Source organism: Choristoneura fumiferana, chromosome 7, assembly GCF_025370935.1.
Source record: "Choristoneura fumiferana chromosome 7, NRCan_CFum_1, whole genome shotgun sequence".
Classification (NCBI taxonomy): domain Eukaryota; kingdom Metazoa; phylum Arthropoda; class Insecta; order Lepidoptera; family Tortricidae; genus Choristoneura; species Choristoneura fumiferana.
The window spans coordinates 3,994,746-4,066,834 of NC_133478.1; the positions used below are offsets into that span (position 1 = coordinate 3,994,746).

General features: G+C 37.6%; 5 protein-coding genes and 1 pseudogene across 5 annotated transcripts in view; 4 read left to right on the top strand and 2 right to left on the bottom strand.

Moving 5' to 3' along the window:
- Window positions 1–7,399: 7,399 nt before the first annotated feature.
- On the bottom strand, window positions 7,400–8,073 carry LOC141429375 (neurogenic differentiation factor 1-like). Its single transcript, XM_074089669.1, has one exon. The coding sequence runs from the start codon at window positions 8,022–8,024 to the stop codon at window positions 7,545–7,547; it is 480 nt and encodes a 159-aa protein (XP_073945770.1). The 5' UTR covers window positions 8,025–8,073; the 3' UTR covers window positions 7,400–7,544.
- A 4,078-nt stretch (window positions 8,074–12,151) lies between these two features.
- On the top strand, window positions 12,152–13,870 carry LOC141429896 (minichromosome maintenance domain-containing protein 2-like). The gene has a single exon (XM_074090453.1). The coding sequence runs from the start codon at window positions 12,152–12,154 to the stop codon at window positions 13,868–13,870; it is 1,719 nt and encodes a 572-aa protein (XP_073946554.1).
- Window positions 13,871–14,104: 234 nt separating this feature from the next.
- On the bottom strand, window positions 14,105–17,468 carry IKKbeta (inhibitor of nuclear factor kappa B kinase subunit beta). The gene has a single exon (XM_074089670.1). It carries the CDS (start codon window positions 16,999–17,001, stop codon window positions 14,671–14,673), a length of 2,331 nt encoding a protein of 776 aa, XP_073945771.1. The 5' UTR covers window positions 17,002–17,468; the 3' UTR covers window positions 14,105–14,670.
- Window positions 17,469–17,789: 321 nt separating this feature from the next.
- Window positions 17,790–22,699, top strand: LOC141429540 (uncharacterized). The gene is made up of 6 exons (XM_074089884.1): window positions 17,790–18,079; window positions 18,298–19,105; window positions 20,006–20,188; window positions 20,883–21,036; window positions 21,687–21,833; window positions 22,438–22,699. Exons 1-6 carry the CDS (start codon window positions 17,891–17,893, stop codon window positions 22,691–22,693), a joined length of 1,737 nt encoding a protein of 578 aa, XP_073945985.1. The 5' UTR covers window positions 17,790–17,890; the 3' UTR covers window positions 22,694–22,699.
- Window positions 22,700–30,203: 7,504 nt separating this feature from the next.
- On the top strand, window positions 30,204–48,016 carry LOC141429547 (arylalkylamine N-acetyltransferase 1-like; annotated as a pseudogene).
- Window positions 48,017–67,826: 19,810 nt separating this feature from the next.
- Window positions 67,827–72,089, top strand: part of LOC141429897 (inhibin beta chain-like) — a 7,321-nt gene continuing 3,058 nt past the window's right edge. The window contains exons 1-4 of the mRNA XM_074090454.1: window positions 67,827–67,842; window positions 70,186–70,245; window positions 70,745–71,048; window positions 71,980–72,089. The exon at window positions 71,980–72,089 is cut by the window's right edge and continues 152 nt beyond it. Coding sequence (XP_073946555.1) covers window positions 67,827–67,842; window positions 70,186–70,245; window positions 70,745–71,048; window positions 71,980–72,089 — 490 coding nt within the window. The remainder of the gene's footprint in view (window positions 67,843–70,185; window positions 70,246–70,744; window positions 71,049–71,979) is intronic.

The following is a 72,089-nucleotide window of genomic DNA, read 5'->3' on the forward strand; positions in this document are numbered from 1 at the left end:
GAAATCGACGGCCATCACCGCGGCAATTTAAAATACGCATTTTATATTCAAACCGATAGATTTCCTAAAAAATATATTTTACAAGATAAAAGCTTATTTAGTAGACTCACGGATTTATTAGCGCTAGTGTATGTGAATGAATCAAACATCTCGCAATTCGTGATTTTCCGAAATGGCACCGACGGAAGAGGATTTGCCATACTAACGCGTGACACCACATACAAGCAGACTCGAATCTTATTTAGTGTTTTACAAAATATTTATGGCAATTGAACTAATGTTATGGTTTTTAAATGGCTTTTTATAGTTTTTTGTACGAGTTCTGAATACTTTTTGTATATTTTTTGACCCGGAAATACGATTAAAATGGAAAATAAAATACAGCGGCGATAGGCGCCATTTTTAACTGTTGATTGTAATACCGTGGTATATCACGGTAATAGTTAAAGTGGTAGTTTTGGTTCTTCAAGCTTTATTTTTGGTATATATGATCATTTATATCATTTGTTACAGTTATTCCAATCTTGATCTATTCACGCTTTTAAAAAACTATTTCCGTGGTATGAAAAGTATTAACAAACTCTTAATTTTTAGCAAAAACTTCAATACCGAATTTGTAGTTTCTATAGAAACCGTTATTTTGCCAAGTTGTTTAAATATTGCGATGAAATTTTATATTTACTTACCAGTTATGTAATTTTGGTTATATGCCAAGGATGTAATAAGTATATTTGATTTGTAATTCAAACACAACTCTATCCTATAGTTTTTATAGGTCGGAATTAGATTTTACAATACTCCAAATTAAGCCAATTAACGATGGTATGATCGCATAACCCTCGGTAATAGAATGTTTGAGCATCTATTACCGACCCATTCAATTGTCTTTGGGTCGGTAATAGGTTCTTAAAGAAGTCCCTATTACCGAGTGACATTTTATTTTTCTGTTAAAATAATTCACATTTAGGGTACCGTAAGTGCAGATTTTTTTGATAAAGTTGTGACTTTTACTCAGCATGCATACATCAAACTATAACTGGTGGCATAAGCATAATAAAATACAATGGGCTGGATACACTATTCGAATCATACTTTAGTGTTTTATTTAAATTTTCTCAAAAAATATTTGGTGTACAATATATTATACAGAACCAAAGCCGTTACCTTTTTTTAATCCCTCGGTATTAAGTTCCAAAACATGTGTCGCGTTCCTTTTACCGATGGTAGAAAATTGCCGTTTTTTTATACCCTCGGTAATAGAAGCTCAATTCGCGGTAATGGAATCACAGCCTGTCCATTACCACGGTAATAGAAGATTTGGGTATTTTGATTTCAATAATTATTTTATCAAATACTAATAACTAAAACGAACCCAAAAAGTTAAGACACTGAAAGTTCAATAAACGCTCTTAAATAAAAAAAATATTCTCGTTTGTTAAGGAGCTTTGATACCCTTAATTTTTGGGACTCATTTGAAAACTTCCTTAAGTACCACGGTAATAGGCGCCGTTACCTTAATGATGGATGACAAAAAATAAAAACTGACAGATAAAAATACGTATTTACGTATATGGATTAGAAATATGGATAAAGTAATAGACGCCTGGGGCTAATAATACTCATATAGTACATGTACACCTAATATGACTGATACCTATACATACCTACCCAAACTAGTTTTATATACAAAATTAAATACAGACGTGTCAAGCTCTACCCGCAATCAACTGTTTCAACACAGCCTCCCATTTTGGCGAACAATCGCTCTCAATTTGGCGACTTCTATAGCATAATCAATGCACCATTTACCGTGCCCGATGGACGGCATCATGCATAACTGTCAACGTGAGCAAAATCAAAATAAAATGAGCAAGTTTCGCGGCCGTTTTAGTCATGTGTCATGTCATTTAATCACATAATTCAGCGGACTGTCATGGCGGCCGTATTTGGCGGGAAAGCAATCCGCTTAAGCCAAAATGGACATGGGCCGGGATACCACTCTTTGGTTCTTTATTGCATGACACCGGCGTTGCATAAGTTTTGCATTTTTATCCTAATGTATAAATGTTTTTTGTTTACATCATCGTCCCAATCTGGTTTTGTTACTTGTTTTGGCTTGGTATAATACTTAATTTCGTACTCATATACACGTTGGATTAATAAGCGTGTTAGTTATGTGGTGTAACTTTATCCTTGTTTTATCAGACGAAATGTTAATTAATTTGCTTTGCTTATTAACTTCATAAAGTATTACTTGATCTAATTCAATAAATTGTCTACATATATTCCTACAATAAATAACACACAATACAAAATATAAAGAAAAATAAGAATTCAAAATGTGTGTAATTTTAATACAATTAAATAACAAACTCTTCAAAAAGGGATAGTCAATCAAACTACCCCCAACATCTGCTGAAATATTTCACTACAATTAACGACACCTTGTATACAGGGTAGTTCAGGAGAAGCGAGCAGGACCAGCCCTACAGCCTCAGTAATTGATAATGGAACGTCCACAATCATTCATCATCCCAGCCTACATACCATGCTGGGCACAGGCTTCCTCTCAGAATGGGAGGGCTTGGGCCGTAGTTCCCACGCGGGCCCAGTGCGGATTGGGAACTTCACACATACCATTGAATGGCTTCGCAGGTTTGTACAATTTTCCTCACGATATTTCCTTCACCGTAAAGCTCGTGGTAAATTTCAAATGTAATTTCGCACATGAATTTAAAAACTCAGAGGTGCGAGCCGGGGTTTGAACCCACGAACTTCTGCTTGAGAGACCATAGGTCAATCAAACCATTAGGCCACCACCACGGCTCCTTTTCATTTAAGTACAACCCCCACACCTTTAATTTCAGTGTGCCCAATTAAGTAATTTAATTCTATTTGTTTTCAACATGCAAAAAAACAGCTACGACAGTAGCCTTAACTACCTACTTATAAAACTGAATCCTGTAGGTCTTGCTCACATCTCTCGAATCACTGTTATATTTTTCTACAACTTTATTCATTTTGATGTGAAAAATTACACCTAACGTTTCTTGCGCTGTTTTAAGCAATAAATAAATCTGAATTTGAAAGTATACTTACTTAAATTGCGCCATTCGCCATGTGCCACGATAAAAAAATTCATTAATTTTAATATATATTAACATATGCATATGCATCGGTAATGCATTTGGTATTACCAGCTAATTAAATTCATGGATGGAGTGCTAATAACGTACCGTTTTGTCACTTTTATGAAGTGGTTTCCTTTTCGGTAAATTAATCTGTAATTTATGTCGATGGTTTAGATTAACCTAATATGTAGTTTAGTATGTATGTTTCAGACTAAAAAATAGGGAACAAGCTCGATTCATTGGATTTTTAATTACACTTTAAATACAAGCTTTTTGCTGACTCTATAAACCGTATTAGCATTGTCATCCAAAAGTATAAATCCGTAACAAATTTCAATTCAATTCGATCACTGAAAGTCGATTGTTGTTTTTTAGAAAAACATGGCTCTGTCCATTTGAGGACAATTTTGCCAGTGTCTAGTAGGTTTTACCGTTGTACGGTAAAAAACTCTAGAAACCGAAATATGAGAGGTAATGGTGGATGAACGATGACAGCGCGAATCCTGGAAGTGGATTAAATTCAACTTGTAAGATTTGACTTTTAAGGGCTGTTTCACCATCCATTGATTAGTGTTAACTGGCGGTTAGGTGTGATGCCGTCTCTATTTGTTTTGTTCGAATAGACGGAGACGGCATCACATTTAACTGTCATTTAACACTAATCAATGCATGGTGAAACAGCCCCTTAAACAGATAATTTATCAACGTAATCAAACGGAAGAAGTCCACTGTTAAAGAAACGTACACCGGTTGCCCGTAACTCTCGCAATGTCGTCAGTCTACCTAAATAGTGGAAATAATCATTGCTAGTTAAATAAAACCTTGTAGAACAATTTATAGCAATTGACCTAATACTAAACTGAGGAAATCTTGTAAAAGGGGTACGAGATAAGCAATAAAATCAGTCAGTGTTATATTGGACTGATTCATATCACACCTACTACCGGAAGCGGTGGTGAACTGGATAGCTTTGGTAGAACTGATTTTAGCCCTGAATATGAATTTAGAACTCCTGAATTCGAATACCGGTAGACCAACGGTTCTAAAGGAAGAACAGCGCCGTTCACAAGAGCGGCAATTTTGCTGACTTGGGACCATTTCGTGACATACAACTTTTTAAAATTTTAATTTATTTTTGTTATTCCGTACTTTGTCACGAATAAATGATTGCTTTCTTTCTTTTCTTTCAACGATTGGATGTACTACCTATAATCACGAATATATAAAAAAAATATTTGAGTCGTGGATTTATATGCTAAATCCAGCTCTATCTATTTATATAAGAAACTATCGTCGACACTTCTGGGGATCAAGAGCTGGCGCCTATTTATCCCAGCGGATCGCACTTGTGGTCCAAAGGGGTAATGCGGCCAGCATCGTGGGAACCCTGCCACAGGCAGATCTTTAAGACGGGGTGTACTTTTAATAATTTTTATTTTTACAGTAACATGTATATTTAGTTAAGGTATCTTAGGTTAGTTCTCTTTGTCTTCTTTTTAACTGTTAATTTCATGTGTTTTATTTTAAAATAAATTTTAAATATTCAGAAATTATTTATATAAGAAAGAATGATTATTGGTTGCCAGGTTCGTTTAATATTAATTTTGCTCTGCTTATTTTGAGCACTTGATAAAAAGTAAGGAGACATGACTCTACCTACACTTCTCAGTCTACTCGTGACCACGGCCACTCCAATGTGGTCGAAATCTCGAGGTAAATTTTACTTTTGTGTCGTGATAAGTCCCGTTTATGCCATTTAACTAAAAAGTAAGCAATCCCTTGCTATTTTTATTTTTCTATGTTTAAGCACGTTACCAATCTCCAGTTGTTATTAACCCAGGTTCCCATGATAAAACTTAAAGTGCGTTATCATTTTCAATTATGATGTACTACACGTGAAATCAAATGGCATTAGCTATCCAAACTTAAAATGGAACCTTGGGATAGTAAAGAGACAGGGTTACTACAGATTGTGACGGTGTTCAACTGGTAGAGATCCCTTTAAGGGATAAGTTTGTCTGCGTACGTGCGTGGTAGAGCCTCGCTGCGACAAAGTTACACAGCGTATCACAGACGAACTTGTCAAGGTATACCTAGTGCAGACGTACCTGCAGAGCCAATAAGTCATAAATAAATGGACATCCACCGTTATAAGAATTGTAAAAGAACATTATCCTACTAATATTATAAATGTGAAAGTTTGTGAGTGAGTGAGTGAGTGTGAGTGAGTGAGTATGTTTGTTACTTCTTCACGCTGAAACGGCTGGACGGATTTGTATGAAATTTGGCAATAAGTTAGTTTATAACCTGGATTAAAACATAGAATACTTTTTATCCCGATATTCCTACGGGATAGGGTTAAAATCTCTAAATAACAACTGCTGGGCTTAGAGTCATGAAATTTGGTATGTAGATAGCTGGACATTTGGAATAACACATAGGCTACTTTTTATCCCGACTTTCTTACGGGATAGGGATATAATCTCGAAATAACAACCGCTGGGCTTAGAGTCATGAAATTTGCCATGGGTGTTTTAATTTAACGTCAATGAAAACCACGATGTAATTTTAGGGAATTCCCACGAGAATTTAATAAAATCCCGGAATTTTAATTCAACTGCTGTATTAATGAATACTAATAATTTACGCGTGCAAAGCCGCGGGTAAACGCTAGTAAATACTCTAAGGAAATTAGAGATATAAAAAAATAACTTATAACATTTTCTACGAAAAAATAGGTCATCGACTAACAAGCGAAATTAATCACGCATAGCAAAACATTATACTTATAGCAACTAGTAAAGGAACAATGAGAGAGATCAATGCGCGTGGGCATATAGGCGTTGCCGCTTCAATTCCACATGGTTTTAAGTCCCCGAAGGTCTCTTTCGTCTTAGGACTTTGTGATATCACGGCTTATCCCACGCTTCCGGACGTTTATAGTTTACATAATCATTGATCTTTCCGCTTGGCTGGATATTTGGTAAAACGACAAGGGATAGCAAGCTTTAGTTAAGATTAAGTAGATAAGGTATCTAGAATAGATAAAGGGTTCCCAGGGCCACTATGAGATAAATCGTCTCGTTTTTGCGAAATACGTTACTTCAGAAAAGATAAGTTTTGATTTTTACCGAGTTAGCGGGTTCTAGCTTGGTGGACTTATCAAAATCAGGAACGTGTTCAAATAAATACCTGACAGTATTTAATAGACGAAATAAATAATGATTTACATAATTTTCGTGATTAGATGAACTAAAGAGCGGCAAAAAATCTGGCCCTCAAATGTATGCAGAAATAGGTAATTTTGTATGTAGGGTGAGTATATAATTATCGTGTATCTATCGATTGATTTTGGTTAGGTTAGGTTTATTTTATAACAGTCCTGTAGGGCTACTCCGAAACTCGAAACTCGAAGTTCGTGTCGTGCGGTCCCTCTCGCTCTCGTATTAAATAGTATAAGTGTCAGAGGGACCGCACGACACGAACTTCGAGTTTCGAGTTTCGGAGTAGCCCTGCTGTATACGAGTAGTTAACAATTTCTAAAGTGGCATTAGTTATATCAAAGATATTATGTATTTCGTTCATTTTTTTATGTGATCTGATCCGTGGGGTTGAAAGTTTGTGCTGAGTTTGAAATACGATTACAGTCTTGGTTGAGTCGCAGAAATTAGAGCTTTGATTAATCCTCTGAATTTTTCGTAGTGAAATATTTAATTGGAGTTTATAATAATTCTGTGCAATACAAAAATATTCACCACTTTTAATCAAATTATATTTTCACATATTTTTATTTAGGTGTCTAGTTAATTTCGTTTATTAAGTCCCTACCTATAATTAAGCCTGTTTATGGTTTTACAGGAAATTAATTGAATCACAGAATCTATCTTGATATAGGTAAGTAAGAAGATACCTTAGTCGAAATGTAATTGAAAGGTAAATGAGAGCCTGTAATATACAGGTACTTACTTAGTTAGATTAAAGTAACCTATTAGTTAGATTAAAACCTAATAAATGATTGTTAGGTAACCGATGACGGTTGGACGTAGAGTTATCTTGAAATCACTTAAGGTACCTACCTATATAATATACGAAATCTATATAAGTAGTTGGATAAAAATACTACATTTTAAGACTTTTTCATAACTCGTATTGGCTTTACCTAAGTAAAGTTTCTTTTTAATGTTTTGATAATATAATTATCATGTCACGCGTCAGAAATATAATACAAAAACTCGATGGGCTAAACTAAATAATAAAACTTAAAGCTTAACGATAACAATTAATATTTATTACAATCACAAGTAGAAAATAAATAAATCTCATAAAAAGAAGAATCTCATAAAAATATATTACTTAATATGGCAATAAAAACTTATACCTAATCAGAAAGCGGTCCATCACTACACTTCACTGTCACGCGAAAGTCCTCTCCATGTACGTGTCGTAGTCAAACTCTGCGAGGAAGGATTCGAAGGGAGAGAGGGAGTCCTCCGCGCACTCCGAACGACTCTCCAGCTCCGTGGAGAACTCCGACAGGTCCGAGCAAAGAGGAGAGGCCCACGGATCCGGCGGAGTAGACATCGAGACTTCCACCTCGCTCGAGCTAGGATCTCGGAGAGCAGCCGACAGAGCTGTTATGTACCGCATGGCTAGTCGCAAAGTGGTGATTTTGGTAAGTTTCTCGCATGGTACCGGGGTTCCGGTGATGGCTGCAGCAGGGACGGCCTGGCGAAGGGTCTCGAAGGCTCGGTTGATCTCTCTCATGCGGCTCCGCTCGCGAGCATTGGCCGTTTTCCGGCGGTACTTGCTGAGCGGTTGCGGCGTCCGGCGCGCGCGCGGCTCGCGGCTGCGCGCCGCTCGCGGCCGCAGCTGGTACTTGTCGTGGTCGGGCATCGAGTGCGCCGCGCACTCGACGCAGGCGCAGGCGCCGCCCGCGCCCGAATTCCGCTCGAAAAATACGCTCTTCGCCCACTCGCCCCACTCCGTTCAAGTACAATCGCTAACAATGAGGGCTATCGTTTTTTGTCTCACTAGATGGCGCACTGTTGCGTGAGGTTTTTAAGTATGGCTTTCAAAGTCTGTTATTACGGGCGTGAAAACAAAGTTTAGATTAAAATCATATTTGATACACCTTAAAACCGTACCATAAAAATATCGAGCATGCCACAGTGTTGCATAGTCCCCGTTTTGTTCGGAAAAAAGGGAGGACAAAGGTTTCCGAAAGACAAAACTGTCTCAAAACACAGACACTCATTGCCCCGGAACGCATATTTGCCATAATTAATTTCAGATATTGCAAAATATTCACAAAATTATTCTTATTATAAATAAACCCGCGTAGCTCACCCAAAAACTATGAGATTTGACATTTCGGAGACCTCACGCTACACTAGCGCCTCTAGTGGCGAATTCATACGCGATAGCCCTCATTGCTTTAATTCGCTGAATGAGACGTTAGCCGAAGCCTAAATTGAATAAAGATATTTTGACTTTGACTTTGACTTTAGCGATTTATCAGACGACCGGATAGCCCGTGGCTAGTGAAACTGACTACGAAGCTTGAGTTCCCGGGTTCGATCTCCGGTATATAGGAGCAGGTATTTGAATGATAAATACGAATATTTGTTCTCGAGTCTTGGGTGCTTAATATGTATTTAATTTAATAAATTATTATTATATTTGGACGTAGTTATGCAAACAGGAACCAACCGACACTTCCCCCAAAATTGAGATAAGTATGCAACAAGTTACTAAAGTGTACTCTATCGAGTTGATAGAAGGTGCATTTTAGTAACTTGTTGCATACTTATCTAGACTTTGGGGGTGTGTTTGGGTGGATCCTGTTTCCATAACTACATCCATTTGTAAAATTGAGTACCTATTATATAACAAGTAATTTTATCCATTGCCTATTATAGTAACTATAGTTCCTTATCCCGTGGGAATTTCGGTAAATTCTCAAAACTATTTTTAGCTGTTAGTATTACCTAATTGCATGCCAAATTTGAAGTCTCTCATAATTATAGTTACGGAAATAGAGCCATTTTAAAGTTAAAATGTAAGTCACATTTATTCCCTATCCCGTGGGAATTTCGAAAAATCCCTTCTTAGTGTACCTCTATGTCACTTAAGGTATATGTATGCCAAATTTCAAGCGTTTAGCTTCAGCGGTTTCGGCTGTGCGTTGATATATCAGTCAGTCAGTCAGGACTTTGAACTTTATATATATATGTAGATATGCGAAGACGACTCTATTGTTAACGACGCAGAAGCGTGTTCAAATATTTTTGATTGATTTTTTGCTTAAAAGAACTCGCCTGCACCACTCGTCCCTTTAGTTAACTCTACTTACCTTTACGCGTAATAAAATAATACAAACTGGAACAGCCCACATTAACGCTTCAGCGCCCGAGCGTACCTCGGTTACAATGAATGAACCACAAGCACGCATTAAGTAAGGCAAATATCGCTGATCAGATTTGCATATTGATCCAGCATTTCCGTTCGCAGCCTCCGCTTTAATTATTTATCGACCTTGCAGACTTCTGTTTCGCCGCGTGGGCCACTCAAATGTTAATCGTGGGCGCGTTTTAGTGCTTAGCGACGCTTATGTAATACTTTATTAGGTACTTTTTAGATTCTTTTGACTGCTTAGTTTGGATAATTTGGATTTTATTATGAAGGTTTAAAATGGTTCAGTACATAAGTGAAACAGCAACGTTGTGTGTGGTGCGACAAAGATCTTAAAGATCGCGGGTGATGTTTGCACGAGGGCGCTTTATTTTATATACTTAGTTTATGTACTAGCCGTTACCTGCGAATTCAGTTTTCAGTATCCCGCGGAGACTGCAATTTTCCGGAATAAAAACTATTCTATGTCCTTCCCCGGGACGCAAACTATCTGTATATATCTACCGAATTTCATCTAAATCGGTTCAGCGGTTTAGACCTCATGAAGTAACAAAAAAACAGACTAGAAACTTTCACATTTAAGTATTAGTGAGATAAGTACCTACCTACTAACCTGTATCCGGTAAAATTGAAATTTAAATACTGGGATTTTGCAAAAATTCCCGTGGGAATTTGTAATAATTATTTGTACCTATGTCGTTGAGTTCCATAAACATTGCCTTAAAAAACCTGTGCTGAATTAGCTACTTATTTATATGGCTCTAATTCTAGCTTTTGTAATTTAACGCGCTAAGGTTACGTAAGAAAAGTTTTTATAGTATTTATTTAAGTTTTCTTAAATATTCTAATTTTCTCCAAAACTTTTTGTTTTTTTTTTCTGTAAAGGTACAAGTTTCCAATAGATGTTACATACCTTCTACGAAGAATTAGAAAACTTAAAAAAGCAAGGTTCAGATCGGTAAAGTCTTCTTCTTCTTCTTAAAAGGGAAATTACATTCCCTGAATATGGCATCGGTAAAGTCGTTCTTAAGTTATAGCGAGCGTGTCTAAGAGAAATAGGGACAACACATAGGGAAGGTGGGTTACACTGGATCATGGGTAACAGTGGATCTTTTGGTATAGTTTTATGTGTATTACACACACGCCCGTGAGCGGTTGCGACATTGTTGCTCTTACATCCCCCCGCTTGCCAAACTAGTTATCGTATCAGTATCGAAACGAGAGGTAACGGTGCAGTGCATCGGGCACTTAGTAAGTAAAAAAGTATATTTTTAAGCCATTTTTAAACATGTTTGGCTTCTGTTCGTGTCGACATTACATAATTTAAATATTTTTTTCTGATTTTTGATTTATAAAGTGGGATTTTATAACAATCTTTCAGTCTCACGTCAAATGTAAAATTTTATACGTTTTTATTTGTACAACTTCTGTTATTGGGGAACAGCGGATCAATTTAAATTGGGTCACAGTGGATTACGATCCACTATAGGTAACCGGTATAGCCTCCTGAAGCCCACCATATAAATATTTTGAAAAAAATTGACTAAGCAATTAGAATCTAATTGTTTCGAGAATAAATTCAAACTTCCGTCAAACTGCCATGGTGTAAAACAATAGAAAAACAAAAGAATTTTTACTTTGTTACATTGTCATAAATTCCTAATTCCCTTGAACTTATTGTGTACATTCTATTTCACATTGGGCCGCACGAGGATAGGAGATTTTCGTATTTAAAAAAAACATGAAATAGAAAGATACACATTACTATACACGCACAAGCTTTCAAGGTTGAAATATAGCAAAATTTTCTATGTTCTACATTCAACCGCCACAATGCGAAGATTAGTTTCTATTGTTTCATAAAAAATCATTAAATTAAAGTTAGTGTTTTCAGTTATAATTTAGTGAATCCCGTACGATCCATTGTACCTCAGATCCCTGATTCAGTGTTACCTAGGCATGGGTTACAGTGGATCAAGCGCCAATTTTTTTTAATTTCCCAAGTGCTTTCTTTGTCTTTGTTTTTCAAACATAGATAGTAAACGTATGTTTTAAGAAAAAAACTGAGCTTTTTGAAGAGACACTAGTGCGATTAAATCAATTTGAAAAAAAAAACTGCCCCACTGTGTCTCTCCCCTACCTAGGTAGGTATATTATAAAATTAACTAAAGAAATAAAAATATTTCGAACAATTGATGTGGTCTATATCGAGTTAGTAAGAAACTTAAATGACTGTCTATTGGTTTCATTATTACCAATTTATTATTACCGTTATATTAAGTAAATACTTTAATCTTAAAATACTACAAATCACGACAAAAAGATACAAACAGCGTCATTCACGGCGTACTGTAAAAAAATAAGTTTTGCGTTTTTTCCGTATTAAGGATTTACAAATGTCGCACTGTAGGTATATACTTATTACAATTAGAAAATAGTTTAAATTTTGAATACTCACAGGCTGAATGATGTGCAGTACCTACCTACCAAAGTCATAGTGTCGAAATTAAAAAAAAATAGAAAATATTGGCGGTTTATTTTAATTAAGCGCAAATTACCTAGGTACTTACACTTTTTGCAATCAACAATCTGAAGTAAACATCTCAGCAATGGAATTGCGTTGTAAACTCTTGCTATATTTGGATAAAAGGCGCTTTTTGCTAGACATCAAGGATTCTTGTGAGAAGTTTTTAGAAGAACTGAATGAAAAGTCACTGCGTTTCCCGCCATTTCGGTACGTACTAGAAGTTGACGTCATGGATGTACTCGACCTGTTTCCAGACCTCGGGGAGCTTTTGCTTCAGGAACCATTAAAGTGGCAGCAATTTAGCAACGAAATCCTATATTCTTGTCTACTGGCTGTTAATAGATCTGCTCAATGTGTAGAATTTCCTCAAGTCGCTGTTATATTGCGATTAAAAAGTGTACCCACAGTTTTGCATCGTGTTAATCCTCATAACTTTACTGGGTTGGTACATTTCCAAGGGCTTCTTCTGGCGATCTCAAAGCCTACGAGCTACGCATACCATACCGTTTGGTCCTGCCCCGAAGAGTGTGAAGGCAGTGATGTAATCCTACAGCGCATACCACGCGTACCGCCGAAATGTTATGTATGCAGAAGTGTCTTATTTGAGAACAGTGGTTTGAAAAGATGCGGCGAACAAGTAGCAGCTACGTTTCTGTTGAAAAACCATCTGTTAACTAAAAAGTTTATGGTCACTGATGATTTGATTACCAAACTTAATTTGGGTTCTAAATATAATATTTACGCCGTTATCTTAAACAAAATAACGTCGACATGGTCTATAGAAGAAATTGTGGGCTTACCGGCTCCAATAACAAGTCCTATTCCTTTAGACATTTCAGAATTATATAGAGCATGCGATGGATTGCCGTGCACCTTCATATTCTGTCTTGCTTCCAGTATAGGATTGACCGTTTGTCCTTTGAATACTTTTATGCAACTAAAGATCAGCCTTCTGATGAGTCTGGCAACCGTTAAAGCTAATGAACTGATAGAGTCAAAAATAATCCACGTTCTTGCCGCAAGCTTTGACACACGATACGTCGGAGAACTTATGATTGAGGCAGCGAAACTTGCCGACAGTTCAAGCGTTTTAGGAACTTCGAACACCATGACCTCGACTACGTTAATATCTAGCTCTGGCGGGATCTGTGTCATGCCTCTACCACTGCACTCTTACAATCAAAAGCAAATTTCGGCGGTTCTCACATCAATTGAGAGCAGCGAAATTACAACTGAAACAGGTCGGGCGAGACTTCGTTGTGCTGTTTGGGCGCAAGGGATGGATTTCAAAAAAATACTGCTCTTTAACGTGGCCAATGTCTTCGGAACAGTCTGCCGAGGGGACCTCGGGGAATATAGTGAGGAACTAGTAGACTTTGCTCTACAGAAAGCTATGGAGCCAGAGGAAATTAGCGAAGAAGAAATGAAGGCACGCAAAGACTTGGCGTCGTATCTAGACTTGGTTGCTGGGATACAGGTGTCGTTAGACAATCACACAGAAAGGCTTCTGAGGAATTACATGTTGACGGCACGGCGCGAGTTGCCAAAAGGTGTTTCCGTTGGGAATATGGAGGCGCTGGTGTTGACTTGCTTGACTTCGGCTAGACTGTGTGGTAGAGCTGTAGCCAACGTTAATGACGCGGTATTTGCGATTTGGCTCCACATTAGCGGATGTCCGGAACCGAGGATCGCACCAGATGAATACTTGCAACCACCGGCTGATGTTAAGAAGCTGAGAAAAACAATAGACGGTTTTAAGAACTGGCTGGAACAATTCACTTGCATAATGGATTTTGAGTAACATTTTCCTCGTTTTTCGAGACTGACCAAGGCATGGAATAATAACATTTTATTACCTATTATAAGTGACGACGCGATGTGATGATCGACGACTGTTAATTGTTTAGCGTTATGAGTTAGCCCGGTATCATCATAGATAACTAGATAATAAATAGGGCACATTGTTTTGTATATAAAGTTCTGATGATATTAAATGAAATTTATATTTCAATTAAAAAAAACATTTTTATTTTTATGCAATGGCACATTATAATAACACATAGATACATCTATGAAACAAAGAGTTTATTAGAACCAATTCATCATACATATAAAATTAAACAGTAGGTTTACTTAGTTGACTAGACAAATAAATAATTAGATTTTAAATAACAATTTTAAAATCTCTAAGTATAAATACGTAAATGGGGCACAATCCATAAAAGTAATGATTAAAGTTTCCCCCTATTTTTGCTTGTCATATTATGTAGGTATATAAAATGTCTTAAATCTGTTGTACAAAACGTAACATATTTTGTGTTCACAATTACAAAATTATATTTAAAATGTCAATTAATGGTATACTAACACTAACATAAAACGCCACAACGAAAACCATACTTAAAATGTTATTAAAAAAATCTCAAAAATTTACGAAATAATTAGTTAAAGGTCTATTTTTACTGCACACATACATAACAATATAACAACAAAGATACAATACATACAATGAAAAGTTTACATGCATACACATTTTTCACAGTTCCATAATAGTTTTAAAAAGGCACATTGGCATTTCATTACTAAATATAATTTCTCATGTTATTTTGCTAAAAAGCTATAATCAAAATCTGTTTTTTTCAACAATTCTCTCTGCATGGTCAATTTTTCTGTTAATTGTGAATGATTTTTCCGTAATTTTAAACTTTCTTCAATTAAATTTTTTAGTTTTTCGTCTTCTTCTACCTTATTCAACACTTTGATGCAGTGACTGGAGACCGATTCACCAATTTTGAAGTCCCTTTTCTGAAATGATACTACACTATATGGTAAATTTGCAAGGTCATCAGCTTCACTGCTAAGAAGACTTATTGTGGCCCACATGCAATCAGTTAATTCATTACTTAAGGTTGTCAAATCTGTATTCAGTTTATCATTATTATCAGCTGCATTAGTAATAATGTCAGAAATTTTCGTAAACTCTGTATTTAAATCCATGAGTTTTAACATAAAAGGCTGATGACTCATCTCCAATACAATTTTACATCTCAGTTTAAGACATTCATAACACAATTTTATGATGTCAGTGCATGGTTTCTCTTTTGTTCTCTGGTCATTGAAGAATTCACCCTTTTTGAAGTTTACATATGTTTTCAGAGTTTCAGAGAGGAGAGACTGGAAATTGTTTCTCGCAACAAAGTTATTGATTTCTATGGATAAAACTTCATTACTGCGTCTAGTTGCCGATTGGAGTCTCACAGAGAGCTGAGTCCATGCAAGCTGTAGTTTTGTAACTTTCTCAGAGCGATCATCTATATCTTTGAAGAGTTTGTCGAAACCTCCTAAATAATTCACACCAGTTCCATCCTCTCTCAAACGTTCAACATGCTTTTTACCAGTCTCAGTCATATTTGTAATCAATTCTTGTTTTTCAATCAGTTTTCCTATACATTTGTCAACTGTGTTATGTTTTAGAAGCAACAGTTTACCTTCATGTTTTAGAGACTCGGCTCTTGCAAACAGGCTGTGTATGAGAGATTCATACATTTCTACTTGTGATAGTACGAAGAAGACTCCATTCTTGTATAAGTTTTGGCTGTTTTTAAAATTGTACAGAGCCTTTTGGTTTTCCTTGAGAGCTCTTTGAATTGCTTTTGGAACAATGGGTTCAATGACATCTTTTAAGATAAGAGTTTTATCAAACACATATAACATGTTAGTGCATGATTCATTCCAGTAATTTATTACTAGTTCATCATCTCCAATGTTAAGATAATTTTTGGGCGATATTATAATTTGTTTGTCTGCTGTAATCTTGGTGTCATTTTGGAGGAATTTTTTCAATGCCTGTATATTTGTTTTCTCATCTATTTCATAAGCATGTTGGGAAAGTGTGGATACCGAAAATACCTTGACTATCTTTTTAGACAAAATATCTTCAAGTAGGTCAAAGATCACAATTTTACTAGCTGCTGTTGCCTGTTGTTCTGTTGGTATGTTGAAGGTGACCTTTGATGGAGCATCCCTCCCTCTCAGTTTAGGGTCCCACTCTAATGCAATACGCAACCATTTTTCTAAAAATTCTTTAAGGGGCTTTGAGATATAATTTTCAGGAAATATTTCATTTGAATATTCTATGTCACCATGATGTGTTTCATATACACAGATATTATCATGCAATTTCTTTTTCACTTGAGGTATCCACTGGACGGGTGCCAAGTATGGGAGAAAAGGTCTTGTACCACAAATTATCTCAAATGCAAGGAGCCCAAAAGACCAAAAATCAACAGAGTTGCTGTATGATTTGCTGGCAAATAACTCTGGAGCTAGATACTGTAAAGTTCCCACAAAGCTTGCACAGACAGAGTTTGAGTCAATTTCTTTCGCATAACCTAGGTCTATAAGTTTGTAGACTATTTTCTTTGGTGATTGGACACCAAGGTTGTTCTTTGAAGGACTGTCAATTATCTGCAGTACAACATTTTCGGGTTTCAGATCCCGGTGAGTGATTCTGTTGCTGTGAAGGAACTGCATAGCATTTCTGATATCACTAAGAATTTGTCTTACTTGCGGTTCCCTGAGACCCGCACAGAATTCTGCTTTGTTGAGAAGCTGCCGCAAGTCTCCGCCGCCGCAGTACTCCATGCATAATATAGGTAGGCGCGACGGATTGACGCGCTCTAACCCTTTAGAAAATTCTGGAGGCAATTCCTTAGTACTCACTATGTTAGCATTATTCGTATTTTGTAGCATTTCCACTTCTTTCGTCCATCTTTCCCTGTGCTTATCATTGAGTTCATCGGACCACTTGCAGGTTTTGATGGCTAATTTTTCATCGGTCCTATTGTGCCGCCAGAGCACAACGACACCAAAACTTCCGGACCCTAGCACTCGATCCTTTGTCCAGTCTCCGATAAAAACTAAGTCGTTCATTTTCAATAGCGGAAGTCCCAAGAAGGATTAGATGAGAATATGGCACAACTTGCATACCGCTTCAGGAATAAAAATAGGTCTTAACTACTTTTAAAGTGCAAAAATAACTCTGGTATCACGAAAACTGATAAACTTTGTGTAATAGGTTCTTTTTAGGGCGCCGTATTAAATCGGAAATGTCTATAGAAGCGTTCCCAATTAAAGTAATAAAAAAGAAAACACATTAGCCGGTTGAATACAGTGTTAGGTCAAACTAATTAAGACTACACATGAACTGTATTTTATATAAACAAATAAACTTTCCATGACTTATTTCGCACACCACAAATGCCCTTAGCCATGATTGCCATATAAAGTACCTCAATGACACAAATGTCACAAAAATAAACATGGTTCAGCAAAGTTACATTTTCGGTTGCGTGTTAAAATTACGCAGCTGATAGGGGGAATGTTTCCATATGAATTTTAAGCAACTAAAAGCCTTATTGACTTCAATTCTGAGAATAAAACGATTTATGTATGCACAGATAACTTTGTCCAGTAGCAGTTCCAATCTACGCAGCTTTATTGAGTGGAACTTGAAAAATTATAAAAACAAAACAAATATATTTTAAATTATAACATGATCAGAGAATTACTTACTTTCCGCATGAATCGTAATAGCTGAATTATTTATTTATGTTTTTAAGCTTCACTTTATTTCTAGTTCTCTTTAGTCTAATCCAACATCCAACCAAATTCAATTTGACTTTGAAGTTGAAGTTTGTTTGACACTTTTGACAGACAGAAAAGATAAGTTGTTTGATGACGGAAGATATTTTCCTCGGTTTTTTTTTGTGCAAATTTAATTGGAGAATAAAATGATTCATTCAATTAACTTTTTTGTTTAATGGACTATGTTCAGATACGTGACATTCACGTAAACCTCAAGATGCTTAACGTAGATGCAACTTGTCGAACATGTACAAAGAATGGAGATAATTTGGTGGATATTTTTGACCCCTGGAAGACCGAAAATGAGGATTCTGCTCAACTCTCAGACTTCTCAGAGGTCTTGAAGACTTTCACGGGAACACAGGTAATTGAGGATGTCATATTGGCTATGTCAATGTTAAATTACGTAAGACTACTCTTTACCCGCGGCATTGCTCGTGTTAAATGACATTTTAATTTGGAAAAAGCAAAGAATACCACATCCAATGTCATTAAAAATAAAATAAATAAATCTATTATCGGACTTTCGTTAATCTTCAGATAATATTTTGATATTTGTACTTATAAAATATTTAATTACAGATTACTAAAGATGACGGATTACCTACAAAATTATGCGAAGAATGTGTCAAAGCTCTTCAATTCATGTTCAACTTTCGTCAACAAGTACTCAACTCCTACGACGAGTTGAAAAGAATGATCGAAGAGCAAACCGATGTGAAGAATGAACATATTGAAATAGATCTTAAGACAGAGGACCAATTCGACTATGATTTCTGCTACGATGATTTCTTACTTGATGATTTTCCTAAACAAGAGAATGAAGAAAAGGGCTTTGTTTGCAATGAATGTAACAAGCACTATGTTAATGAGAAACGTTTTTTAAAACACTTAAAAACACATGAGAAACCTAGCTTTCAGTGTTCTATATGTAGTAAAGCTTATCACAGGCAGTCTAATCTGGACCGTCACTTGGCTAAACACAGCAAATGTACAATATGCCTTAGTTATTTTGAATCAGAGGCTCTACTATTAAAACATATGAGCGAACATGTTAATGGTGTTGAAATAAAGACTGAGGAAGAAGATGAACTGTACAAATGCTCTGAATGCGATGTGGTTTATACAAAACATAGATCTTTAGCTATGCATATGAAGAAACATAAGTTCAAAGGGAAAATAGAAGGGAAAAAGGATTATGAATGTGATGTTTGTTCAAAGGAGTTTACGTTAAAAAGCTTATTGCGGAGGCATATGAAACTGCATAGCAAGGAACGCCCGTTCCAGTGCCTGAAATGTAACAAAAGTTATTCTAGACAAGACCAATACAATGATCATATGAATAAACATAATGGAGTCAGGCCTTACGTCTGCCCACATTGTAGTAAAGGTAAATGTTGTAAGCACTGTATTAGCATCAACAATCTATTACAATTTCTACTAAGTACAGTCACCTGCATTAATATCTAACACAATAAAGCATGCATGACTTTCTGATATGACTCTATTTCTAGGGCCAATAGGATGTATCAGATATTTTTATGCACTCTGCTGTGGCAAATATTAATGTTGAATATTGCTGTACAACTTGTTTTTTTTTATTTTTTCGTGGTCTTGCAACATCAACATTTGACAGGATAGCTTTTGTAGCATTAATGTTGTATGTTCTGAGGCACTTGAAAATTTTTATTCATCTGCGCATAGTGTGCCCACTATTCTTCCACCTAACTGGCTGGAGCATACTGCTTCGTTAAACAGTGCTAGTGCTGCACACCCTGGTGCAGTAGTTACACTGCCTGCCTGAGTTGCACGCCAATGCATCGGGGGTCTCCATTCTAAAACGCTCTTGCAGTCTTTGCTGTGTCTTCGGCACACCTGGTTTGTTCACGATCTTTAACTGACGACTCTGACCTACGTTGGCCATTTTCGTGCGTTGTCTAATGAGTTCGCTGAGGACTCGATAACGTAGCGTTATGCCTAGCATGCCTCGCCTGCTGTTAGCGCTGAATGTCAGCGGCCGTACGCGTCGCGCGCTGCCGTCTGCGGCGACCACCGCAGGCAGAGGCCTTCAGTGAGCGTTCTAGTGTCGAGCCGATCGGACGCCGTCAGCGAGTAGGTACCTACTGTCATGGCGAGTCGTGACGTGGCGGTCAGCAGGATACTGAAACGACCCGCACTGACCGTCAGCGCTGAAGCTGAGATGAGCTGTCGGCACTAATGATCAGTGTGACTCTGAAAACAGCCTTAAACTCGTGGACAGATTAGTAAAGAAGCAACATTTTTATTTCAGCCTTCACGCAGCTCTGCAGCCTCAAAGACCACGTGCGCACGCACACGGGCGAGACTCCGTACCTGTGTTCGCAGTGCGGCCGCGGCTTCAACAACAGTTCCAATCTGCGCCAGCACATGATGCGCCACACCGGGCTGAAGCCCTTCGCCTGTAACTTGTGCCCCAAACGGTTCTCCACTAAAGGTAACCGAGCTTAACTAAGCTCCGGGGAGTTGGGGATGTGTTGGGTTTTTTAGCTGAGGAGAGTCCATATGTCCATAGGTCGCTGGTTCATATCCGGCTCGAAGGACCAACTTATGTTGGGGTTACCTTGTTTGTTGTTAAATATGAATAATAGTTTTAGACCTTAAGTTTTTTATTGGCACAACTTATTCTAATGATACAGAGATAATACGAATGCACCCGGCTGATTCGCTAATTAAAGGTGCGCTGGCGTCGCGGGCTGTCTTTTGGTAAGACGACGCGATGCGGTGCTCGATTGCAATGCACCGAACAGTCTGGGCCCTCCTTTCCCAGTCGTCCATAATGAATTGTTCCCGACTGCATGCCCCCATCTCCTATAAAGCAAATTATATAAACTTTAAACACTAAGGTCAAGTAAATAAAAGCAAGAACCTAAGCTAAAGTGGTAGTGCCAAGATGCGCTCTTGGCAGCGGTATCGGCAATTTTTGGAAAAAATATTAGTTTTCCTTATACAAATATACAATTTTACTCGCAAATGTGATGAAAAACATTGTATGTCGCACGGGCGTTAAAGCCCTTAGTGTTCGACTTCGGGCTTCTAATAGACTCTCGTTTGTAAATCCTTATTTACCGCCCTTAGGACACAATGTACTATTTTTTATACCATTATGAATAAGTGACCGTTGTCCTCAGGGCAGATGACGTGTCACGTGGGCACGCACACGGGCGCTCACCCGTACAAGTGCGCGCAGTGCGGCGCCGCCTTCACCAAGCCCAACTCGCTCAAGAAGCACCAGCTCATACACCAAGGGGTCAAGCCCTTCGCCTGTGACAGCTGCAGCATGCGGTAACACGCACAATATATAAGAGACACCATCCCCCCCTATTGATTACGGCACTAGACTGGCGCATCAATCAATATTACTTTGACACAATCCCTGTCACGGACACCAACAAACTATAGTGAGAAAGGTTAAAAAATCCGCTCTGTGAACAAATTTTGTGCGCCGTTTTGATGTAAGAAACATGCAGTCTATACCATAGATGCCGATGCTCCCCACACTAGCGTCTTTAGAGACGCCGCTGCGACGCGACGCCAGCGCAACGTTTTTTGCGAACAAGTACACTGATTCGCGCGACGCGCGCCAGCGCTGACGGCGTGTCGCCGCGGCGTCGACGTCGCTTCGACGCTGCACGGACGCATTATAGTCGCCATATATTTCGGAGCGGCCAAGGCGATCAATCAAACATGAACTCTAATTTCTTAACAATAGAGTGCATGTGCCGATATTTTTGACCAACTTGGCAGCTCAGAAATATCCCATATCTCGTCACTACTTTTAAAAAAACTCGTAGCTCAAAATAGATAATTTTTCTGAGTGAACTTTATAGACATCACGTCAAGGTTCAATTTTGTTGACATATTGATTTTAGATACGAGATTTTTTCAAAGTATTGACGATCTACATAACTTAAATATAAACTTGTATGTTCCAGTTTCTCTTGCAAGGACCACTTGAAGCGCCACTATCGCATCCATACGGGCGAGAAGCCCTACCGCTGCCAGTACTGCGAGCGCGCGTTCACGCAGAGCAACGACCTCGCCAAACACACGCGCATGCATCTCGGACAGAACATATACCAGTGAGTCGCTGCCCTACAGGCCAGGGGTGGCCAACCGGCCGGTCGCGACTATTAGTCCATTCGATCGTGGCAGTATTGCACAACTCCTGCAATTGGGCCAACTGACTACACGCATTTAGAACCAAATAAATGTAACGAAACGATATCAAAAAAAAAAAACTAATTCTATTGGCCTGCTAACCTAGATCCTACTAGGACCTAGATACATGTACCTACATCGATGCATCGATATTTACCTTTCCATGTTTCGAATCAGTCCGATACATCGTTTTCGTTTGATATTTACGATGTATCGATGTATTTTATTCAGCGAATCGAATAATGACCTCATATATTTATATACAAAACCTAGTCAAGTTAAGCTTTGACAGTGGGATTTGTGCAAGCCGTTACCATTCCACCATTCTTGACCCCCGCCCGCTGTCTAAGCCGCATAATTTTTTCGAGGGAAAAATGAGTTTTGTACTCGAGTTTTACACACTGCTTTTCACTTCCAGCGCGAGGATATTAAATAGTAACAGTGGAAACAATTGTTCACTAACTACGTACCTTTTAGTTTTCATGCATTGTTATTGTTGATTATATATTATTTATTTTTTTACAGGTGTACAAAATGCGACATGCGTTTCCGTCTTCTGAGCGAGTTGAAACAGCACTATCCTACGCACTACCTCACTGACGGAGAACCGCCTTTAATACCAGTGAGTAAGGACGAATCTGCGCCGGTCCTCGTTCTGAAACCGCCCGAGCCCGAGAAAGAGACGGAAGGCACTATTACCATCACTTTCAGCAGCAACGGGCTAGACAAGGACGGGCTACATGGGAATATTACGATTGATATCACACCGCAAAATACTTAAAAGTGTCCAAGTTGAAAAAGTGTGTAAGTGTAAAATTGAAGTAGGTACCTAAGGCCGGTTTGTCATATTATTTGAAAACCTCGTCTTACTACAATTGTATTGTAATAACAGCTGCTTAACGCCCCTGTTTACATAGTTAAGCAGAGACTAAATCGAAAATGAATTGTTATGTTATCTCTCTTTAAATGTATTGTTGTCTTAAGTCATATTTTAGGCCACAAATTGCCTTAAAAGTCTCATTAGTGTCTAAGAAATTGGCTTTACGTAAATTAAGTAGGTGATTTTAAGCAATGTATTAGAAATTTTTGGTAAAGTTTTTGTAAATAGTCTAAATATCTCCATACTTTTACTTTGAACCCCCCTAGATATAATTGACTCGAAGAGTGGTTGAAACTTTATCTTTTATTAAAAATATTTGAACGCCTAAAAGCTCTAAGTGCCTGCAACGCCATCGAGCCATCGTCGTTCGAACTACAATGCCCAAATAGCAACCTACTTGTGTTGTGTGTGCTTAAAGTTCAATTACGCTTTAGGCATTACAATCACATGGCGTATAGTGTAGGTGACGACTTTTGCACCAACAATACAGCGACTTTTAAAGGATTAAAAAATATAAGGCACTGTTTAGTCATTAAGTCGAAACTAGATGTCGCTAGTTAGTTCGGACATCTAATGTGAACTTCATATTTTATTGATTTTGTTTAGAGGCTTGGTTTTGTATAGGTTATCTTATTGAACAGAGCGTAAAAAGTCGAGACTAGATGGCGCTATACGCTTTAATTTTATCAATAAGTTTTATTTATTCGAGTGTAGGTACCTAAGTAGTTACTCAATCTGATACTTTTGTGCAACAAGAAGTTGTACAACGTACAATGTACACGTACAATGTATTCTATAGTCGGCCAAGTAAGTACTTTACCATTTTTTATGACAGGTCCTGCATTGAGAAAAGTATGGCTGATTGTCATATTGACTTTTAAGTCAGGAATATCGTCACTACTTTGAAAAAAGCTCGTATCTCAAAATTGATACTTTTCTAAGTGAACTTTATGAACATTATTTCAAAGGACAATTTTGCTGTCGTATTGATTTGAGATACGAGATTTTTTCAGAGTGGTGACGATATGATGTTTTCAACTTCACAAATGACATTAAATCTTTGGGTGGTAAAGGAATTTCTTGATCGACTTTTGTGCTGTTTAACATATCAAACAGTCTACTCATTATAATTCTAGGTGGAAACCAAACGATGATACTTTAGTTAAACAGGTGATAGTGTTGTTTAAGCTGAACAACTTTCTCCAAGGAACATAGGTCGAAAAACTTTTTTTTTTCGCCTTTCCAGGCGGTCGGCTAACCATTACATTTACTCAGGCTACAAGGTTTTGGTAGTCGGGGGCAGTATGTTTTTAGTTTTATTTTTACGGAGCACAGAATCAGACATTATCATTGCTTAGATTTAAATAAGCAACAGTGACTGTGGACTCCCAAAAGTTGCACATTTAACCGTTTTCAAGACCTCGCGAATTTAGATGTGCTACTACAAAGTAAATCTTAGTTTATGTTGTTTACTTATGAGAGATTGTTAAAACGAATAGTTTTTTTTAATGAATTCAAATTACTTTGTACCATTGTGTGTATTTAGTAAGGTCGAGTATTTGTGTACATTTATGTGGTTGCTATATGCACTATGCCCGGAAAAGGAAAAGGGTTAAATATGAAACATTTCGTAATGCCACAGACAATTGTCCATATAAATAAATGGCTCAATTTTCGGTGTGTTCCCACTAGTTCCATTGACTGTACTGTAATAGAGTTCTATAATAGTACTGTCAATGGAACTAACTCAAACTCACAACATTTATTGACAACAAAAACACAGTAAAACATAAATAGGAGAAGAGAGAAAAATTAGAGACCAACACAGACATTTTGGGCATGTGCCGTAGCCCTGTAACCAGAGCTGCAGCGCTGGTTTTCAGCTGAACCCCGGTGAGTGTGCACCCACGTAACCGAACGCGTAATTATTGCGGGAAAAGAAAAAAACTATATATTATATATAAAATCATGACGAATAGAAGAATTATAAAATACCTATAAACATATAATATTCGTGGAAATTTGTAAAAGATGATTTAAAATAAAATAAAAAGTAGCAATAAATTCAATAATGACAATAGTAATAATGAAATAATAATAAGTAAAATAAAATTAGGGACGCCTCAAGTAAGTTGGAACAACTCGGCCACCAACAGGTTGTTCTTTTTGATAATCAAAAAGATGCTTCTTTAGCTTTAATTTAAATGTGTGTTTGCATATTGGTAGACGTACGTAGAGGTGGCGGCAAGTTGTTCCAACACTTGGTGGCCGCATACTTAAAACTTCCACGGAAGGCAGCTGACCCATGCTTTGGCATACACAAAGGCCCGCTCACCACACGACACGCCGATTTACGCCACGCTCGCTTCTCGAACAAGTACTTCGGTCGTCCCGTCTGTGTTATCCCGAACAAAAGGGTCGCAAGATGAGAACTAGTGGGAACACACCCTAATTTTCTTATCATATTCGGATATTTTTCAGTCAGTCCTTTTATTATGTGGACAAAAACCACCGGTTAGTATGATCCAACCTTTTTAACCTCCCATGAACATTACAATGTAAAAAAAATATTTATGATACTTGTAGTTTTCTACACGACTGTCTACATATAGAATGTGTTGTTTTCACAATTTTTCATAGGTTAGTTTTACTGCTTGACTTTTGTTCCATGACAATTGGTCACATATGGTGCGACAGGTGTTATTAATCCGGACAATTTAGACATAAAAGTAGTGATCAATTTACATAAATTCCGACAAAGCTGAATTTTTGTGAAGACCTTGGTACACCATTAGAAAAAAAGGGTCAAAAGTCCCCATTGATCCAATGTATGTAAAAAAAGTTATTCAGGGTCCTAGGTCAAAATTTCAGGTTTTTTTTTTTCAAAAACGGTAAGTTATATCAAATATAGATCTTAAACTGATCTACAAAAATGGTCTATTATTTCTAAGAATCACCATTCCTGAGATGGTGGTGTTTTTTGAAAAAACTTAAAACTCGAATAACTCCAAAACTACTGAATTTCGATTCCTGGTTATCTGGGCCGAAAACATTGCAAATAAGCTCTAGAATGATGCCTTTCAGGGAATAGGAATAGGTCGAATTACCAGTCACCCTGTATACGTGGCATAAATGAGCTATCATGTAGAACGTGACTGCTTCAACTTTTGGAATCGCGATATCTCAGAAATGGTAATTCTTAAAAAACAAAGTATAAGGATCGTTTTTGTAGATAATTTTAAGATCTATAATTTTTGCTTAAGCTACTTTTTGATAAAACTTACCGTTTTCGAAAAAAAAACTCAAATTTTTATTTTGACTTTCGACCCCTAATAACTTTTTTAGCACATATAGGATCAATGGGGACTTTGGACACTTTATTCCTAATGGTGTCCACCAAAATTCAGCTTTGTCGGAAATTATTGAAATTGAAATGTCTATATTGACCGGAGTATATTGTAGGATTATGGGTACAAAGATTTAGTTCGAATGCATTTAGTTCGTGTACAAATTATTTAGTGAAATACATTATTTTATTCCAGTTTATCGTTTGCTTTTTACTCAGCCTCTGCCTAACCTACATTAACCTTTTATTTGGCCTCATCTGCACTTTACATTAGGTAAAATATTGGTAAATACTGTCAGTTTTATGTAAAAAAAAAGGTTGTGGCCTGCATTTTTATTTATTAGGATTCCATCTTAGTAAAAAATGACTAAGAAAGGTTCAAAACTACCGCCACTCATTTCAAAGTTCTATGTCTCATATGGGTGAATCGATTTTAACACAGCTAAGGATCACCTCGATTAAACTAGCTTTCGATTTTTTAATTTTTTATTTTCCTTGTACATAATTCGTTCATTTCTGATTATAAATAAGTACCTGGGCGACTGACCCTTACATGTTTATAATACCTATAGACTTTACCCGCGGCTTCGCACGCGTATATCATTAGAACCGGTTGTTGAATTGGAAATCCGGGATTTCCAGGAATATCCGGTATCCGGTATTCGGCCAAATAACTAGCCGTTAGATCTCTTAGGACGTCCAGTTTTCTACATACCGAGCTTTATCCAAATCCGTCCAGCCATTGTAGCTATAAGAAGTTACAAAAACACATACCTACACATAAAAAATTTCGCATTTATAATATTAATAAAATTAAGCCCTATTAGGTACCTATATTGTGGTTTTCATAACATCATCATCATCATCATCAGCCTTTAGCAGTCCACTGCTGGACATAGGCCTCCCCCAAAGAACGCCATTGCGCCCTGTCCTCGGCTAGACACATCCAGCTTCTATATACCAACAGCCTTCATGTGGGCCAAACTCTCTAATAAATACCTACCCTGACCAGCCTGTAAGGGCAGTTTCACACGGCGACTTAATGGCATAAAAGAAAATACAGTCGCTGTCGTAAACATTAGAGTTGTCTTGATGCTCAAAAATAAGTAGGTATTTAGTATTTATTTATTTGGCAAAAAACATAAAATACATAAGGCCTTATTCTAATAAGTCTTACAATATTATGCACCCTGGTAGGGTATAGCCACATTTATAATAATGTTATCTAATTCTATTAGGCAACTAAAAAGTAAGATATCCTACGTACTCGTACTTGCATTTACTTAAGCTTAAAAACTACGGTTACATTATGCTATAAATTAAATTAGACTGTTATAAACTATTATGGCACAATAATATCCTGTTTACAAAAATATGCGTATAATAATAAAAAACCTTACCTTACGATAGCTAGCTAGAGCTACGTATACAACCACGGAAGAAACTTGTTTTTTTTTCTTCCGTGTATACAACAAATGTGTGTTCATACTGCACCTCCACCTCCACACTGTAAGAACACACACAAATCACATAAATTCAACTATCACCACTGCCACACTACGCTGACGTGTTTTGAACTCAACCAGAGTTCATCATCAGATCAACAACCGTTCACCAGGTCTGCTCGCGGGTGAGGAAAGTATTTATTTTAAGTTCAAGGTATATATTAAGTATATATAGTCAAAGGCAAAGAAAACACAAGAGTTGGCAATGAAGATACAGATAAGTAAAAAGTATATGACAAGTACAGACAGCAGCAGAAGTAGAACAGTCGGGGAGCCCAAAAATATTTTAAAATCTTAATACGCCAGCAAAGTCGTGTGAGTATGAGAATATCGTTTTGAATTTGTCTACTTAAACACATATTAAGCTAATTTAATACTCAATGTACGTAACCTGCTCGTTCTAATGCTGGATAATAAATAACGATATACCTATAATTCTACCAGATTTTAGATGCTTTTTATTTATGCGGACTGTACGTTTGAATAAATTACTACCTGAATATACTGTTAATTGTTTTTGTTAATTATTATTACACAACACGCAGTCTAAATGAAATATTTTCTAGTAAGTAGGTATGTTAATGATTTCGGGGCTATATACCTATACTGTCATAAAATGATAAGTCCGATCCGAATGTATCTTTTGTCATAATTTTCATTATCATCACCAGTGGGCGGACGACGGATGCAATTTACGTCAAAATCATGTCGAACAATATACGTCATATGGATATGACTACAATTGGTTTAAAAAAGAGAACATAGTTGAAAAATAGTTGGATAATTTTATTGTTTGTTTTTTTCTATATTACATATTTTCAGTGCATTCCTTTTATAGTTCACTCCACATCCACTTATGTAGGGGAAAATTACCTCTTTACATCTACAGATGGTACGCATATGTAAAGTGTTCACCTTTATTAGGAAGATTATCACCATCACCCAAATTTCTATGATATATTTTTACACAAAAATATTAGTCGAAGTTTAATAAAAGTCTTATCCATCTTATGCTTTCGTCACCATATTGCATCCGTCGTCCGCCCATTAATCATCATCATCAGCCGGAAGACGTCCACTGATGAACAAAGGCCTCCCTTTTAACGCTTCAATGAACGGTGACTGTTTATCATCACTATTTTGAAAAGTCAATAGTACGCCTAAAAAAATTACTCTTGAAATTAATACAATACAATACAATAACTCTTTATTGCACACCAATACAGTAAACAGTACAGAGAACACAAGTATATACATAGAGATTTTCTAAGGTAAGCAATAGGCGGCCTTATCGCTTCAGAGCGATCTCTTCCAGGCAACCTTTACAATGGACAGAAATAAGGAATACATTTTAGCAGCATTAATTTTCTAATTCTAAAGTTCACTCAGAAAAAAAATAGTTTTTTTAAGCTTCTAGTTGTTTTTTGAGTTGTGACGCTTTATGAGCCAAAGACACTATGCCCTTGTTTTTTTTTTACTTGTTGCTATGAGTAGTTCCGTTACGTCTGCTGCCGACTGTACGTGAGAGTAGTACAGACAATGATAATAGGACAGAAAGCGGACGCCTCACATCTCGCGTAAGCCGAGAACGGCCAAAGAGTATCAACCTATTATACGAACAGAGTGTCCAACAGGCTAACAGGTAGAAAATGTACCTACGCGATAAATAGCAATATTTTTGAACTAATTGTAGTTTGTTCATATAATATTGTGTATGTTTTGTGTTTTTAGGGTTTCATAGTCCAACAAGTACAAGGAACCGTTATACTTAGTTTCGCCGTTAGTGTACACTCGAACCAAGTGAATCGTGAACCATTTTAGAACCTTTTCGTAGAAAAAGTCATAGTGACATCGCATTTGACTAGTATTTATTATAACACTTACTGTGAGAACGTTCTATGTTGGGTCAGGAATGAAATGGTTCGACTGTACCTACCTGGAGTAGGTACACGTAAAGTAAGGATGATTATTTTGTCGTTTAAATCCATAATGTGCGGTATTGATGAATATTGAATATGTATTTAATTAAATAAATAAAATAAAGTAAATATCATGGAATACTTGACACCAATTGACCTAGTCCCAAACTAAGCAAAGCTTGTACTATGGATACTAGGCAACGGATAAACATATACTTTTATAGATAAATACATACTTAAATATATATTAAACATCCAAGGACCCCAGAACAAACATTCGTATTACTTGTATTCATACAAATATCTGCCCCGGCGGGGAATCGAACCCGGGACCTCAAGTAGCGTAGTCTTCTCTAACCACTTGGCCATCCGGTCAACTTACTGGTAAGAGGTAGAGGCAAGTGTATTTCCACAAGCTATTAACGTTGACTTGAAAAACCTAAAAATTACATGATATGTAGTAGTAGGCACACGTATGTGTTTATCGGAAGATTGTGTGATGTGTAGATTACGGACTTAGAGGTATTAAAAAAATAAGACTAAAATCATCGAGTGAACTGCAGGTACCTACTTTCACTCTCTGCACTCCATTCCATACTCTTTTATTCTAGCCAGGGCGGCCCGCCCGCCCTCTTATCAGTGCGCAGCTGACTGCCTTCCCGCACGCACGTGGTGAGTCCTTACACACTTCCATTTACTACCACTTACTACCACTACCACTACTACTTACGTTAACTCTACATGTCTACATTAATTATGAGTGTGGAATTTTTGTCCGAAATAATTTTTATTCAAATGTAATCAGATTTTGATTTATCGACGCCGCTTCAGTAATGAGGCTTTTGGTTTGAGCTCTCAGATGATTCAAAGCTTATTATGTGATGGATTTTTTTTGACGGTAGTTAAGTTATTGCTTTTGTGCTTTGAAATAGGACTGTTTGAAGAAGGGGAAGTTGCACGTTTAGAAATAATAATGGACCAAAGAGATAATTATTTGACATAGGTAATATAATTTTCGGTGAAACTAGTAATTAGACGAACTTTTTTTAGGGGAAATCTACGGATTGGTTTAGATTACGTTTATTTCGTAACAATCGCGCGCAACGTAGGTACAATTTCGATGAAGATTGCATTCATACCTATAAAATAAAATAAAAATAAAATAAAAATAGCCTTAAAAATAGATAATAAAATACATCAATATAATTTGTTGACACCAGCCACATTCTTATCAGGTTGTCTCCAGGACATAGGCCTCCTCCAGCCGCTGCCGTTCTCCTCTATCCCTCGCTTCTCTTCTAAACTCTTTGGCCTGGCCTCGCATGGCCCCTGCGCATTCATACCTATTAAATGACTAATGTATTTTGGCCATTATTTTTTTATCAACTTTATGTAACTTGATACTTGTAGATATTTTTTACAATATTTTTAAACAAAGTGTTGCTTGTTCTATGGCCTGTAGCAATGTTTATTATCCGTATTTATATTCTTTGTACATTGAAAGAAAAAAAAAAGCTAATTTGCGATGCGCGTTCGCCTAATGCAGGCGAACGCGCATACTGTATTTATTTACAATAATATTAATCTACTTTATCACTGGTTTAACGTTAATCCGGCATTATCTAAAATTTATAATGTTGACTAGATTTCTAAGTAGTAAAGTTTCATTGAACGTTTATAAACACCATTCTCATTAGTATTCCAAGGGATTCAGGAAGTGCGTGCCGCACAGCTTAACTGTTAGATAACACGAAATGTTTTTGTTTTTAAATAAGAAATAACCTAGGAGTGGAAGTAGGACTCGTACCATCTTGCTCGCTAATCCTGCCGTGAAGCAGCAGTGCTTGCACTGTTGTGTTTCGGCATGGAGAGTAAGATAGCCGGTGAAATTACTGGCACTTATGAGGTATCCCATCTTAGGCCTCTAGGTTGGTAACGCATCTGCAATCCCCCTGGTGTTGCAGGTGTCTATGGGCGGTGGTGATCTCTTACCATCAGGAGAAATGTTATACAGCCGAATAATAAAAAAGGGAGTCCATTCCATACCATGCCATGCATAGGAATTAAGATGCCATTAGGCATTAAGATCCAGCTGTGTGATCCCCTTTTATAAAAAAAAAACTAGCTGTTGCCCGCGGCTTTGCTCACAATTTTTTTTTAAATTTTATTTAACACAAACCTTGTATAAATAATTATTCAGTTTGGTGCAGTCGTTCAGAGGTTATGCGTGTAATATATATTTAATTTAATTTCTACCTATTGCTTTTTATCAAACACACGCACGCACGCACATACAAACTTTCGCATTTATAATAAGTAGTAGGATTAATGGGTGAACCTAAACATTATTCATTATTACTATAGTCTGTAGACGCACCCGTCGTTTCTCTATAATTTGTCTACGCCGTAGCTCGTAGCTACGAGGCTACGACCCTCTGCTACGATCCCTACGTAGGTCTACGGGCTAAGCGTTTTAGCGTACTACGAATGTTTGAAGAATAATGCGAAAGTGAGAGCAAGTCTGGAAACTGATTATTATTTGTATTGATATGAAAGTAGAGGCGTATCTTTTCTCATTTGAACTGTAGAAAGGGTCAATATGTTTATAATTAATTTTTACTTTTTTATTTATTTAATTCAAGTGGCTATCATTATAGGTTTATACATAATGCCAAAGTGCTTATAATATAATGCATTTTATGGTCTCGCCAGAAGACCAGCGCTGGCTCCACCAAAGGAGTCTGCATTTTAAGCTGAGGCGGGACCATTTCGGGCGCATATATATAGGTATTTTTTTTTTCCTTTTTAATTATTTTTGTATTTTGTAATCTCATTTTATTTTATTTCACTTTATTATTATTATGTGTTTGTTCTGTATCTATTATTTATATGTGTGTGTCCCGAATAAATCTTTTCATTTTCATTTTCATTTTTCATTTTCAATCAAAATAGATGAGATGAAATTGCATTAAATATTAAGTAAAAAATAAAACAAACAAAATGAAATCACATAAAGTTGAACAATAAAATAGCAGCCCGTTAAACATATATCACTGCATTTGCAACAGTTTTTTTTAAATTCCGTCATCAATTCGATCCAAACTACTTGTGCAGTTGTAGCACTTCACATAACGGTTGTACGAGTACACTTCACATTTATAACCAGTCGGTACACTCACCACAAAAATCTTCAAATAAACACTCCTTTACAAAACCCACCGCAGGTTCATCAAAGCTGATCCCAAGGCCGGCTCGTCGATACGAGACAAAGCCGCCCCCCGGAGGTGAAGATATTCTGAATAATAGGGGGCGCGTTAAATGGGGGTTAACCAGGGGAGGGGTAGAAATCGGATGTTAAATACCGACCGCGAGATGTATAGCAGGATGATTATTCTACTATAATGTTGACACTAAAACTTAATTTAATTACTTATCATAAAATAAATTATATCACGGGACACTTAACACCAATTAAACTAGTCCCAGAGTAAACCTGAGAGTAAACAAAGCTTGTGGCCTTTCGAACCCAGCCGATACGATCGTGCGGGTTAATTACATTTGAATTTGAATTTGACATGGATAGTATATAAGGTCCACTGTCGTAAATCTTACATTTGAATTTTGAACTTGACTGGATTACACATAAATTGTCGGCTGAGTTCGAAAGGGTTATGGGTACTAGGCAATGGGTAGAATCATACTTTAATAGATAAGTAGATACATCCATACTAATATTATAAATGCGAAAGTTTGTGTGTTTGTATGTTTGTCCGTCTTTCACGTCCAAACGGCGCGACGGATCGTATAGAGATAGTTTATGGGCCAGAGAGTGACATATGCTACTTTTTATCCCGGAAAAATGCACAGTTCTCGAGGGAACAGCGCGCGATAACCGAATACCACGCGGGCGAAGCCGCGGGCAAAAGCTAGTAAGTACTTAAATAAAACGAATTGTGGCAGTATAGAATGGTGGCTTATTTAAACACAAGAGTATGTCGGACCATGCTGAGTGTACTAAATCAGTTACGCGGCATTGCAGTATCATCGACGATTTGTCACTTGGACTGATGTACAGTCGAACCATTCGATTCCTGACCCACCATAGAACGATCTCACAGTAAGTGTAATAATGCATTCCCTTGTCAACTTGTCAAGCAATGCGATGTCACTATAAGACCAGAGGCGTCTTTATTATAGTGCAGGGAGTGCGTTGCACACGGGCGCAGCGGTGTTAGGGGCGCCGGCCGCGGCACTTTGTACCTATTCCATTTTGACCGCGCGCTTCCTAGATGCCTCTAAAGTAATAATTGCACACGGGCGCTACATGGGCTAAAGACGCCTCTGATAAGACTTTTTCTACGAAAAGGTTCCAGTGTGGGTCACGATTCAGTTGGTTCGAGTGTACATAAACTTCACTAATGCTACGTAAAATTTTGACAATTTGGTGAAAACTGAGATGTTAAAGCACCTCGCTACTGATCTTTGAGCCCTCTCTTGGCTTCACGCCGTACACGAATTAGTTCGCTGTCCTCTTTGTCAATCCGCCTCTATCTGGGGGGCTACTGTGAAATTCGAAAATCGAAGTTCGTACCGTGCCGTCCCTCTCACTCTCGTATTAAACAATACAAGCGTCAGCGGGACGGCAAGATACGAAGTTCGAATTTTGCACTTCGTAGTACAGGGCCTGGTTCCCGGCGCCTCTCATTGTCTTGCACGCCCTTCGCGCCGCCTGCGTTTAATTACATTTCTAGATTATATTACTGGTACTTAACTTAATCTGCGAAATTATTTCTTAACCTCGAATAGAAATTTATAACTGACATTATCGTCATCATCTTAATTATTTTTAAGTAACCTACGTAGTGTCTCTCTCATGATCAAAGGCCTCTTAAAAATAAATTTTAAAAAATGACAATGGGGTGAAAAAAATTGCTTTGTTTGGTAATTAATAAAAACTGTAACTACTAAAATTGAGCTTTCTAAACCGGTCATAAACATTAGTTTGTTTTTAAAGAATATTAAAGTCTATCACGAAAAATTATTGGAGTAGACACATTAACTTATATATTAGAAAGTGTTCTATCAGACAACATTTTTAATTTTCATTCAATTTTTATGGAATAATCGAGAAAAACTAACAAAAATGCAACGTTGCCAGCTCAGCAGGTATAAACGCTCTTAATAAGTTCCCATAAAATCGACGTTGTCACACTCTCCTCTGTCACAATCACAACTCTCCTCGGTCTCCCCTACTTGAAAGGGTATTCGTTGAATCATAAAATCAAATAAACATGAAATACTGCCATACATAAGTTTCCACCTCAAGCAAGACTAAAACAACCTCGGACTTTTCTAGCCGCTCTCGCTTAAGCTCGGGCTGCAAACGAACTCGTATCTATTATGGCTTTTAGTCCTTCAATATAAAATATTTGCTGTAGGTACAATTACTTTTTGTAACAGATTTAATTAAGCTATCGACTCTAATCTAAAATCCAAATGTAATCTAATCACATAAAAAATAGGTACTAAAGTATGTAAATAGATAATTCCTTAGGAAATTCAATTTGAGTAAAAGCATCGAAGGAACGACCATCGATTTTGTTTATTATTCATAGTATCAGGTATCAGTAATCAGCGATGTGTTAGGCGTTATTAAAATCATACTTGAAGTATATCTATAGGCGCTTTGTTATTGGAAGCCACTATGTTTTCTTCACATTTCCCTGACATTTTATAAAAGAAAAGTAATTTTATTTGACAAAACCAGATTTTCCTTAAGCGCCACAGCGCTAACGACTTTATTAGGCGGAAAACTTTGTAAGGATATATAAGTCATTTAAGTACCTATAGTTGTAAGTAAATACAGAACAGTAAACTACTTTCAAGCAAAGATACAAAGTGCGTGCATAAATATCTGATACGACTCTATTTCTAGGGCCGGAAGGACGTGTCAGATATTTTTGCACGCTCCGCTGTGGCAGATATATTAATGCTGGTGACTGTACCTACGCACTACTCTGTTTTTTCTTAAATTATTCAAATGACACATGATGATTATGTAACTTTGCAAGGCGGTAATTTTTTTTATTTTTTTCCAACAGATACCTAAGTATATAATGCTTGAAAAAATTAAATCACATTAAAACTGCTGATTGTTCGACAATTTGAACTCAAATTCGCTAACAAACTGTTAAGTTACTGCGTAGGCACTGTGTTAGATTAACTTACTTTCTTTAATGAACGCCTTTACAATGTTGTTTCAATAGGCCGCAATTGCTAGAGGTGAGTGATGGTTATCGGTAAAAATAAAAGCGGTAAAATGAACGGATTTATTATTAATTTGCAAGACTGTTCGTTCAGAGTCGGAAAGTGACACTCCAAGCGTTGAATAAATTATATTTTAAAATTCAAATAAGAGTTTCAGTTCGACAGCGTAACGTTTACCAACAATATATTGCTATTGCCACTTTTAGCACTAGGGACATGCAAAATTATCGATAGTTTGCGTAACAGTAGGAGGGACTCTAGTTACGTCAGTTTGGCATCTCCTGTCATTTGAATCAACCAACAAAAAGTTGGAAAACCCCGACTTTGTCACTTCAAAGTTCAATATCTCAAAAACGGCTGAACCGATTTTGATGAAACATGTCTAAGAACCATTGCTAGAAACCCTGCTTTCAAATAAAAAAATTGCATTCAAATCGGTCCACCTGCTTAAGAGCTACGGTGCCACAGACAGACAGACACACATAGCGGTCAAACTTATAACACCCCTCTTTTTGCGTCGGGGGTTAAAAATACAAGCAAAACATCGGGGAACGACGAACAAAGAGTTGGTTCTTTCATATTAGTAACCTACTTATGGAGCAAATTATTATTAGCATTTATTTAACAGCTGTTATTGTCTACCTTCCGCCGGCCCACCCCCAGCAGTGTTATCTGTTCTCCGACAATAGATAACACATTAAAAAAACAGGGTTTTTTTTTACTGATAGCGGAATTATTTTTACTGATAGAAATAATAACGCCGCTATTGCATCCTATTTAAAAATAAATCCTCGTTTTTTCCAACTCTAGATCCTAGTCTTTGAAATTGAGGTTGGCAACCCTATCATAAGACGAGACGACATTTTAAAATAAAACTTGTATTCAACCTATATACACAGCTCTGGCTATGGCCGATAAGAATCTATCATACTTGAATGTCATATAACTCGAAATGGAATAAGTTTGATCGATATTAACCGAGCACGTCCCGGGAATGCTCAAGACTTCGCAATGCGATATCCTCGCTTTGATCCCCTCTACTTTATTTGCTTGGGTATAACAAATAAATATGAGTGTCTACAGAGTACTACAGACGATAGATGTCTTCTTTGATGTGGCTGACTGAATGGCTACATGATCACTGCTTCTATAATGTTCAGGACTTTTTGAATTTTAAATCATAATCATTGTAATTTTAAATTTGCATGTTGATTTTGTATATCGACTGAATTATTGTAAGACCTTATGCAAACGTATTCCAGCAAATAAATATTTCATTTCATTTTTTCATTTCTTTTTAACTTTGACTTACTGTACGTTATTTTATTATAAGCTTTTTAGGTTCCGTGGCTGGAAACAAAGAAGAACCTTTATAGGTTCACTTCATGATACGTTTCACTGTAAAGGCCTAGAAAAACGCGGAAAAGCATCAAGTTGAAATTAATATTTGTAACAAGTCCAAAGATAACCTTTTGTAACCGTTTTGGTAACCTTTTCATAGTATTTTTTATTTTCCATACAAAAACCATGGCAATAAAAATATATAGGGTAGGTAGAATTATAACACTTCAGTAAAAACGACCGTGTTACGTAGTCTAGCTGTTATGTTATCTTTGACATAATTCTAAAAAGTATCATGGCAGTTTTTGGTCGAATACAATACAATGACTCTTTATTGAACACCTAAAAATAGTAAACAGTACAGAAAATACGAGTATACAGGGTGTAACGTAACATTCTTATCGGTCAGTATGGGAAAGTCTAAAACTATAAGACATAATATAAGAAGATCCGTTCTTAGGAACCATGTCATCGGCTTTAGTAAGAAGAAAAACGGCATTCATACATTTAAAAAAAACTTGTACTAAGTTCGGGAATCGAACACAGTCATTTTGAAAAATAAAACATACATTATTTCTATTTGGATATGGGTAGTGTAAGTCATAAGTAATAAATGTTACTATGAAACACGCACGATATCTAGAATTAATAAAATGCATTGTATTTCATATTCTTTAATATGTAAGTTTTATTTTTCAAAACGTCCGGGTTCGATTCCCGAGCTGAGTACAAGTTTTTTTAAATTTATGAATGCAGTTTTACTTGTTACTAAAATCGAAGATCTTCGTATGTCTTATAGTTTCAGACTTTTCCATATTGACATACTGACACAATACAAGTAATATAGGTATATGTAGGTGTTACTTGTATTGTGATACTGATGAATGTTACATCCTGTATAGAGTTTTTCCAAAGTAAGCAATAGGCGGCCTTGTCGCTTCAGAGCGGTCTATTCAGGCAACCATCACAATAGACCACAATAGACAGAAGTAAGGCAAAGATTTTAGCAGGTAGCGCAATTTACAGCAGATTAGCGCAATCCATACTAATATTAGAAATGAGAAAGTGTGTGTTTGTCCGTCTTTCACGTTGAAACGGAGCGACAGATTGACGTGATTTTTGGCATAGAGATAGTTTATGGGCCCGAGAGTGACATAGGCTACTTTTATCCGAAATACATTCAACTAACCATACCTACATACAATACTCAACCAATCTAACGACTATATGTTTACGGAAGTGAAATTAGGTATTTATAGCCGAATACACGTCTATCGACACGTCATAAAGTTTATGTTTACGGGTTACTGTATTGAAAAACGTCGGACGTCCCGGGGAGGGCGCGCGATCGATTGAATACTCATTTAGGAAATGGGAAAGCTGCGCTGAGCGCGGCAAGGAAAATTGAGTAATTACAATACATATTAAAAGCCATAGTGACCTAGTGGTGGTTAATGTAAATAAACGAATTTCAATATGAACCCTGAAAAAAAAACAAAAATATATATTGGTACTAGCTTTTGCCTGCGGCTTCGCCCCCGTGTAATTCAGTTATCGCGCGGTGTTCCCTCTTGAACTGTGCATTTTTACGGGATAAAAAGTAGCCTGTCACTCTCTGGCCCATAAACTATCTCTATGCCAAAAATCACGTCGATCCGTCGCTCCGTTTCGACGTGAAAGACGGACAAACATACAAACACAAACACTTTCGCATTTATAATATTAGTATAGATTAAAGTCAAGTCAAGTCAAAATACCTTTATTCGATATAATGTCTTAAACTTTCGTGATTTTCACTCATAGTCAAAATACGCACAGTACTTATCACGCTAACACACACGAGTAATATTTAGCGTGTGTGTTAGCGTGATAAGTCCTGTGCGTATTTTGACCTTTATTCGATTTGGTATTTAAGCACTTATGATATGAATGTCAGAAAATCTACCACCGGTTCAGAAAACCCCTGTTGAGAAGAATACGGGAAGAAACTCAATGATATATTTTTAAACAGATTTACAATCTTTTTTTAACACAGTATTGAGAATTTCCTCCATTAGATAACTCCATACCTAAACCCTAAGGACGCCGTTAACTTATCTATAAATGATTTAAACCCAATAGGCAAAGCTACTACAAATTTAATTAAGCGTCATAGACGAGGAAGGCCACTGGAGTTGTAAACTTGATTACTAGCGGTGCTCACAACTAGTGCTGCCAGCTGCCCCGTTATTTCCAAGTGGGCAGAGTTTGGAGCCTCGTTGGACTGTGAAAGTTGAAATATGAAAATAAAATTGTCATTATTAAAGCATCTGCTGAACATTGTATCTGCATACAGGTAATCTTACTTCTATTATAAATGCAAAAGTTTGTGACTACGAGTATGAGGGCCAATTAACTATTTTACCGACACTTTGGGCGTCTCCTGCGATACCAAAATTGTCTCTGGCATTACCAAAAAATCGTACTTCCAACAAGATATTTAGGATGGCATGTATTCATGTACACCATCTATTAAATTACAGAAAAAAACATGTTTACTCACAAAAACCTGCAATTGCTTGAAAAATGTCGCGGACGGATTAGTGTTGGTAAAAAAGTTGATTGGCCCATGAACGTATGTTCAAGGGATTGCCTGAAACGTGCTAAAACTCAACAAAACACTATTATGTACATATATACCGGGTGTGGCCTGTAATATGAACAAATAATTAAAACATAGATCATACTCGTCAAACTGAACATCATTAGTTCAGCGACTTTTAAAAATAATTAGTTTTTTTTTAATTTTTATTACACTTTTAAGTTTATTTGAAGAAGCAATGTAAAGCAAAATGCTTGATGTTTTTAGCGTGACAGGCGATGTCAGTTGTGTTCTGGGATGGCGTACATTGATAGCAGTATTTAATTTGTATGAAAAAAGGAAACTTCAAAGACTATTATTTTTAAAAGTCGCTGAACTAATGTTGTTCAGTTTGACGAGGACAATCTACGTTTTATTTTTTTGCTCGTATTACAGGCCACACCCGGTATAAGCGTTCAAAGCACTGAGTGCGTAGACGATACTGCATGACATTAGCAAAATTTGGATAGTACTTAACTAAAAATCAATTTGTACACAACTGTAGGTAGGTAAATTCCAAATGATCCCCACCACCAAAAAGTTGGTAGTTAAACACACAAAACAACTAACCGGAAAAAAATCGGCTGTCACACGAAAATTAACAAAGACTTCGTAACGGAAAACTTTCATCTAATTTTAACTATACGGCATTCAAATGTCTACCTTTTTGAACTTCACTCAAATAACTTTTTCGCTGCCCTGAAAAACAAAAGGCGGTCCTTGACCCCTTCCATCAATTGGGCACCTGCCGACCTTGACCGGGTGCCGGAGGCTGGACGCTCAATATCGCACGCCCTCCGATTCGCTAGGAATTTTTATTGGAGCTTTCGGAACGTTTCGGTCGTGCGCGGAAAGGCTGGAAAAGTTTCTGGCTGGCTTCTCCAAGTACACAAGTCTAATAATATAGTGTTTAGTCTCATAAATTATACGAGGAAATTAACTGTAATATTTTTAGGCTAATAAGTATGCTTCGAGAAACTCTCAAACCCTTCGAGCTCTCCGGGTGGATAATATTGCTGAGATTGCCGGGTGATTGATAACGTCGAAAATACTTGTGCACCTGACTAAATAATACAAGGTGCTCTTCCAAAATTAATCCGAAATATTTAAACAGATTCTTAGTTTGACGTCTTTTTACCCGACTACCCAAAGGAGAGATATGTTTTTCGAGCGTGTATGTTTTTCTGATTCTTTGGTAGGTAGCCTTTGTAACCTAAGCGGCTGGATGAATTTCGACACAATATATCATTACATTTATCATAACTGTTGAAAACATGTAGGAAACCTGCACAAACCTGCGAAGCAATTCAATGGTGCGTGTGAAGTTCCCAATCCGCACTGGGCCCGCGTGGGAATATGGCCAAGCCCTCTTGTTCTGAGAGGAGGCCTGTGCCCAGCAATGGGACGTATATAGGCTGGGATGATGATCATAACTGTTGGAGTGATGTAGGTATATTATGTCTAAATATGGCCTTCGTGAAAAAAAAATGTAGAGGAGGGTTAAAAATATTTTTTATTTTAATAATATGGGAATCAAATAGAGGCTAATTAAACCCATTCGAAGTAAATGTTATAATACTTTTAAGATGTCGTTTTTGCAAAAAGTAAGAATAAAAATAATAATTAAAAATAAATCGACTGCCTTTAAAAGAGTAGATTGTACAAAGAGAGCATAAAACGAGCTATTTTACCCGAAACGTTCATATAGCCACCCGAGCCGGTACGGCGAGAAGGGAAACTCTAGCATTAAACCCATTTTCCCCTCAACGTGACTAACCACCCTCACCGTACCGGCTCCGGTAAATGGCTCGTTTTATGCTCTAGTTGTACAATCTACTATTTATTGCCTTTGACTGTAATTGCCGCAAACATACCAAAAATGTAGCAAAATTTTTGTTTGTCTCAACTTATTCTAATATTTTTAATTGCAGAGATGACGCGCTACGTGACAATAACCCCGGCGATGCTGGACGCGACGATCCAACACCTGCGCGAGAGTTTCTTCGCCGACGAACCACTGAACAAGGCCGTGGCGTTGTGCGAGCGCGGGCAACCGCATGCGGCGCTGGAACGACTGTGCGCCGCTACGGTCGCCGACGGGCTGTCTGTGGCCGCCGTCGATGGAGACACGGTAAGTCCCACTGGAAGCGCTTCGTTAATTATAGCTTCGTATCGTGCCGTCTCATACACGTTTAGAGTATTTCATAGAAGAGTGAACGGGATGACATGATACGAACGTTTAATTTTAAACTTGGGAATACTACTCTGTGCGGGAGTTTCTTCGCCGACGAGCCCCTGAACAAGGCTGTGGCGTTGTGCGAGCGCGGTCAACCGCAAGCGGCACTGGAACGGCTGTGCGCCGACGGGCTGTATGTGGCCGCCGTCGATGGAGATACGGTAAGATCCACTTCCGACTACGCACCGTGCCGTCCCGCTTAGAGTATTTAATAAGAGAAGGAACTGGATAGCACGAAATGAACTTCGAATTTCAAACATGGGAATAGACCCCAATTCGAGAATGTCTTCGGCGAAGAGCCACTGAACAGCCGCACAAATAGGAATGTCACGTCAGCTAAAAGGGTTATTTAATTAATTATTGTCAAGTCATGCTCATAACAATAAGATGTCACATTAGTATTAGTCATGCAGTCCATGACGCCCTGTAAGGGCTGTAAGAGAACTGTCAATCAAGGCTAAACAGGACAGCCAGTTCAAGTTCACGAAACCATTTCAGGAACTGAATCCAATTACGGTCTTGCTAGAAAAAAAGCTCTCTTTCCCGTCGGTCATGGGGATTCGTAGCAGGGCCATTACGTACAAGAACCACAACCTCTAAGTGCTTCATGGCAAACCGACTGGTATTAATCCATTGAAACGTTCCTCCGCAAATCCATCCAATTAACCAGCTTTTTTGCTCATTCCAGGTATTAGGCGTGGCTTTGAATGGGATATTATGACCCGGAGACATCGAGCAGTCTATCGAAATGATCCAGCAGTCTTCGGACGAGAAATACAACAAGATATTCACGATCCTGTACAGCGTCAGCTATGACTTGGATCTGTTCAACACTTTCCAGGTTAATTTAAACAATTACTTTTAAGTACGCACTAGGAAAGTGCCTACGGTCCCGCGGACGATGACAAGAGCAGAAATAAATGACTAGTTGCTTATCTACTCATTTATAGTTAAATACCATAAACGAGACTTACCACGCTTAACACGAGTAATATTTACCTCGGCGTTTCAACCGTTACAGCTTCGCCCTGACTATGGAGGGCGAGCTCGGCAAGCCGGCACAACCGCTTCCAACTCCTTCCCTTCACATTGGGTTCTTGGTTGACCGGCTTCGCCGGCGGGTGCCCGGTTTGTAACGCAGTTTGAGCCGTTCTCCTTCCTCCACGGCGAACTGGATTGGGTCGATGGGGTCAAGGAGGATGTGTTTGGGGTGTCTATGGGCGTCCCCAGTGCTGCTCTGGTGTCGGGGGTCATTGTCAGGGAGCTTGAGTTTGTAGTCAGTGGCTTTTTGGATTAGAGGGTTGGGATGGTTTATCACTCATAAGTCATGTCTACTGCATTTATGTGTTTGTCCTTTGTGATCAAATTATCTGGAAGTGCCCTGGGTTCAGGATTCTAACAGGAGTCCAGCTCAAGGCCAAATTACAAGTTTCTTGCTATGCTATTGATTACTATTGATTAGTCAGTCAGCCACGGATCTGATATATCTGTCGGTATATCCTCAACGCTGTAAGAGTTACCACACAATAACACTAACGAGTAATATTCCAGGTGGAGAGGATTCTGGAGTGCCGTATTATCTCTGTGTCAGACCAGGCCAGGGGGAAGGGCCTAGCCAAGGAGCTGATGAGGAGGAGTATCGACATCGCTAAGGAGAATGGATTTAAGGTAAGTGCTCAAGCAAGGGGTGGCCTAGTGGTTTGACTCAAACCTGGGCTCCTACGAGTATATCTGAGTTTTCGAGATTCATGTAGGTATGATACATTTGAAATTTATCACGAGCTTTGCGGAGAAGAAAAACATCGTGAGGAAACCTGTACCTATACACCTGAGAAGCAATTCGATGGTGTGTGTGAAGTTCCCAATTGCCCGCATGGGAATTACACCCCAGGCCCTCATATTCTGAGAAGAGGCCTGTTTTCTCCAGTGGGACGTACAAAGGATGGGATGATGATGATGATGAACCGAGCTACTAAAGTCTGCATGCTGAGCTATGTCTTAAACTGCCTTTCTTCTATGGATCTCATTCTTGATAAGTACGATCTGGAAAAAGTACTCCGAGTATCAAAATCAAAGCCTAAAACTCTCTTCCAGCTGTTCAAAGTAGACGCAACAGGAGCATACTCCCAGCGCATCTGCAGCAGCTTAGGGCTGCACACGCTGCGTCGGGTGCCCTACGCGGAGTACTGCGACGCCAACGGAGTCCCGGTCTTCAAAGTACCACCCCCGCATGAAGCCCTGTCCATCATGGTCCTGGAAATACCTTGAATGAGATGTCTGACAGCAGGATTGAGTATGAAAGGGCATCGAATGTAGATTACGAGTAGGTATGAAGAACGTTTGAAAATCAATCTTTCTCCATTTTCAAATTTGTCTGATATGACGTCAAAACTTGACCCATTGGTACACTTTATTTGTGCTTTACAAAGTACAGTCAAGGAAACTGAATCATGTACCTTTTGCATAACCAATGAGGGCTATCGTTTTTTGTCTCACAGATGGCGCACTGTTGCGTGAGGTTTTTAAGTATGGCTTTCAAAGTCTGTTATTACAGGCGTGAAAACAAAGTTTAGATTAAAATCATATTTAATACACCTTAAAACCGTACCACAAAAATATCGAGCATGCCACAGTGTTCCATAGTCCCCGTTTTGTTCTGAAAAAAGGGAGGACAAAGGTTTCCGAAAGACAAAACTGTCTCAAAACACAGACATTCATTGCCCCGGAACGCATATTTGCCATAAACAATTTCAGATATTGCAAAATATTCACAAAATTATTCTAATTATAAATAAACACGCGTAGCTCACCCAAAAACTATGAGATTTGACATTTCGGAGACCTCACGCTACACTAGCGCCTCTAGTGGCGAATTCATACGAGATAGCCCTCATTTCGCTTTGATTGCTTTGGCAAATTGTCACGTGGTAGCGCTAACATTCTGTTGACAGCCTAACGACAGCTGCGTTTTTAGTAACGATAGTTACCGCTAGAGGGCGCTGTTATATAAAATTGTATGGGATGTCAACATGAAATGTTCCACCCTGGTACGTGAATCAGTTTCTTTGACTGTACTTAAGTGTTTATTTTAGTCACAATATACTCGTACCTAGCCTACTTAACTTTTTTCAAGTTGTTCTGTGTGACAAATTAAACCCTCGTGACAATGTTACCTACAAGTATTTGAATGGTATTACATGAATAGTGTAAATTAGAAAAATATGGCAATGGTTAAGTATATTTCTGGTGCAAGAACAAGATATTAATCAATTTACGAGTAAGTATGTGTTTAAAATAACCGGCCAAGAGCGTGTCGGACACGCCCAAAACAGGGCTCCGTAGCCATTACAAAAAAATTAAGTAATATTTAAGAGTAAAACTACTAATAATTCTCAAGCAAACTTAGCCGTTATAGTTTTCCTTGAAAGTTTGATATACTTACTACCATCCTGTATTTTTTCAAGTTTTTCCACCCACCGGTTTGGATTTTAAAGGGGGGAACACTCGATTTTCATGAAAATTTGCACTTTAAAGTTGAATATTTCGCAAAAAAACACTGAATCGAAAAATCGTCTTAGCAAATTATAATGGTTTTAAAAGAGCTATCCAACGATACCCCACACTATAGAATTGGATGAGAAAAAAAATCACCCCCACTTTACGTCTATGGGGGTTCCCTAAAAAAAATTTTTAGATTTTTTTATTGTACCATTTGGTCGGCATAGTTTACATATATATTCGTGCTAAAATACAGCTTTCTAGCATTGATATAGTCCCTGAGCAAAGCCGCGGATGGACGGACAGACAGACAAAAAATATACCTAAACTTGGAAGATTCCGTATAAAATACGAAATCCTTAGAAATATATTAATTATTTTTATCGTAATGGCTACGGAACCCTATTTTGGGCGTGTCCGACACGCTCTTGGCCGGTTTTTATACCGACTTAAGTATTCAATCACGAAAATAGCTCATTATTCGAGTCTTTAACCGCCTCATTTTCGTGGTCACATTTTTTTATGAATGGACTTTGATGACATTTAACGATTAATTTCTAGACGTCCTGTACGTCCTGTAGGTACGTACTTAGGTAGTCGAGGAAACTGACTCGCGTAGTACCAGAGTGGGACCTTTTCGTAATAAATTTTGCTGTTTTCCTGTGGCTGATATAGTATGGGATGTCAACATCACTAGTAGCACAAAGGTTCTACACTGGTAAGTAATTCAGTTTTTTTGGCTGTAATTCTACTAGATAACCTGGAAACTGTAACAGAATCTTTTACCGTGTCAACAAAAAATGTGCCCACGAAAATCATACCGAATAAACGCTCAAATAATGGCCCAAAAAACATGTTATTTGGCGAGTAATTCTGAATGATAGAGGCAGCTATCCTGGAGAGCGCAATAATTAAAACAACTTAGTTGTAATTGCATTCATTTTGCTGTGATATTGAATTCCGCTCAAAATTTGTTTTGCACAATTATTACGAAGTAATATTTTTACTTCATTATATACACTTAATACATAATAATGTAATAGTGTTGTTTTTAAATAGTTCGAGAAATAGAGCAATGCAATTATGTCTCAATGAAACTACTTTTTTTAGCCAATTTATGTTGTAAAATGAAGATATTATTTTATAAGATATATGTATATACGATTTATTTAAAATTGTGGGTTACATAGTTGTTATTGTTATATGTGGTTCATCTTAAAAATCAAAAATCAAAATCATTTATTCAGTAAATAGGCCGCAATGGGCACTTTTACACGTCATTTTTTAAAACTACCAGCGCTTTCGGAAAGACCATCATTGCCAAGAAGAATGCGCCGCAAGAAACTTGGCAGAAAGTCATTTTTTCAACATAAAAACATAATAATAAAACTTTCTTTCCCTTAAGTAACTTCTTATATGATTTGAAGATAAAATATTCATGATAAATTTACCTACGTGAGCGCGGCGCGTTAAGGTATGATTGCAAAAGTAACTACCGACTGCAAACTCCAGACCCCCAGAACTAATAAAAAAATAAACTAAGTATTAGTAAGAGGAATACAAATGTTAACTAAAACGAGAAGCACGTGTGACTAAGGACGTCTTGTAGGCTTTTTTAAATCTCGATTTAAGGCTTAAACTGACAGTTCTTGTATGGATCTGACAGGATTTAAGACCACTTAAACCTAGATTAAAAAGCTTGCAAGTGGACGTAAATGCTATATTTCTTAACTCTGTCTGAAATGCATGTAATTTGACTGTTCATAAAATGGGCCAGTACTGGCTTAGACTGTGAAAAAGTACTTTAATTTGCAGCTGAATACCATAATTTAGTAAAATCTTCACACATTTAATACAATGAAATATATTTATGCTATATCCATTCTGGAAAGAAATATACACGATAACATTTCTATATCTTTTATTAGTTCTCGGAGCAGGCTGCTGTTGCCACTATGGCTTGCCGACGCGTTTCGAACCATTAACGAACATGTGGTATGCATGCATTCTGCAGTCTTCAGTTTGCAGCATGCAGGCAGCAGTTGAATTCAGAATCATACCTTTAACATTTAAAAATGTTTTAAATGTGAACTTTCTTAGTAGTTACATAGTTATATATTTTTCTGTATGTTGTTTCCAAATGAAATTAGGAATTATAAAATGTTAATAGATGTACCTGCATTACTATGGCACTTATACTCGTAACACTTGTTATTAAGATACTATGTCCGATTTATTTTAATAATAGTATGAAAAGTATAATCTTTACAATATACTATATTCTTTTGTAGAATATTTACACTTCTGTATACAGTAGATATTATAAGTAAATGTAGAATGAATAATAATGAATGTATAGAAGAGCTATTTAAACGTTGTAGCATGTATACCACTCATATAGAACCTATATCAGTGTTAGATGAAACTTAGAAAAGTGAAATCAAGTTGTTAAAGTTGTATCCAAAAATGTATACAATACATTTTAAGACCATTTTGCTGTTTTATTGTTTTTAAAAACCTGGATAAACTCAGTATCTCTACTGTGTAATACCGGAATCAACAACAGAGATATATTAAGTAATAACAATTTAGGGTTCGCCCTTGAAAAACGTCGGAATAGCTTCATTGCGTATTGTAAAGATTAGCAATGAAAGAGAATGAACATTAATAATAGGTATGATGATGTTGTAATCGGAGTTTGCCCCTTACCAGGAGGTGTGCTGTGCATAACTTTTGGAAGCCGAATAACCGCGAATTTTTTGCTTTAAGGCAGTAAGAATGGATAACTAGTATACCTACAATTAGTACCCACTTCGTCACTGCTTTTAGACCTCACTAAAATAAAATCTCAAATTAATACAGCATAAATAGGTTGTACATAACTAATTAAATGTAGGAATCAATAAACTGTGACGCAGTTTGAAAGTTAGTCATCACGAACAATTACTATGGTTACCATTTATTTAAAAGATAAAAAAATAGATTTTATATTGTTTTCAGATTATTTAATTCAGTGGTAAGTCAAAGTACTTTGTGAGCTCTACATTTTGAGATTAAAATATCAATTTAAAAAAAAGGTGACTAGGCATGTTCTCTCCGTGGACCCTTCACATACATTTAAGGGCCAGATTTTTTGCCGCTCAGTATATCATAATCACTCATAAAACACTATAGACTTCTTATCATAGGGATCAAAATGAGCTTTTGTTAAAACTTTCATTTCTAATTTAAAAAATTAAACTGTTTATTATAAAAAAAGACAACAAAAATCTTCGCTTAGACTCTAATCTTAATATTTAACGATTATAGCGAATTTATTTATGTACATACCTACCTTATTAAGTCAAGATTTTAAATGACATACACATCACACACCATCACAGCATCGACACGTCGATCGACGTACACGACGTCATCGATGTACACTTTCGTACTTTGTCGTTTTACAGCCTAAACGCCATGCAAGATTGTTAATGTGTCAATGCGGCATAGTTATAAAGTGATCCGCCACTCTTGATGCTGTCTGTACCTACTAGCCAGAAAAGCTGATTATCAGCATTTTTTTATTTCATTGACTCTACCTGTGACACTGTCTGTACCTACTTACTTCCTGGCCGCACCACCAGCATGTCACTACTAAATCATTGTATAGATCTACTGTCACCGGATTTACGTAAGTGTATTAAATCGGATATCAGGAAGTGGCCGAAAAACAATTTGCTAATTGAGATTGGTTTTTCGAGTCTTTTTGTATTTTTTATTTCAACTCCAAATTTTGTTACTTTTACGGTCATCCCGTAAAATCCATATCGAAAATACAAACCAAACCAATCTTAATTTGATGGTTAGTTCCAATGGGGTGTTGAAAGTTTCTCGATGAAGGCTACAACATAGATGTCGCTAGTGTCGCTGCTTAAGTGACTAAATCAGAAACAAACAAGCTGAGATATGTGGCGCACAGGAGAAATTCGTGTCTGTACTCCTGTCCAGTGGTGGTGTAGGGGTATGGCACGCGGCACGGAATGCTGAGGACCTGGGTTCGATTCCCAGCGCTGGTCTCTTTTTTCTGGTTTTTCTGTGTATCTATATTTCAGTTTGTATTATTGAATTTGCCAATTTCCAGGACTTAACGTGTAAGTACCTACGCCTTAGAAGTTTGCAAGCTGTTATCCGGATGCCATTCCGAATGGGATTCCGAAGAGAGTAGAGCCATTATAAGCTTAGTTTAAGTTTAAGGGTATTTTTCATTTTTGTGCACACATACTGTCACTTCCGTGGATGTGGTTACGCTTTCTAGTATCTCGAAAAAGTGCTAACTAGGTAATGTTATGATGGGTTCACAAATTATTTATAATAATAATAAATCTTTATTTCGCATAAGTAAGAATTAGGTACAGACATGTTCATGCTAAGATGAAAAAAGAAAAATGATAAATTAAAAGTAAAATACTAATGCGAAAAAGGAGTCCACTCAGCACTTGTCGGGTCACTAAAGGTGGCTCGACGCTGATATTACGTGGATCCAGGTTGGCATCCGATACAGAACTACGCGACACACCACACAGTTCAAATATAACAACCATATATCTGGACCACACACAGCCTTGCAATTGATTGAATGATTGCCATGCCGATCCACAAAAACTTCCCGATTTAGATAAATTTCGGTATACAAAGTTGGGTTTACTTTATTGTTAAAAAATTTCGTACTATGTACTATTAATATCAATTTACAACCTGGCATTTAACTTCCTGGTTATGTTACGATCTTGACATTCTACTACTTGGTTATTTTACGACCATGACATTTTACTACCTTGACATTCTACTACCTGGTTATTTTACGACCTTGACATTCTACTATCTGGTTATTTTACGATCTTGACATTCTACCACCTGGTTATTTTACGATCTTGACATTCTACTATCTGGTTATTTTACGATCTTGACATTCTACCACCTGGTTATTTTACGATCTTGACATTGTACTACCTGGCCATTCTACAACCTGGACACCTGGACATTTTACGACTTTGACGTAAGACGCCGGAGGGTATTATATTATTATCTGTTTCTCTTGTTAACTTCTTCACTTTCATGTTCTATGTACAATAAAGAGATTTAGATAATACATAACACAATTCGCACCCACACAAAAATATTATAAGATAAGATATGATAATATGTTTAAGTACTCATCAAAAGATTAACTTTTTTTGATTGGAAGGAGTTATTGCATCCATGGTAGTGACCGCCATGGAGGTAACGGTGGCAGAAAATTACAAATGCCTTAACTATACTTGTACATAATGTGTATTAAACAAAAGCTTGTAATGACTCTACTCACAGTCATCCCATTCGGACCGTCATTCCGAAAAAAAGTGCAATCGATAGAGTTGTTTACGCGGAGACAGAAGGCGCCGCCGCGGCGCTGGGGCTCTGCCAATGCCGATTGATTGGGGACGCGGACTTACTGCTTAGTGTAGTTTTACAGTGACGCTTTCGCCAGCGCGGTTGGTAAGCGCGGCCCGTAAATAGTACATTGTGTCTTAAGGGCGGTAAATAAGGAATTACGAACGAGAGTCTATTAGATTTCATTAATGAGTCGATGTTCGTAATTCTAGTACCGCCCGTGTGACATACAATGTTTTTCATCACATTTGCGAGTAAAATTTTATATTTGTAAGAGAAAAAATATAATTCTTCCAAATATTGGCGATACCTTAGGCTGCGCTTTTGGCAGCGCCGTCCTCCCCCTCCCGCAGCATGCGCCTGACGCGCGTGTGCATGTGGTCCTTTTGCAGCGCGCGGAGCAGTATTAGTACGGGCAATGACTCATGCGACCGACCTTGGGCTTCATGACAAGATAATTAGTACGCGCAATGACTCATTTACCGACCTCGGGTTTCATGACAAGCACATTAAGGTCGAGGGTTTTATTTGGAGGGTTGCAACTAAGGTAGCCTGCATGTTACGACACTGTTTACGAGCAAGTGTGATGAAAACTATGTAACGATCAAACGAAACTAACGTTAAACCAGTTAAACTATGTAACGCGACGCTACTAACCTCGCTGGCGAAAGCGTCACTGTAAAACCGCCCTTACTCTTAGGGCTCGGAGACTTGAGAATTGAGAGATCATAGGATATTGACCACCAACCTTGTCGATGACTGGGACCGTTACGAGTCGCTGACACAGGCAGCAATGTTCGACAGTTTTGCACGCGAAATGAACACACGGCTTTTAGATTAATAATTTCACGAACCACGACCACCACCACCACGGCAACTGTAACGTTGCCGAAACGTCGAGGTAAATATTACTTGTGTAAAAATAGCGTGATAAGTCCCGTATATGGTATTTTGACTATGAGTGAGAATCACGAAAGTTTAAAGCGTTATAATTTCACGAAGTCATCATCATCATCATGTCAGCCGAAAGACGTAAACTGCTGGACATAGGCCTCCCCCAAAGCTCTCCACTCAGACGGTCCTGTGCTTTCCGCATCCACCGCGATCCCGCGATCTAAACCAAGTCGTCACAAGTTCACGAAGTACGATTACTTATAAATATAAACAGAGTTCGGAATTTTCATGACAATTTTGACCTGTCATAGTGACTTCTAACTTATCGACTCTATCTAAATGATATCGATATACCTATTAGACTTTAAATTAGATTGTCATAAATTAATCATGTTATGTAGAGCTTTTTCTCGGCATACAAATGGATATTTGACTTTAAAAGAAGTAATTTAAAACCGGAAAATATGAAAAAAAGATCTATTTCTTATATAGAGACATTAATGGAACACTTGTTAACATTACAACAGCTTTTCAACATGAAATTGAAAAAAAAAACTGAACTGAAATTATTACATTAGAAATTGTTATCTATTCATTGTTCCTTGCATATATGTCATTTCACATTTTCAACTGCTCGAAAGTTAATAGGAAGATATCGCTCTTTAATTTAAGGCCGCCTATTGGTTATTTACCTCTACTTTTAATCTTCTTTAGTACCTATGTTGTGTATCGATATATGTATATCAGAAGTCGATGAGTGAGAAGTCACTATGACAGGTCAAAAGTGCCATGAAAATTCCGCTCTCTGCTTATAAACAACTGGCTTTTGCTCGCGGCTTCGACCGCGTGGAAATCGGTAATCGCGCGCTGTTCCCTCGGGAACTGTGCATTTTTCCGGGATAAAAAGTAGCCTATGTCACTCTCTGGGCCATAAACTATATCTATGCCAAAAATCACGTCGATCCGTCGCTCCGTTTCGACGTGAAAGATGGAAAAACATACAAACACACACTTCCACATTTATAATATTAGCATGTATATACCTCAGCCTGATTCAATAAATATTGTTTCGTTTTCGGCGTTATATTCCTCGATTGTGAAGTGCTCAGTACCTACTGCTATTGTTACACATGCTAGTTACTAGCACAAAAGCATGCTACTATTGAGCAAATGCTACCTACTAGCATGTGTCTAGGACACGTGCTACTATTAAGCATGCTTTTTAGGGTTCCATAGCCAAAATGGCAAAAACGGAACCCTTATAGTTTCGCCATGACTGTCTGTCTGTCCGTCCGCGGCTTTTCTCAGAGACTGTCAATGCTAGAAAGCTGTAATATATATGTAAACTATGCCGACAAAATGGTACAATAAAAAAATGAACCCATGGGTACCTCCCATAGACGTAAAGTGGGGGTGATTTTTTTTTCTCATCCAACCCTATAGTGTGGGGTAATGTTGGATAGGTATTTTAAATCCAATAGGGGTTTACTAAGACCATTTTTCGATTTAGAGCTTTGTTTGCGAAATATTCAACTTTAAAGTGCAAATTTTCATTAAAATCGAGCGTGTCCCTATATATAGCAGCCTAAGGTATAAAATATACCTACACTTGGAAGATTCCGTATAAAAACGAAATCCTTAGAAAAATATCTTATTTTTTCGTAATGGCTACGGAACCCTATTTCGGGCGTGTCCGACACGCTCTTGGCCGGTTTTTAGTGTCATACTGGTACTACAGGTTAGCATGCTAGTAACGAGCATGTGTAAGGCGGCCATGATGCTCTAAGTAGAGCCACCGTCACACGAGTATTGGAGCTTTTAGATGCTCAGAAATATCAGGAAATGACCCATTCAGAGCGGTATTAGCAAACAATCGATGGGGTTGTTTACGAGGTGGGCAGCGGGCGCCGCCGCGGCGCTGGGGGCTGTCAATGCCGATTGATCGGGGACACCTTTGTTCAGCTTACTTGGGAATACTTTGGGGATAAACTCCGTTACTTCTTGGTAAGGATCGTGGGAATGACACAAAAAAAATCCCAATAAAATGCGAAAGTTTGTTAGTCTGTCTGTTTGTTTGTTACCTCATAATGTCTAAACCGCTGAACCGATTTAGATGAAATTCGGTACAGAGATAATTTGAGTCCCGGGGATGAACATAGGTTAGTTTTTATCCCGGAAAATTGGGTTCCGGGGGGATAGCGATAAACGAATTCTACGCAGACGGAGTTGCGGTTAACAGACTAGTTAGGTTAGGTAAGTAATAGTAGTTTATGTGACTGTTATAATAACGAAGTTACAGATCTAGTGATTAATGTTTTCCCATGGTATTTCGTCGGACAAGTTCGTATTTATCTTGCTTTCTTAACGCATTCACTTCCACCTGACTTCCACAGGTGCCACCGACGCACATGTGCGTTCAAAATGTATGAATAATTAATTATAACAACGGCACTGGGCGAAGTTCCAAAAACGCAAATGTGCGTCGGTAGCAGTGAAGGGGTTAAATGTGTCCAAGGCCCCAATATGTTAGAGACGGCTTTGATAAAAGTAGCTGCGTTATCAAAATACTTAGGTAGGTACACGATTTTACCTTCGGCGCTCGAAAACTTTGCATTTTCAAAAGTGAAAAAAAAATGGAATCTGTAGAATCAATCACCCCTCTAAAAAACAAGTAATCAGACACATTTACGCTTACTTACTTCTTTATTATGATAACAAATAATTGGTAAAAAGATTAATCAAAAGTGTGCATTATTAATTAAATGATTGCAAAATTTGAGTATTTCTTTGAAAGAAAAATTAACACGAACTTTTGGTACTCTCAGATAAGTAAAGCAAAGTTTATTCCTTCCCTAGATATTACTAAGTTATTGTTGGCCTACGCAGTTCAGAGAGGTGACACATTTGTCCTATGAAAAGGACATTTTGGAACCCATTCAGGGTTCAAGATAAAGTTCACCTCTGTGCGTATTTCGAAATAGATGGATGGTGTCATGCAACATAATACAAAATAGATAAAATTGGAAATAAACAAAAAAATATATATTTTACAACATTCTATAACCTTTTAAGATTTTAAGATTAGAGGTACACTCAAAAGTAAATAAACCAAAGTTAAAGCTATTCAATGCTACTTTGAAACGTTAAAAACTGTACCAACATTATAATTACTAATTTTGAGCTTGACTACGTGTACGAGTATATATATATATTGCATGCTGGGTGAGCTACGAGTATTAAGTGTGAAGTCACTGTGAGTTATTAAATGTGAAGTCACTGAAAGCGATTTTATTTTACAAGTTAGTCTCGTATTAAATAGTATAAGTGTCAGAGGGACCGCACGTTACGAACTTCGAGTTTCGAGTTTCTTAGTAGCCCTGCAATGGCTACCACAAAATTCGAAAATTGAAGTTCATATCTATTCAGGCGAGACGAGACGAGAGTAAGAGTGACACTACGAAACGAACTTCGATATTTAAATTTTGTATAAGCCCTACAGCTTCGTTACGAATATTTCCATCGAACATCTGCTTTCTCGAAACAATTCCCCCAGATCCCAGCAGGGATAAGTCCGCCTTTGTACTTAACACTTTACTTTTATTTATGTAACCTTTTTGTTTTTCCTTTTTGTACAATAAAGAGTATATAAACAAACAAACAAACAATTTTGTACGGATTCAGACTTAAATAATTGCTTGCCATGGTAGGGTCGCTGGCTATCAGGATGTTCCATTTTCTAAGCATGGCATGGTGACTTATTAGTCATATTCTGTTGCCTTATTTAAGAGCAGGAAGCTTAAGTAAAAGAGACGACGAATTGTTTATTTATGTTTAAAAACTAAATAAAATGGCGTATTGTGCTGTGCGAGAAAAATATTAAACGTAATAATATTAAGCTGTTTTTACTATATGTCCTATGTAAAATACGGCTTTTTACCTTACGTGAGACTCAAAAAAACACGTCAACTCGAGAACTCCTTCATTTTCGTTAGTTAAAATAAACTTTCCGTTAGACTTTCACAAAAAATCGACCAAAAAATATAACACTAGTACAATTATATTAGTCCCCTCTTCTATTTGTTTGTTCCTTTGCATTCGCCGAAGAACTGGCAGCGACCCAGGTCTTATACTATATCTACACAGTTCCATACATTATGTCACTACTAAATTGAGTTCAAAACTAAAACTAGTTTTATTTTACAGCAGAATGAGTAAGTACTTAAGTGACATATATAAAATGTGTCCGCGTAGAGTTGATAAATATTAAACATATGGGAATAGCCACTATAGATTAATAAGCGCAAACTGTATGACGGGCGTCGCTTATCGCGGGCGCGCTCTGAGTTTCGTGGTACCTACAAGGCACTCAGTTATTGTCAAGCACGGGACCCGCGCGGATTCGGGCTCGCTCGACCAAAACGCTTCATTCGGCATTTTACTCACCGGGGTCAATACATAAAAATAAATATGTTGTTATAACTTTTTTTATACCCACTTTGGCACGATATTGGGATGAATGGCTAAAGCGGGGCTGTGAAAGGCCTATTTAGCTGGCAATAGGACACATAATAAGGCTTTAACTTTTTATTATCATCGGTAAAAACAATAAGCCACATTTGCACCTAATGAATTAAGAACCCCTGATTTTATAACTCTTCACGAGTATTCTTTAGAAATGTTATGGTGTGTTTTCCTTCAGAAGTGATTGACACTGAAGTGATTGCCTTTAGGTTTTTATGCTGTAAAGTACCAGTGATGGCGTTTTATTTAGTTTGTATCTTTATTTAACTTAACTAACCGCACCTCTTAAAAAAGAAAACCTAATAACAGAGAAAGGTTAAAAACACGGCAAAAAACGAAGTTTTTTTTGCATTTAGGTATCTCGAAAAGCTAAAAATTTGTATTTTACATTAGTGTTGAATTAGAGATGCGTAACACTTTTTTTTTTAGGAAATAGTTAATTTTTCACGACATTATCTATCCAGTTTTCTTGGAAGGCAAATCTAGGTTTACATAGAAAATTCAGTGGAAATGTTTAGATTTAGATCAGTTACTGATAACATAACATTTAGGTAGGTTCTCGTTTTATTTAATGAAATTCCAAGAACATATTATCTATGCCAGAAACGGCGTTGTTTTATAAATTTAGGTCAGACGTTGTACAGCAACATTTTATAACATACATAACTATTCAGAATTATATTGTGAGGGGAATAAAGACGTGGTAGTTTTCTGGTTTTACTTATGGCCTTTCAGGCCGCTTGTATACGTCCAATCTTATAACCCCTCGTATGCGGGAACTAAAAAAGTACTGAATTCTTGCCTCATATATTTTAATAAGCACAAATTCTGCTGTTTAAAAAAAACACAAACAGATAGCCTTAAATTTGGCACGGGATTTGCGTCTTAAGCATACGAGGGGTTAACACCGCACAGTTGTATTTTTTTTATTTCCCAACTTAGTTTAAATTCAACTGCCAGACCTAAACTTTCGCGCGAGCAAAACCGCGGGTAAAGACTGTTATCTAATAATAACAATTAACAAAATCTTTTTTATTTCAATTCTTTCTTTCAGCTCAAGTATTTTTAAGGTATATTTTGTAGGTTAAGGTTAATTACAATTAGTGTTTAGTTATTTTATTAATAAGTCATCATATCAAAGAAATTGACTGTTTGGCAGCTTGTGACTGAATCGAGTCCAGGCGTAAATAACTGCTAGTCTTTGAACAAGGGCACTAAAGGACTCCGAGGCAAATGTTTACCTGCTAGTTGTATTAGCAACGGTTACGATCATGATTATTAGTTTTATTAAAATTAGTCTATGTTAGTCAGTGACATCAGGTTGTACGGAACCCTCGGTGTGCGACTCCGATTCGCACTTAGCTTTAGTCCGATAGTCACGTTACGATTTTAAAATAACTCTACTATTTTGCTCAAAAATTTCATACACGAGTTAAAAAGTGTGTCTAACAACATACCTACAGAGTGTTCTGGAATCGTCTACCATTTACTAGTATTTCGTAGCAATGCTACACTGTAGCTGTGCTACACTTCTGCGTAGATGATATAAGTAAAGTACCTTTAAACATTATGTAAAATAAATATACATAAAGTCTTATTGCTAACAACTATCATTTAATAAATGTTTGTGCTTGTTATCAAATTTATTTTCGAAGGAAAAACTACTACTGACCTCTCTGAGCCCTAAACATTCAAATACCGACTGGTCAAATTCAAATCTCTGACTAGAATACAAATTTCATACTGGCTGGTAAAATCTCGCTTGTGACGCGTCTTGAGCCATGAAAATTAAAAAGAAATCTCTGAATCACGGGGGTATAAAAGGACGGGCTTCCCCAAACGACGGCAGTCGAACAGCGATGTCGCGAGGGGTGGACGCCGCGCGCGAGCCTCGGGAAAACTTTTTCCGACGCGATCTTACGAATTTCTATCATGAGGTGAGTTTTTTCCATTCCCAGGAAAATTGGAATTTCAGGTCTGTTTTAATTCAACTGCTTTTTAGGATCAAACTAACCTGATATACTTAGGAACAAATAGATATTTGGAAAAATTGTAGTAGGTACTTTATGATTCATGATTTTACTGAGTGATGTTGTAAAAATCCATAAATATTTACTTAGTCGCTTTGTTTACGCTTATTAAAATTATAAAACAAATTCAATCTCCGCTTTTATTAACTTTGGAATTATTTACATCAATCAATATAGTAGCTACTTTTCAAATCTATAATTATAAATCTATGTCAGAAAAATAGGGTTTGCTAGCAGATGTAAAAATCTAAATACTTAATTACCTACCTATAACTACGGCCTACTTTCGATTTTGTGAGATTTACTACAAAAACGCATTATTTTTTTCATGACAGACTTGTCTTACTTATTTAATAAATAATATCTTAATTCCAAAATGAGTGCCCTTGTTTATTATTTCGTTCTTTTCCTTAATCAATCAATCTATATATCTATCTAATAAATTTAAACGAGCAATTCTTGTATATATCTCGGAAACGGCTCCAACGATTTCGATAAAATTTGGTATGTAGGGGTTTTCGGGGATGAAAATTCGATTTAAATAAGTAGCTTGCTATCGAATTGTAGCCGAAGCGAAGCTCGGTCGCCCAGGTACTTACATATAGGTAATAAAGTAATATTATTTAGACGACCAGATGGCCTAGTGGTTAGAGAACCTGACTACGAAGCTTGAGGTCCCGGGTTCGATTCCCGTGTCGGGGCAGATATTTGTATGAAAAATACGAATGTTTGTTCTCGGGTCTTGGGTGTTTACTATGTATTTAAGTATGTATCTATCTATACAATTATATTTATCCGTTGCTTAGTACCCATAACACAAGCTTTGTTAAGCTTACTTTGGGTCTAGGTCAATTGGTGTGAATTGTCCCGTGATATTTATTTATTTATATTAGAGGTAAATGTGTAAGGACATTACATTATGATTCTGACTGTCTGTTTTAGTTTCTTTAAAAAACATCTTCAAGTTTTCCATTTAGGTACTTAAATAAAAAACACATGACTAACATGACAACCCTATGTTAAATTAAATCGCAAAATCTGTGAGAACTAACATATGTCTTGTAATTTATAATGAAACGGCCTTTAGCCTATAATTAACTGCTTATTTTTTTTTTATTCGACTGGATGGCAAACGAGCAATTGGGTCTCCTGATGGTAAGGGTAAGAGATCACCACCGCCCATAAACACCTGCAACACCAGGGGTATTGCAGATGCGTTGTCAACCTAGAGGCCTAAGATGGGATACCTCAAGTGCCAGTAATTTCACCGGCTGTCTTACTCTCCACGCCGAAACACAACAGTGCAAGCACTGCTGCTTCACGGCAGGATTAGCGAGCAAGATGGTGGTAGCAATCCGGGCGGACCTTGCACAAGGTCCTACCACCTCCAATATCGAATTTATATGCTAATTAACGCGCAAATCGAAGTCGAATAATTTTTAAATATAATTTTAAAGATTGAGTTACAATAAGACCCTAATGTTCATCATCATCATCATCATCCCAGCCTAGATACGTCCCACTGCTGGGCACAGGCCTCCTCTCAGAACAAGAGGGCTTGGGCCATAGTTCCCACGCGGGCCCAGTGCGGATTGGGAACTTCACACGCACCATTGAATTGCTTCGCAGGTTTGTGCAGGTTTCCTCACGATGTTTTCCTTCACCGCAAAGCTCGTGATAAATTTCAAATGTAATTCCGCACATGAATTTCGAAAAACTCAGAGGTGCGAGCCGGGGTTTGAACCCACGACCCTCTGTTTGAGAGGCGATAGGTCAAACCACTAGGCCACCACGGCTTTTTTTACTCTAATGTTATCTATGGTTTAATGAACTGTTTTCGTATGGAGAGTTCAAGAGTTCAAAAAATTAATTAACATTTTCGTTTGAAAACAGAATATAGATTTCAATATATAATATAACACTAAGGGGCTGTTTCACCATCCATTGATTAGTGTTAACTGACGGTTAAATGTGATGCCGTCTCCGTCTATTCGAACAAAACAAATAGAGACAGTATCACATTTAACCGTCAGTTAACACTAATCAATGGATGGTGAAACAGCCCCTTAGAGTAAAAGATACGATATTATTAATAAACGGAAGATATTTTCCATATTAAACTTATAACTATAACATAACTATATGCTAACTATAACTAACTGACGGCATCACATTTAACCGTCAGTTAACACTAATCAATGGATGGTGAAACAGCCCCTAAGTGTGATAAATAGACTTATACCTTAGACCTACCTACCTATGTTATAAATGCGAAAATTTGCGTGTGTTTATATATTTGTTAATACTCCTTCACGCTAAAACGGCTGCACGGGTTTGGGTGAAATTTAGTATGTAGATAGCTGAACATCTGGAATAACTCATAGGCTACTGTTTATCTGAATATTTGCGCGGGATAGGGATAAAATCTCGAAACAACAACCGCTGGGTTTAGAGTCATAAAATTTTGCACAGTTCAAAGTCAATGAAGACAACAATTTAAATTTTGGGAAATTCCATGTGAATTTTGTAAAATCCCAGAATTTCAATTCAAATTACCGAATCAAATGGTATACGCGTGCGAAGCTGCGGGTAAATTCTAGTATTTGATAAAAATCGGTTGAGCCGTTTTCAAGATATTGAATTTTGAAATGAAAATGTCGGGAAATTGTAATTTTTTCTGAGTAATATCTGTGGTAATATTATACTTTCGGTGTTCATGAATGTCTGAATAGGGCTTCATTTCTAGCCTAAAGAAATATCTATAATTTGTATAGCCAGCCTTAGCCAGTAAAACAGCGTGAAAGAAAAATTCGCGGAACGGACAGACGTATATATTACCATTACGTCACGCTCGAGATTGACTGGATTGACAGCTTTGCACGCAACTTGCTCGTTGAGTTAAAGGTCCTCTTACACCACTCAATTTAAAGGAATCCTTCTTTTAACTACAGAATGAGTTGTCCTACCTTAAGACCAGAGGCGTGATGCTCTAACACCGCAAATACCACTGGAATTAATATTTTTTTAACTTTTCATCATAAATAACAAAAGTAAGCATGGGAGTGAGTGGGAGTGACACCAAATGCACACGCTACTCTCACTCTTTGGGCTACTTGACGAAAATCCACGCTACTGGTAAATACCCTTAATACCCTCCCCCTCAGAACGCCAAAGTGAACGACAACTCGCCACCATCAACCAGAGGGACTACTACGAAATTCCAAAATCGAAGTTCGTGTCGTGCCGTCCCGCTGACACTAATATCATTTAATTCGAGAGTGAGAGGGACGGTACGATACGAACTTCGATTTTCGAATTTCGTAGTAGCCCCCCAGTGCTCGCAACTCTCGCGATGTCTTCAGTCCACCTAGTGGGCCTGCCAAAGCTTCGTCTTCTGGTTCGTGGTCGCCACTCGAGGACTTATCTCCCCCAACGGTTATCTGTTCGTAGAGCGATATGGCCCGCCCATTGCGACTTCATCTTGCATATTTTGCAAGCTATGTCGATGACTTCAGTTCAACGACGAATTTCCGTATTCCAGATTCTATCGCTCTAAGAAACTCCGAGCATATAAATAACTCTCTCAATAGCTCATTCAATGTACCTACTCCCTATTTATTACGTTTACGTTAGGTACTAGATTTTTCCGAGACAGTTTTTGTTAAGTATTGAGGAGCGAAGCACAAATAATTGTTACTACATGAACGAAAGATCGGAATTACACCCATTACTTATTATTAGGTAGGTTATTGTATATTATGGAGGAAAGACTTTCATGGTCATGATACAGAGTGAATCATGATACTCGAAATTCCCTGGTCTATATTTAGTTAGCTACTACCTATTAAAAATAATGTTTTATTGACAAGTAAGTTTGCGTACTTATTTGTCGTTTAGCAAGCTTTTTGCGCCTGTGCCACCAAAGGACACGAGCTTGATGGAAGAATCCACCAACGAAAATGCCCACCAAGCGGAACTGCGGATTTTACTTTCCGCTTTTTGTATTTATTTCTACGTTTTTTAGTTAGTAACAAATACATACCGTTGAAAATAATCGTTTCAAGAACACATTGGAAAATTTTGCTATGTACTATCGAACAAACTGATTTACGTACAGTCAAGGGCAAAGATATCGACACGGCCAAAGTTACAAAAATATGTATGTATACACGACTGCATGCACTTAACATTAAGGTCGTGTATACATATTTTTGTAACTTTGGCCGTGTTGATATCTTTGCCCTTGACTGTACCAGGGTTGAACCTATGTGCTACTAATGTTATTTTGACGTTGACCCCATACATCTGCTAAAGAAATCATAGCAAATTGAATGTGAAAAGTTTCCACCCCGGTACATGATTCAGTTTCGAGTTGTGAGCACACAACATGGAGTAGCTATATCTTTTCTGTTTTTAGGATTCCGTAGCCAAAATGGCAAAAACGGGACCCTTATACCTAGGTTCACCATGTCTGTCTGTCTGTCTGTCTGTCCGTCCATCCGCGGCTTTGCTCAGGGGCTATCAATGCTAGAAAGCTGTAATTTTTCACGAATATATATATGAAAACTATGCCGACAAAATGGTACAAAAAAAAATTAAAAAAAAAATTTTTTTAGTGTACCTCCCATAGACGTAAATTGGGGCTGATTTTTTTTTCTCATCGAACCCTATAGTGTGGGGTATCCTTGGATAGGCTTTTAAAACCATTAGGGGGTTGCTGAGACGATTTTTTGATTCAATGATTTGTTCGCGAAATATTCAACTTTAAAATGCAAATTTTCATTAAAATCGAGCGCCCCTTCTCTAAAATCTAAACCGGTGGGGTGGAAAAATTTGAAAAAACTGAGAATAATAGTAAGTATATCAAACTTACAAGGAAAACTTTAACGGTTAAGTTTGCTTGAAAATGATTAGTAAGTAGTTTAAAAGTAAATAGCAGCATAAGATATAAAATTTACCTAAACTTGGAAGATTTCGTATAAAATACGAAATCATTAGAAAAATATCACTTATTTTTTTCGTAATGGCTACGGAACCCTTTTTTGGGCGTTTCCGACACGCTCTTGACCGGTTTTTTTTTTCAATGTTGGGTAGTTGGTGGTTTATCTAGTAAACTGACAGTATTATAAATTGTTACATTCAAAAATCTTATACCTACATTCAACGTGGTTTAACGTATTCATACTCTCCAATTCAAGCTAGATATTTCCAGTAAGCTTCGACCTCACCGATATTTGCCCTTAGACTAAAACTATTTTACTAGAATGGGAAAGTGTATTCAGATTGGCAGTAACATGTGGAGCCGTAACGAGGTCAGGTCGTGCCTTAGGCCTTTCTAGTAGGCTAAAGCTAAACGCGAAGCCTTATTCTGATAGATTCATACCAAGGGGTTTTAGCAATATTTACCAAAAGTTTAAAGAAATTAACAAGCCTTTTTGATTAGTCGGAATTGAATGTCGACAGTAATTTCATCGATATGATAAGACTGCTTAATTCACTTCCATTGTTTTTCTGAGGATGTCGCAATTTTCTCACATTGACAAGAGACCTAAAGTTCATGATAATTGAGGCTGAATAGTTTAACATTCAAAAATAAGTGTTTTTGACATGATCAGAGCTCGAAAATGCCGTCACGTAACAACAGGAAGTGGAACAAGATATTCTCTTCTTATTAATGTCTATTCAATATCTATTTTCTCTGCGTCCAAATAGAGAAGAGAAATACTTGATTTTCACCAATTGTTTGGTGGAAGTCATGGATGCGTTTTGAAAATGTCCATTTTCAAAAAATTCGGACAGTTTTGGAAATTACCAGCAATTAAGTATCTCGACCACGCACGAGTTACGGTTAATGACAGTAAATTACAATTACAATTGACAGTAAATTACAATTAGTAATTAGTATTATGGGGTTGTTTCACCCCCCGTTAATTTATTTTAACTGACGGATAAATGCTTTCTCAGTCTATCTATTCAAACAAAACAAACAGACGGCATTACATTTATCCGTCAGTTAAAATTTATCAATAAGTGTTGAAACAGTCCCTAAGTATTCTACAAACGGATTTATGCTTAACTTACTCGTAGTATACAGTGAGTTAAAATATAGTCTGCGTTAGTTGCTAAAACTAAAACACTACGACGAAAAAACGGAATAACACTGGAGAAATTTGCGTGTTCGCTACCACATGGCGGTGATATGCAAAATGGTTGATTGTCGTCGTTTTTATGGCCCGGCTTAATATTCTGCATGAAGTTATGAAGGTGCGCCTACCAATTAATCAAAACGCTGGAATAATTTACAGACAAAACCGCTTCGCGATATTGTTATTTATTATGTACGAGTATGTATGATGTTATTTATAGTCCAGTAGATAATATGTCGAAACAGGTAACGTGAGTTGGAAAGTAATCCAAAGTTAACGGATTATTTACAAACTGTTTGGGGTACACTGGGAAGAAAATCGTAAGTTTTTGACCTCGAACACCCTGTGCGAACTTGGTGGAGCCGAAAACCGCAAAAATTGCAATCTTTTTTACAAGCTTTTCTTTAGCTTGCCCTGTCTTTTTATTTGTTTATTTATATGGGTCAAATCAAATCTTGGAAGTTAAATTCGACCCACTTCTAGCCGGTCCAATCGACTTGAAATTTGACATCCTTATGTAAATTTGGTGACAATACAATAATCTGGTAGTGACATCTTGGCGTCCTGCCAGGATCGTCTCCGCAGGACAGAACTCCTCAAAGGTAAATAGTACCGAATTGAAATTTGGTACGGATATGCAATTTAACAACGAGTAGGGGGGTCGCGAAATATTGCTTCATACTAAAGGGGTCATGTCACGAAAAAAGGTTGAAAAACACTGGGATATAGGATAGTTTTTATCCCGGAAATATGCATAAGTAGATAGTTCCCACGGGATAGCGATAAACGGTTTTTTCATAGAGTCGCGGGCAAAAATCAATATATTGATAAATCTTTTCTTTTCTTTGAAATTCAGTGTTTAAGGTTTTTTTATAAAAGTGAAAATTACCTGTAAGCCAAAATATAGGTGGGAGTTATTATGAAACATTACTGCGCAATTTTCTCCACACAAATGTTAGATCTTTATTAAGTTAGGTACCTACACAAACAAGGGGAGATAACTTCTTGCCCTTTATATCATGAAGGCCAGCATAATGCTTTGTATGAATAATGGTTTTTGAGTCCTAAATTTGGTCTGGATTTCTTAGGTTACTAATTTATCTCTGTTAGAGCTTTGCCGAGGCTACCAGTATTTAGATTATATTATCGCGTCGGGTCATCGGGTGACAAGCAAAGGTCACTGAGTACCAAATATCTACCTACTTACAACAAAGCTCACCGTATCTCAGTATGAAATTACTAACTCGATACGACTTTTTGAAGAGCAGTGACAGAAATTTTAGTGAGTTTTGCTTGTCAGATATTATTTCTGCTCAGGCCTTAACCAGTGGGTAGATGTGGGCGGGCTGATTTGATCGAGATAGGCTACTTATTGAGACTACGAAACCTAAACACATATAGGACACTTGACCAAATATGACCTAGTCCCAAAATAACCCAAAGCTTGTGTTAGCTTTATTGACTAAGGGGCTGTTTCACCATCCATTGATTAGCGTTAACCGACGGTTAAATGTGATGCCGTCTCCGTCTATTCGAACAAAACAAATAGAGACGGCATCACACCTAACCGCCAGTTAACACTAATCAAAGGATGGTGAAACAGCCCTTGCGGCGCTACATAGAGCAACAACTCTTTTTTTTAACACCCCATGTACTCTGTACTGGGCTCTATTTCTCAAAGCATATTAGTCTAATAATATTAGTGTTTTGTCTCATAAATTGTATGAGAAGATGAGACTCGGTTTGGATAGGTATTTAACTAAATGTAAACAAAACAACGTCAATTGGTGCCTTAAATATTGAAATTCCCCCATTAAATTATCTAAACATTTACATTTCTGTATTGAAATACGCTAGTCTAGTTTGTATTACTATGATAGATAAGTAAAATATATAAAAACCTTGAATGTACCAAACCTGGCAGCTGAAGTTTGTTTATATCCAATCCAAACTAATATGCTTCGAGAAACTGGGCCCTGTAGGTAATTACCTGTGTTGAACAAGTAAATGATTTTGTATTTGTCAAATAGACTACGACACTTTGTACGGTACACTCAGTGTATATACGCGTGACACTTGCGTTTATACAAAGACACTTCATGTATACTATACACGCGTGACACTCGTGTTCATACAGTGATACTTCGTATATAAACATAGCTTTTGGGTACTATGTACATACTCGTACTTAAATACATATTACACACCAAAGACTCATTACCTACTCAAAACAAACTCAACTCAGAACAAGCATTCTTATTTTTTACATAAATATCTGCCCCGACCGGGGATTGAATCCGGGACCCCTAGCTTCGTAGTTAGGTTCTCCGAACACTGTGCTAACCGGTCATCAAATAAATAAATATTTATTTTTGTTATATTTTTTTTAAACAAAACAGACTTTACAGATCATAGAACATTACACTCACAAGCACTCACACATTTCGCAACTTTATGGTTTATTTCCTTCTATACATACCCACTAACCCATCAGAAACCACATTACAATTGTTTGATCGACAAGCTTTTTGGCATTGTCAATTTTCTTTTACATTTCATCATTATGATAATTATCATCCATCCAATATCGAAAAATCTATATTCTGCCAATTTAAAAATTTCCTAGCTCTAACGGTTTTTTTAGTTGTTTGTCAGTCAGTCAATCATGTTATGCATTTAAATTTATAGTAATTTTAACTTTACATTCATGTTTTTACCTTCAATTATTGTCAATTATTACTTTTTCATCACACTTGCTCGTAAACAGTGTCAAAACATGCAGGCTACCTTGGTTGCAACCCCCCAAATAAAACCCTCGACCTTAATGTGCTTGTCATGAAACCCATGGTCGGTAAATGAGTCATTGCGCGTACAAATTTTCTTGTCATGAAGCCCGCGGTCGGTAAATGAGTCAATACTGATGGCGCTTGGCGTAGCAGCAGACCACACGCACAAATGCTTTGCCAAGAGCGCAGCCTGTGGTATCGTAAGGAAGAATAATATTAGAAATATTAAATTTTACTCGCAAATGTGAGAAAAACATTGTATTTCGCAGGAACTAGAATTAACATCGAGTCATTAAAGCCCTCAGTCTTCGACTTCGGTCTTTAATATATCTCGTTTTAATTCCTTATTTACCTTTAAGACTCAATTACTTTTAAATTGTAAACTTGTGTGTGTTGGCTGTCATTTTATTGTAATTTGACTACTAATATTAGATATACATTATTTATTTTTTATCCACATTTGACGATACTTTTGTGTTTTTTTTAATATTAGGTACCTGACATGTGTTCATAATGTATTTTTTAGAAGGTAAACAATAAATCTATCTATTTAAAAGTTAAACACTAAAGAGCGGTTTCACCAGTCATTGATAAACTTTATGTGACAAATATCTGTCACGTAGTCTCCGTTTGTTTTGACCGAATAAACAGAGCTTCACATTAATTTGTCAAATAAAATTTATCAATGAGTGGTGAAAGAGGCCTTAAATCTTCTTTTGTCCGCCGCCGTAATATCACTCGGAGTTTTATGTCAAAACAGCCCTGATATCCTATCGATTGATGCACTTGGCGCCAACTACCAGCCCTGGCCGCCCATTATAATACCCTTCAACATAGCAATCGATATTTCTTAGTAATGCACCGCACGGCTGTCGATTTAAATTGAATTATTAAGGCTCGGCCACTTTCTTTGAAGGAACAACCGTTTTAAAGGCTAGTTTGCTATTATATATAGCTAGCAGTTCAAAACACCTATAAAAATTGTCAGTAGGTACCCGTAGTTTTAAATAGTAGGTACACTGACATTTTCATTCATCATGCCAGCCAAAATACGTCCCATTGCTGAGCACACGCCTCCTCTTAGAATGAGAAGGCTTGGGTCGTAGTTTTATTCCCGCGCGGGCCCATTGAGGATTGGGAACTTCGCACACTCCATTGAATTACTTCGCAGGTTTGTGCAGGTTTACTCACCTTGTTTTCCTTCACCGTAAATCTCGTGGTAAATTTTAAATGTAATTTCGCACATGAATTTCGAAAAACTCGAGAGTTGTGAGCCCGGATTTGAACCCATGATTCTCTGCTTGGGGCCATAGGTCATTAGCCTAATACGGACATATTTTCTTTGCGGGTTGCTTTAAAAATCTTACTTCAGGCTCTTTGTCTTGATTTCAGTTAACTTCGACAGATATAAATTCCCTACCTGGGCCCAATTTCATAACAAATTACTTACAAGCAAATAGTATTAGTAAATTTCAATACAAAATCGCTAATACTATAATATTAGCTTGTAACTTGTTATGCAATTGGGCCCCGGTAACTTTGAAAGTTCTCTGAAAGTTCACAGAAATCAAAAAACATGGTGTAGAATCTAAAAAATAAAATACAAATTAAATAAGTACATAAGTTAGAATACATGGAAAAGTTTGCCAAATAAACAGGCAAACTTCCAGTGAAAGATTTACCTTTCCAAGAACCATCCGCAAACTATAAGACCAATATGGATTTCCTCCTAACGGAATGAGGTTAATAAAAGTATTTGCCAAAATATTAAACGTCATATAAAGGTCAAGCGCTGGAGGACAAGTGTCGCCTATTTAGACATTACACGTGAACTGCGTGGGATCTCAGATTTACCACTGTTTCATATGTATGATCAGATGATGTATATTTTTGACTGGTTCTATTCCTTCCATTTCAGAAATGGAGAGAATATTTGCTTTGATAAAGTATTCCGTGAACTTTGGGACGCAAATAGTGTAAGCAGTAAAAATAAAAATTTGCGATGCTGCTGGTCTGACAAAACAAGTTACGAGAGTGTTTAATCTTTGGCAATGATTTCCTTTAAATTTGAACTGGGTTTTCAAACTGGTAGAAAAAATAGCTTATTGTTAAGATATATTCATAGTAATTTCATGGTAAAAGTTGTGAAGGTTTCGGTTCCTGACTATAACTTCGACATTTCTTCAAATTGCACGAGTAGAAGCGAAGATTGTTCAATTGGCATTTAATCGATTTTATCTCGGATTCCCAAAGTGTTCCAAAGTACGGTGCCAGCAGAGGAATAAATTGCTGAATCGTGCTATTGTTCACTTAATTGTAGTTTATAATTAGAAAACGACGTAACAAATGTAGTGGCTGATCAAACGACTTGACCGGCTATGGTCGATACATGCACACGGACCTTTTGATCTCTCTGCTGGAAACACGTTACTTCCGGGCAACATTCACCCATTCATATAGTACATTTGAATGAGTATCCGATGTATTGCTTTATAATGTTATGCGTCTAAAGCTTACTAATAAGTTAACATGACGATATAAGTATTTGTTCGATTATTCCTTCCTACTTTAATTTTACTCAATGTCAACTAATTAAAGTGATTTTTTATACTAAAATGGTTGAGAAATAGGCTATTATTTTCGGAAAAGAATATAGAGAATATTCTTCTAAATACAATATACGTCACGTTAAATTGGCCCGAGATGGACTACGTAGTTCACCGATGCATGTCGTTTTACCTTGTTTGCATTTATTTTAAACATGTCAAGTGGACAATGAACGTAGGATTTTTTCTACATATACAAACTCATGCATATAAGTTTTGTGCTAAATAAGTAATCATTAAAATTGAATAGTGATTTCCTTCAACAGGTTCCGAGGTGACCAGCTCCACGAAGCTACAATACGCGGAGCCAGCGACTCGATGGATCAGTATTTCACCACAATTTTTCTTTAAATATTCCACAGTCAAACAGTCCTGTGTACGCGTCTGTGATGTTACCTGTTCAATTATTTAAAACAGTTCCACTCCTGATTTTATTAAGTAAAGCAGACGTACGCGTGGCCAACGCGAGCTTGAATCGCCGTGCTCGTTCGCGCAGCTAAGCTAAGCCGAGCGAGTGTGGAGATCAGGCAAGTGCAGTCCACAGCCAAGGGCGACCACCGCGTGTACGCTGCACCCTTCCCGTCCTACACCTCATCACGTCCGCTGCACTCTTCGATGGATCATTTCGCTTTAGGTAGGGACCGTAGGGACCATAGGGAAAATAGCATAAGGACTTCTTTTGGTAAGGTAAGTCATGTTTCAAGTTGATTTTATAAAACTTAATTGTTCATTATCGACATGAAACAGGATAGACCTTACGGAAAGGAAAGCACGTGTTTCGTAGCTCGTGTCGTGGAGTCTTTCAAAAGGAGCGTTCGCTCGCAGGTGAAACCCTGAACGGCCAGCGGCTCATCGAGTTCCGGCTGGGCCAAGAGGAGAGAGACGGCGACAGCATCGCCGTAGCGTCAGCGGAGCTGCTGGTGCTCGCGGAGACGGCGACGCGGGCGCGGCACCTGCGCTACACGCTATGGGCGTTCGCCGTTGGCAACGGCAGCGTCGGGGAGATGGCCGGCGTGGCGCGGCTGCAGCCCCACGGCAGCTGGCAGCGGCTGGACGTGACGGCCGCCGCGCGCCGCTGGGCTGCCGCCGGCGCGCGCCAGCCGTTGCGGCTGCTGCTCGACTGCACCGGGTGAGTGCTCTGCTGCTGTGTGCTCGCACTTCTATTTACCAAGCAGCAACTACACAAAGAACGTCAAATACGACTAAAGAAAGACTACTTAATATGTTAAACTCCATGGAGCAGGGTTATTGCTCGACAGATCTGGGATTACGGTAAGACGCATTTCTAGGATGTTCTGTGTTCTCCTAGATATAACTGCAATGCAACTACTCTATGGCCAACGTTGAATTAAATTAAAGAGTATAATAGTGTCTAGTTCCATCTTCAAGCATAAAAAGTATCACCGTTATGCCCATAGGGTCTCGAGGCGGTGTCCTACCGTATTTGGTTTAGCCTCATTTAGAAAAATTCCCACTTACCTAAGCCAAGTGCAACTATTGCTATGCTGTTATGTCTTCTACCAGAGAACCATGTGACTTAAGTAATTTTCTTCTCATGGTGCCTATCCAACTAGGTTGGCAGTCAGCTCAGCATACAAATCTCAATGTAGGCGAGGTTTAATAAATCCGTCGCACTTATAATTCTGCTTCATTCCTGGAAATTATGCAACCACGGCTTCTTTCTACAACCAACAGGCTCTTTTTCCAGCCACTTTGCCCATCATTATTAGTTACAGAAGATCGTATTTAGAGTACCTAAGCACATGAGTCAAAATGGTATAAGTGCAAGAATACACTATGCGGCTAACCGCGCTGTCCCTCCCCGTCCCTCTTCAGACTATTACTTGAGAAAGATACCTTGATGGTTTTCATCAAGGAACGTTTATTGTGATAAGGCTGCTACAATACCGGGCGGCTCATCTGGCAGCTCGCCCTCTCTTCCCTTCGAAAAAAAAAAGTTCTTCAATAGGTCGGGCTTAGTCTCACAGTGGTTCACCTATAAAACTGCGCGGCTAACCGCATAGTGCGTACGTATCCTAAGCTTTGGTTGTGTGCCGCAGCGGCTGCACGGGGCGGGTGCGGCTGCGGCTGGGCGGCGGGCAGGCGGCGCGGCCGCTGCTGCGGCTGCGACTGGCGGCGCCCGCGACGCGCCGCCGCCGCGCGCTCGACT

Coding starts and splice junctions, on each gene's coding strand:
- LOC141429375 (XM_074089669.1), bottom strand. CDS start 8,024: ATGCCCGACCACGACAAGTACCAGCTGCGGCCGCGAGCGGCGCGCAGC.
- LOC141429896 (XM_074090453.1), top strand. CDS start 12,152: ATGGAATTGCGTTGTAAACTCTTGCTATATTTGGATAAAAGGCGCTTT.
- IKKbeta (XM_074089670.1), bottom strand. CDS start 17,001: ATGAACGACTTAGTTTTTATCGGAGACTGGACAAAGGATCGAGTGCTA.
- LOC141429540 (XM_074089884.1), top strand. CDS start 17,891: ATGGACTATGTTCAGATACGTGACATTCACGTAAACCTCAAGATGCTT. Junction 20,189..20,882: donor CAAACGGTTCTCCACTAAAG/GTAACCGAGCTT, acceptor CGTTGTCCTCAG/GGCAGATGACGTGTCACGTG. Junction 21,834..22,437: donor CTCGGACAGAACATATACCA/GTGAGTCGCTGC, acceptor ATTTTTTTACAG/GTGTACAAAATGCGACATGC.